This window comes from Triticum aestivum, chromosome 7D (assembly GCF_018294505.1).
Source record: "Triticum aestivum cultivar Chinese Spring chromosome 7D, IWGSC CS RefSeq v2.1, whole genome shotgun sequence".
In the NCBI taxonomy this organism is placed as follows: domain Eukaryota; kingdom Viridiplantae; phylum Streptophyta; class Magnoliopsida; order Poales; family Poaceae; genus Triticum; species Triticum aestivum.
This window is the reverse complement of record NC_057814.1, coordinates 66,203,357-66,275,445: the sequence shown is the minus strand read 5'-3', so window position 1 is coordinate 66,275,445 and position 72,089 is coordinate 66,203,357. Positions and strand designations below refer to the sequence as shown.

The following is a 72,089-nucleotide window of genomic DNA, read 5'->3' as shown; positions in this document are numbered from 1 at the left end:
GGGGAGGGGGTGTGAGTAGAATATTGGCCTATTTCTTTAAAAAGCAAGTTATTCAAAGAGGACCAGAGTAAATAATACTAAGATAGAACTAAATAGAGGAAGTATAAGCTAAATTGACCGAGTCAAAGATATCAACATGCTATATAGAAGAATAATCAAGTAGCAATATAGGTACTCAATCCTAAGAAAATAGATAGATAACCTTGAGAACACCTAGTCAGAATACAAAGGTAAACATAACTTCATGCAGTACAATAGAGTGGTTTTCAACAATTTCAAAACACACACATAGAAGGTAGATGCGGAAGATCTTCGAAACACAAAGGAATTACTGAAAGTAACCGAGTGCGAAGAACTGGAACCTGTTAGCTCGACCAAGACAAAGCGATTTGTTAGACTAGTTCTTCGCACTCGGTTACTTTCAGTAATTCCTTTGGCCAGTGAAAGCGACTAGAGAACTTTGTCAATCAATCTCTTATCTGGAAGATTAACTCCCACTTGATTCAAGCGATTGAAGTACCCAGACATTCTGAGCACATGCTCACTGGCTGAGCTATTCTCCTCCATCTTGTAGGCAAAGATCTTGTCAGATGTCTCAAACCTCTCAACATGGGCATGAGCCTAAAATACCAATTTCAGCTCTTGGAATATCTCATATGTTCCATGGCGTTCAAAACGCTTTTGGAGCCCCGACTCTAAGCCGTAAAGGATGGCGCACTAAACTATCAAGTAGTCATCAGAACGTGTCTGCCAGATGTTCTCAACATCCACAGACGACGCTAGAGGGGTTGGCACACCGAGCGGTGCATCAAGGACAGAAGCCTTCTGTGTAGCAGTGAGGACAATCCTCAGACTACGGCCCTAGTCCGCACAATTGCTCACAATAACTTTCAACTTAGTCTTTCTCTAGGAACGTATTAAAACAGGGAGCTTAAGCATGAGCTATTGATCTGCAACTTAATTTGCAAAGACAATTTAGACTATGTTCATGACAATGAGTTCAATTAATCAAATTATTTAAAGAACTCCCACTTAGATAGACATCCCTCTAGTCATCTAAGTGATACATGATCCGAATCGACTAAGCCATGTCCGATCATCACGTGAGACGGACTAGTCATCAACGGTGAACATCTCCATGTTGATCGGATCTACTATACGACTCATATTCGACCTTTCGATCTCTTGTGTTCCGAGGCCATGTCTGTACATGCTAGGCTCGTCAAGTCAACCTAAGTGTTTCGCATGTGTTCCGAGGCCATGTCTGTACATGCTAGGCTCGTCAAGTCAACCTAAGTGTTTCGCATGTGTTCCGAGGCCATGTCTGTACATGCTAGGCTCGTCAACACCCGTTGTATGCGAACGTTAGAATCTATCACACCCGATCATCACGTGGTGCTTCGAAACAACGAACCTTGGCAACGGTGCATAGTTAGGGGGAACACATTTCTTGAAATTTTAGTGAGGGATCATCTTATTTATGCTACCGTTGTTCTAAGCAAATAAGATGTAAACATGACAGACATCACATGCAAATCATAAAGTGACATGATATGGCCAATATCATCTTACGCCTTTTGATCTCCATCTTCGAGGGACGGCATGATCACCTTCGTCACCGGCATGACACCATGATCTCCATCATCGTGTCTTCATGAAGTTGTCTCGCCAACTATTACTTCTACTACTATGGCTAACGGTTAGCAATAAAGTAAAGTAATTACATGGCGTTTTCATTGACACGCAGGTCACACAATAAATTAAGACAACTCCTATGGCTCCTGCCGGTTGTCATACTCATCGACATGCAAGTCGTGATTCCTATTACAAGAACATGATCAATCTCATACATCACATATATCATTCATCACATCCTTTTGGCCATATCACATCACATAGCATACCCTGCAAAAACAAGTTAGACGTCCTCTAATTGTTGTTGCATGTTTTACGTGGCTGCTATGGGTTTCTAGCAAGAACGTTTCTTACCTACGCAAAAGCCACAACGGTGATATGCCAATTTCTATTTACCCTTCATAAGGACCCTTTTCATCGAATCCGATCCGACTAAAGTGGGAGAGACAGACACCCGCTAGCCACCTTATGCATCAAGTGCATGTCAGTCGGTGGAACCTGTCTCACGTAAGAGTACGTGTAAGGTCGGTCCGGGCCGCTTCATCCCACAATGCCGTCGAATCAAGATAAGACTAGTAACGGTAAGCAAATTGAACAAATCGTCGCCCACAACTACTTTGTGTTCTACTCGTGCATAGAATCTTCGCATTAACCTGGCTCATGATGCCACTGTTGGGGATCGTAGCAGAAATTTAAAATTTTCTACGTATCACCAAGATCAATCTATGGAGTCATCTAGCAACGAGAGAGAGGGGAGTGCATCTACATACCCTTGTAGATCGCGCGCGGAAGCGTTCAAGAGAACGGGGTTGATGGAGTCGTACTCATCGTGATCCAAATCACCGATGATCCTAGCGCCGAACGGACGGCACCTCCGCGTTCAACACACATACGGAGCGGGGACGTCTCCTCCTTCTTGATCCAGCAAGGGGGGAGGAGAAGTTGATGGAGATCTAGCAGCACGACGGCGTGGTGGTGGAAGTAGCGGGATCCCGGCAGGGCTTCGCCAAGCGCAAGCGGGGAGGAAGAGGTGTCACGGGAGGGAGGGAGGCGCCAGGGCTTGGGGTGCTGCTCCCATGCGCCTCCCCACTATATATAGGGGTGGAGGGGGCTGGTTTCTTGCCCTCCAAGTCCATTGGGACGTTGGCAAAGGTGGGGAAAAGAAATCCCATCATTTTCCTTCCCCACCGATTGTTATCCCCCCTTTTTAGGGATCTTGATCTTATCCCTTCGGGATATGATCTTATTCCTTCTAAGGTGGGATCTTGGTGCGCCTTGACCAGGGGTGTGGGGCCTTTCCCCCACTACCCACGTTCATGTGGGTCCCCCCATGCAGGTGGGCCCCACTTCGGAACCTTCTAGAACCTTCCCGGTACAATACCGAAAAATCCCGAACATTTTCCGGTGGCCAAAATAGGACTTCCCATATATAAATCTTTACCCCCGGACCATTCCAGAACTCCTCGTGACGTCCGGGATCTCATCTGGGACTCCGAACAACTTTCGGTTAACCGCATACTAATATCTCTACAACTCTAGCGTCACCGAACCTTAAGTGTGTAGACCCTACGGGTTCGGGAACCATGCAGACATGACCGAGACACCTCTCCGGCCAATAACCAATAGCGGGATCTGGATACCCATATTGGCTCCCACATGTTCCACGATGATCTCATCGGATGAACCACGATGTCGGGGATTCAATCAATCCCGTATACAATTCCCTTTGTCAATCGGTATGTTACTTGCCCGAGATTCGATCGTCGGTATCCCAATACCTCGTTCAATCTCGTTACCGGCAAGTCACTTTACTCGTTTTGTAATGCATGATCCCGTGGCTAACTCCTTAGTCACATTGAGCTCATTATGATGATGCATTACCGAGTGGGCCCAGAGATACCTCTCCGTCATACGGAGTGACAAATCCCAGTCTCGATTCGTGCCAACCCAACAGACACTTTCGGAGATACCTGTAGTGCACCTTTATAGCCACCCAGTTACGTTGTGACGTTTGGTACACCCAAAGCATTCCTACGGTATCCGGGAGTTGCACAATCTCATGGTCTAAGGAAATGATACTTGACATTAGAAAAGCTCTTAGCAAACGAACTACACGATCTTGTGCTATGCTTAGGATTGGGTCTTGTCCATCACATCATTCTCCTAATGATGTGATCCCGTTATCAATGACATCCAATGTCCATGGTCAGGAAACCATAACCATCTATTGATCAACGAGCTAGTCAACTAGAGGCTTACTAGGGACATGTTGTGGTCTATGTATTCACACATGTATTACGGTTTCCAGTTAATACAATTATAGCATGAACAATAGACAATTATCATGAACAAGGAAATATAATAATAACCATTTTATTATTGCCTCTAGGGCATATTTCCAACAATCCCGAGGGCTGAAATGACCATTGGAGGTGGGGCCACCAACGTAGACGTGACACGTGGTAAACGATCAGATTTCGAACATATCCACTGGACTGACTTGCATAACAAGTCATCCAACTCCTCAGCGAGGACTTTTAACTAATGTGTCCCGAAGAACTTCTTTTTGAATCCGAAGCTAAACGAAATGCTTCAAAGGAGATTTCAGAGTCTTCACTCGAAGAATTAGATTGGATTGAGCATACACATGAAGACTTCAATCTTAGCTTTGACTTAGATGCCTCTTAATAGTACGATTTACCCTATAGATGCAATAGAAGAAAATGAAACTAGAAAACCAAATTCCTCCCAAGAGCTTCAAATTCCTCGCAGAGAGCTTCATGTGCCTCAAACTGGCATTCCGAAGATTACATTGTTTCACACAACTTTTAGGGGTCATAACTCTACGGTTAAACCAAAAGTGCTTAGGGACTTTCACTTGTATACTCACAGTCATATTGGTCCCTTAACTATTTTGTTATTAAATCATCCAAAACCCTATAGGGGGCATTATATGTACTTACAAAGACCCCATCTCCCTAATGCTCTTTACCATGTCCCTTGACCCCATGCAGAAAACCCCGAGAAGGACAACTGAGATGGGCATACTTAAACCACTGAGAAACAGAACTACAAGAATTAGATCACATTTTGTGCTAATGATGCAACCCTTTTTGTTAACTCGATAGAGAGGATATGGTGGCGCTGCATGAAATCCTTTCCAACTTCGAAGAAACATCAACAGATGCATCCAACTTAGGGCAACTCTAGCATATTCTGCATATTTGCGATCACCAAAAATGCAAACCGTACTATCGCCAAAATATTTGGATGTTGAGACAGACAAAGGCAAACTCAGAGTCGCTATATCATGGCCTCCAAATTTCATCTACCTCGTGGGACTCAATCTTCAGTGGGACATCCTTCTCCCCCACTCCCCCTTCCATCCTCATCGTGACATGGGGGACCACATGAAGTTTTGTTCGTGCCATGGTTTTTGCCGAATGGAGTGAGCTTCAAAAGTTGGCCCCGAGATGCCAAATGTGGAGGTTGGGAGGCCAGATATGAAGGGTCCTCCATAGTGCATGGCGATATCGACTCGTATGGCGACTCCGCCAGAGCTGTTTTTTGCTGGATGCGTTCAGTTATTATGAAGTTTGGATGTTTTCGACGATTCTGCTAGAGTTGCTCTAACATTTAATTGCATGCAATGATGCCGTGCAGAATTTACGCGCTTAAACATGGACAAATGCACCTGCGGCCCTCCTTCCGTTTCATAGCACCAAATCAAGGTGTGTTCATGCTGTCCTGCTTCATACAGTATACCTATAGCGACGTAACGTACGAGGACCATGCATATATGCCCTAATCCTCCTCTACGTGTTGCCTTATTTTTAAACAAGAGAGGTTGCTGATTTGTTTTGCATGCTTGCTTTGTGACAAACATTACTTGTTTTTTTAATCCTTTACATCGTTTAGCCAAGAAGATTGATACCGTGTTTCAACTTTCTGCATCAGTGTGAAACCTGGGAAACAATATGGGCCTAACACCAGACCTGCGTCTTGACTTTGGTTCTGAAGTCTGGGATGTATTGTACTATTTTACTAAGTTTATATTTCACATGCAGAGTTGACCATCATAAATAAAATAATTAAAATTATATACTCTATTGACCAATTTATTCATGGTGCATGTTCACTTTCACTAAAACTTCATGAATTTTGCCAGCCAGGATGAGGTTCTCTGGTTACTCCTACCTCCAATACAGTGCAATTGAAATTCTTTTAGGGGTGTGTGTTTGCGAACATTCATTCAGGATTCGAGCATGTTTTCAGTGTAAGCACTTCTCGTCCGATAGATTACCATCTGATCAAACCATTCGAAGGTATGCACAAGAATCTAGTAGCCCCAAACGGTAAATTAACTTAAAAAAACAGGTAAACTATATTACCTGTAAATCTGAGCTGCCAAAAACAATTATGATCTTGTATACTGATCATAGGGGTCTACCTTTATCAAAGAACCATGAACTTTGGTTATATAATCAAAGCATGAACTCTGAAAAACAATATGTGGGCTTACCGCCGGACTTGCGCCTTGCCTTCATTCTGTAGTTTAGGATATACCACTAAGTTTTGTATCTTTCCTGGAGACATGACTACTGTATTTAGTCAAACTTATATATACTATTGATCAATTTATTCATGGTGCATGTTCAATTTTACTAAAGATTCATGAATTTTGCTTGTTACCCATCCCCACTATGTGCAATTGAAATTCTTTCAGAATTTGTAGGCAACCAAACGGCCCCTAATCACCCTTGGGTCACATGCGGGCACCTAACGCCGTTCAAAAGCACACAGCCTTTTTTAAGAGCAATCCATTATTGACATTATTTCCGTTGTTTCAATTGCCAGGTAGTGCTAATACAAATAGGTTTGGACCTATCTAGGACACTGTTTTTTTATGTATTATCAATTGATAATTTGGCAATGGATGCTCTATATACCTTACCAATGAATGTGTGCAGCCCCTACCCTGCCTGCGTGGATCAAGGTGGCTTTCCACTTTGAGCCACCTCTCTACATAGACCACACAACCACAGGAGAACTCATGTGCGCTAGCATTTCCGAATCCATCGCATGACTAAATATATTCTCCAGTTGGAATTATAAATCCATACTCTACAATATATATATATATATATATATATATATATATATATATATATATATATATATATCTATATCTCTATATATATATATATATCTATGATTATGTTCAGTCAGAAGAACAAGATGACACATATCCTAATATGTGGTATTTTCAGGCACTCGGTTGTTCTACTTCTGTCTAAACATCTGTCCTTATCACTTGGTATATAAGTGCGCTAATTAATTTTGGAGAAAAACAATCAAGCGGCGAGAATATCTCGAGTCACTAGCTTGCACTCTATGAAGTCGCGAGAATTTGATGTGTTTGCTAGGGGCAGCTCTGGCACCTAATCTCAACAAACAAATCCACCACAAGTTAAGGTATTACTTCATATTTATAACTTGTAATTTCTGTATGGAACACTACATTGCTGCCAATATTGATGGATTAATTATTGGTCAAAACCTTAATGCTCAACGACTCAAAACAGGCCTTATGTTTTGAAACGGATGGAGTTACGCCACATATAAAACTTGTGATTTCTTGGCAGAATTTTTACTGCAGATGACAAAGTGGTGCTACTTGCACATGGGTAGGAATCAAATCGAATCGAATCCGCTCCGATATTTGTGTGGGTCGGGAGCTAACCTGGGAAAACTAATACAAGGCGTGACGTTTACCTGATTCCAAAACCTCGTACGGTGCACACAAGAAACACCCATTTGCAAGAAAAATATTGTTGCCCTTTCACAGGTTCCAGAGATGGCAGCAAGTTGCATGATATATTTAGTTAAGGAAATGAACGAGCTCATTGATCAGCATGCACTTTGCCTCCTTAATTTGCTACTAATTACATGAGTTAATCTGCAAGTTGCATATTTGGATGAGTAGCTAACTATGCTTACCTTACTTCAGTTCATTCATATAAATACAGGGGCAGTACATGCTCACACACAACCATCTATTAATTGGACCACGGGAGGGAAGATCTAGCTAGCTAGGTAGCAGATAATTAGCGAGTTGAGTGAATATATGCTTAACTAAGGAGATCAAAGAGCTATCATGGTGAGGGGCAAGATTGTGATTAGGAGGATTGAGAACATGAGCAGAAGGCCGGTCACATTCTCCAAGCGGCGTCATGGCCTGCTGAAGAAAGCACGTGAGCTGGCCATCCTCTGTGATGTCGAGGTCGGCGTCATTGTCTTCTCCACCGGTCACCTCTACGAGTATGCCAACTCCACCGCCGCCACCAGCATGGGCACGACCATGCCTTCCATCATTCAAAACTACCAATCTGCACAAGAGCAACATCAGCTGCTGAATCCAGTGTCACAAGTCATGGTATGCATGCATTCCTTGTAACCTTTTTTACTCTTCCAAAATACATGATGTTTTTTACATGTAGACATGCAGTTTGCATGATGCAACTTTGACTGCTATTTTTTTTGTAAATAAGTTGGTAAATTACATAATTATAAAAGAAGTTTTCAGGAAAAATATAATGATGTTATGCTCATGTGTGACCAATCTCAGTAAATGTACTCCCTCAGTCCCATAATATAAGACGTTTTTGCAAGCTATGTTAGCTTGCAAAAACGACTTATATTGTAGGACGAAGGGATGTTTGATTCTTACTGTATGCATATACTTTTAGCACTACACCATAAGTCTCAAAAAAGCGTATTTTGAAAATACCCATAATAGTACCACTTCTTATTTTATTTTGGACAAAAGTTGTGACACTCATTTGTAACAGTTCACAGTAAATTAAAGTTTCTGGTAATAGTTTTTTTCTAGTTTTGGCAAGAGGAAGTCAGGAAATTACAGGAGGAAATGCAGATGCTTGAAGAACATCATAGGTACAAGTCCTTAGTTCAGTTCCTTCCATTGATATCTACGTAATTTAAATAAGTTTGAGTAAAGACCCGAAAATGCATTCAAGTTATCCCATTATTGTTTGACTTTCAGGAAGCTAATATGGGGGAGAGATTATCAAACTTAGCAGTCACAAACATATGTTTAATGGAAAATCAGCTGGAGAAGAGCTTACACCGTATTAGAGAAAAGAAGGTAGCTGAGCTCGCTCTGTTTGTTCTTATTTATGCTAATCATTGTACCCTCTTCCATAATCACGACACTAACATTGTTTTTTAGGAAATATAATAACTATGTGTCTCCTGATATCTGTTTTAGGAACAAACACTAGTAGAAAAAGGGCCTATTGTCCCGGTTCGTAAGGCCCTTCTGTCCCGGTTTTTTAACCGGGACTAAAGGGTCGTTACTAATGCCCTAAGGCTTTAGTCCCAGTTCTTACACAAACCGGGACAGATGGGCCTCCACGTGGCCGGTGCAGCGTGCCCAGGCAGGAGGGCCTTTAGTTCCGGTTGGTGGAACCAACCGGGACCAATAGGCATCCACGCGTCAGCAGGTGTCAGGCACAACATTCTGTGCCTTCCACTGCAGCAATTCTAGTACGGTACCGAGCTTTGTGTTGCCATCTTCGTAATTGGGGTACAACCCTTTTTTGTGATCCTCTAACATGCGATCGAACTTCAGCTTCTTTTGACTTTCGCATTGCGTCCTTGCATCGACAATGACCCGGCGGAGATCATCATCATCGGGCACATCGTCTGGTTCCTCTTGATCTTCAGCAGCTTCCCCCGTTGCAGCATCATCGGGCACATCGTCTGGTTCCTCTTGATCTTCAGCTGCTCCCCCCGTTGCAGCATCACCGTATTCAGGTGGCACATAGTTGTCATCGTCCTCTTCTTCTTCGCCGTCTTCCATCATAACCCCTATTTCTCCGTGCCTCGTCCAAACATTATAGTGTGGCATGAAACCCTTGTAAAGCAGGTGGGTGTGAAGGATTTTCCGGTCAGAGTAAGACTTCGTTTCCCACATTTAGGGCATGGACAATACATAAAACCATTCTGCTTGTTTGCCTCAGCCACTTCGAGAAAATTATGCACGCCCTTAATGTACTCGGAGGTGTGTCTGTCACCGTACATCCATTGCCGGTTCATCTGCGTGCATTATATATAATTATGTGTGTCAAAAGTAAGAAAATCAGACAAGTATCTATCTGAAGTAAGAAAATCAGACAAGTATCTATCTAAAGTAAAAAAATCAGAAAGAAGATAAGAACAAGAGGCTCACCACGGTGGTGCCGGCGACGAGATCGGCGCGGGCGATCGACGGCGGTGAAAACGGGGACGGGGTGTGACGGACCACTAAACCTAGACAAATCTCGGAAAAAATGGAGCTCCGAGGTCGAGCTTCGAGAGGAGAAAGCTTAACTAGTGTGGCTCGGGCATTTCATCGAACACCTCATGTGCATAGGAGGTGAGCTAGAGCACCCAATGCCCTCCCCCTCGCCGGCCAGCAAAAAACAGAGCACTGTGGAGTGCTCTGCTGCGGCGATGGGGTATATATAGGCAACTTATTTGTCCCGGTTCATGGCAGGAACCGGAACTAAATCCCCCCTTCTGTACCGGTTCTAGGCACGAACCGGTACCAATGGCTGTGGGCCAGGAGCGCGGCCCATTGGTCCCGGTTCGTGCCTAGAACCGGGACAAATGGATCCAGACGAACCGGGACCAATGCCCACGAGGCCCCGGCCGGCCCCCTGGGCTCACGAACCGGGACTAATGCCCCCCATGGGTCCCGGTTCGTGAAGAACCGGGACTAATGGGCTGGCCAGGCCCGAACCAAAGCCCTGTTTTCTACTAGTGAAAGTTTCGCCAATCATATTCTACAACTCAATGAGAAGGTTCGCCAATATTTCTATCACACGCATGTGCAATTTTACTTAGTTGCCATTATTGTGTAAAGTTTACATCAATACATATAAAAAAGTTACATTTCATACGTGCTAATTCAACAAAGTGACCTTGTAGGGATACATCTTTCATCAAGAGAATATTCGACTCTCCGGGGAACTAAAGCTTATCCATGAACAAAACTTGGAATTAAAGAACAAGGTAACTGAATAACTTGACTATGTATTCAAATTCTTTGTGGGGGTTGAGATTAATGGTGCTGCTTGATATTGGTTTCAGCTTTGTGTATTGGATGGCTCTTCTAAGGGTGCAACATATTACCCTCCAAGTCAGACTGTATATATGAAAAGTATTAAGGAGCACTAATTCTGCCAGTTATATATAACATGGCAGCCTCTTCTGGCAGTTGAGTTCACAGTTTCATAAAGATGCAGAAGCTGGAGTTGAACTTTTTTTTATAGTTGCATCGTCTTGATATGGTGCAAATAATCAATAAAATAAAGCTAATTAATACAGGCTTTTCATTTGCAAGCGCGTGAGATATTGTGTTGGGTATTGATTCGTCATATATATGTGCACTTAAGTTGTTACGCCAGGCTTTCACCTATTGCAGAAAATTCTCCACTACTGTCTCCCGTAGGAGTATAGGCCGTTTCAAGTGTGGCTGATCATCCTCTAGAATATGACTCCTGCATATAGTTGTCTTGATCATCTATAGCTAGCTTGTTCAAAATGTTTTTACCATGTATGTATATTCTTTAATTTTGGATTTATACCCATGAAGAGCCTGAAGTATTTTTCAAGTGCTAATAACTGGTCGGCTAACTTGGAGACTGGACTCTCTGCCGAGCTCTTCTGTTTGCTGAGTCTGCTATTCGGCAAACTGGTTGTTCGTCTTGATCCCGTGAAGTAGAACTCGGCAAAAAAAAAAGAACTGAGTAAAGACCGATTTTCCAGTAGTTTGACATGGGAAAATAAAGATGACCTAATTAATTAATTTAACTGGAGAAGCAAGAAAGTAGCAGGGAGAATCAGTGCCTCCAGCTTTGTCCACTCATCCCAAAACACCTGAAGGTACATACAGCTGAGCTGATGCAAGAGCAAAAAGAAAGAATCAAATCAGATCAGATCAGAGTGGTTGCATCATTAAGGACTACATACTAAAGATCAAGTGGTGCCATCCCGCGAAAAAAGAAGAAGAAGAAAAGATCAAGTGGTGCCATGACTCAGAGCACCAAATCTGGAAGGAAATCATCTTACTCTGATCTAATGCATTACTGACTCTAATCGAGATCGAACGCCGTCACTCGCGTGGACTGCACATTTTTTGCATCGTGCTCTGTGGCCACTTTACTTACTAACCTTAAAACTGTCCTTTTTTGGATGAGCCAAGTGGAAAGCTAGCTAGTACATATGTGTGCTCATCAATCTAGCAACCTTAAACAACATGGTACTACTAGCTAACGTTTTATATCTTGGATGTTACCTTTAGCACCGAAATGCCAATGTTCCTGCCACACCCACCTCAATATGTCTACAATTATTATCTATTAAAAATCACAACCAACAAACTTTTCCGAGGTATCTGAAATACAAACTTCAGAAAATATTGGAATCACCATACGCAAGAAATTGATTGAAAAGAAACTGAAATTCAGATATTTAGTCGCAAATAGAGGTTTCGCTAACATGGCCGAGTTGTAACAAAGACGCAACTAGGTTTATTGGTTGTGGCAGATCTATGACTTCTTAATCTGTAAGATTTGGAATCTTACACGTTAATGCATCAGACGTGTGATATTGGCATCAAAAGTCGTACCTTGATTGTCGAGAAAAAAATCATGCCGTTTGTGGCCTTCCATATCGACCATGTTAATATACAATTGGACAGTCGTACCAAGATATAAGTACATGGTTATGAAGAAAATGTACTACCCACATGTTACATGGTAACATGCCGAGATACAATTTAATGGCCCCATCAAGATATGAGCACACAACTTTTAATAAATTAAGGTACCACTCACAAGTTACATGGCAACTAGTCGAGATTCAATTGGATAGCTCTACCCAGATATAAGCACACAATTTTGAATATAATGTACCACCCATATATACATTGCAAGATATGGACACACCGTTTTCAGCAAGGGGTACACCACATACTACTTAGGTTTTGAAAGAGAGGTATGAGCACACGGTTTTGAAGAAACCAGAAACCACTTGCCTCTCAACACGAATGGAGCAGGTTTTGCCACTCCAACGGTCCAACCTTAGTTAGAAACAAATCTACAACTTTGAATAGGTGCCTAACGCGACTGCTAGACTATTTCAATGGATCGAACAAAAGGACGCTGGCTTGGTAATTGACACCATATTGTACGGCACAGGTTATGGCAACATGTCCGAAGCTAATAGGTTATCCTCGTACCCAAAGTTTAAACTATGAACAGTCGCAACAGTATTGTATATTATGGACGTCCTTGTCGTAGCCACAGAGGAAAATAGTATGTAGTGGGCCATTCATTAACCTAATTTACTGTGGAAATGGTATTTAGCGAGTTGTTTAAGCCTAGGTTAGCGTTGTCATCACATGGGGCCTCTCAATCCCTTTTGGTTTGGAGACCATTACAAGCAAACCCAACAATACAAAAATAGCTAGCTGAATCAGGTAGCAGCTGGGGGAAAGCTTCAACTAGACTTGTCGATTGTCACCCAGATAGTAGAGAAGAAACAATTATCAGCTTCTAGCTTAGCTTAGCTCCATTTCGATTGGTTCTTAATTACTTTTGTCAATCGGCCGGCCAGCCGGCAGGAGAGAGATCTAGAGAGGAAGAAGAAGAAGAAAGAAGAAGAATAAGATGGGGAGGGGGAAGATTGTGATTGAGAGGATCGACAACCCGACGAATCGTCAGGTGACCTTCTCCAAGAGGCGCGGAGGGCTGATGAAGAAGGCCCGGGAGCTCGCCATCCTCTGTGACGCCGATCTCGCGCTCATCGTCTTCTCCAGCACCGGTCGCCTCTACGACTTTGCGAGCTCCAGGTCTGTTAAATAATTAGTTAGTTCGTGCACCCTCCTAATACTCTCTCATTTACTTAGTTATTCCATCCTCACATAATTTGGTATGTTCTTATAATTCTTTTGTCTTCATCAGCGGAATGGAGGCAATACTAGAGCGGTACCAGGAGGCGAAAGAGGAGCACTACGGGGTGCTGAATCCAACATCAGAGGCAAAGGTATGTATGCCCAGTAACTTTTCCATGCCATCCCATATATTTACCAAATAAAAGAAAGTGGTGAAACAAATAGCAATTAAGCTTGGGTGATGATCTAGCAAGATGTTCTCCGATGATCCGCCTTTGAGTTGGATTTTGTCATTTATTTCCTATGTTTCAAACTATGCAATAAAGATGATTACATGTAGCAATCGGTGCAAAACCGGGAGCCAGAGGTATATATTCCTCCTTTTTGGAAAAATAGCAATCAAGCTAGCTAGATGTATGTATAACTCGTTTCCATGCACTAATTAACTGAATTGGCGAACCCTAGCGCCGCCGGGCCTAAGCTTTCCCCCACTTCTCTCCTCCTCGCCGCTGCCAGAGGGCCCCGCCGGGCAATGCCCGGCCGGCGTCGGTGGCGGAGGGGCATTGTCTCCCCTCCCTCGGTGGATGTATAGAGCGGCGGCGTGGTGGCGGACGTTGGCGGCCAGGTCGCAGGCGGGGAGCGCTGCATGGGTCCGGAGTCTGGACCCCATGGCCGTGGTGTCCCCTGGATCGGGCGGATCCATCACCGCGGGTTGCGGGGGTCCTGGTCGCCGCGGGTGGTGCTGCAGCGTCGCGACGTGGTGAGGGTTGCCTGGGGTGCTGCTGCTCGTGGTCTGGTCGGCCCGTGCGGCTCCCCGCTGGGGTCCGGTGAGGCCCAGATCTGAGGCTGGCCGGCGCTCGCCGGCCAGACGCGGGGCCTTGCCAGGAGGGCGACGGCCGTTGTGTTCCTCGCAAGGGGGAGCGGTCGTGGCCGTCTGCTTCCTCCTATGGCAGTGTTGGCTCTCCTCAGACGCCCTCTTGTTGACCGGCGGTGAGTCAGGGTCCTGGGCGCGGCTGCCCCGACCGCCCTTCCTCGGAGTCTTATTTATTGGTGCTGGTCAGTGTTTGGGAATACTAAGGCTGCTCAAGGCCCTTCTTGTCGCCGGTGATTTACTTCGGTGTGTCCTTCTCCTCTTTTAGATGGCGGTCTTCTTGTCATACGAGGTCATCCCGGGACCAGGGGGTTGCCGGGATCAACGTCATGCAGGGCAGGCAGGTTGCCGGTGATCTCAGCCAAGGTGCATTGGTGTGATTGTTGGTTGCCATTGCGGGACTTGGAGTTTGGCTGGTGGGGTGCTGGTAAATGCCGTGCTTGACCTTGACGACGATGATGTCCACGGACGCCATACTCTTCCTTGGAAGCGTCATCTTTTGTGCCCTCCTCCTTCAAGCTGAGGGTATCTTCCTACATCGCCGGTCTTGGCTTTTGGAGTGTGCCGAGGGTGCGGTGGCCTGATTGATGAGTGGCGCCGTGGCGCTTCGGGAAACCTGTGCCCATTGCTAGGTTCAAGCAAGCCCCTTTGGTTTAGTGCTTCATTTAGCTTTGCTTTGTCCAAGTTTCTAGTTTCCTGTTCGCCAGTGTGAGCTTCTATTGTATAGCTGGTATCCCGAGCGGTGTCGGTGTGTTTGTATGGTTCCTTTGTAATGGTTGATGCTTTATGTATAAAGCGAGACGATGGCCTTTTTCGGTATTGACTGAAGTGGCTAATCATTCAGTTGAACAGATAACCACCTACCAGTTAGTAGTTGTCGTACGTTATTGACTTCTAAGGAAGCTAAATCTCCAAAGCTTGCAATGCCAAACGAATTAGAGGATCACCATCCTTATTGATTAATTTAGTAGGTTAGGGTCTTGGTCACGTGAATGGTGCACATTTCACCTGATGTCTTGTGGTCGCATGGATGGTGCCAAAGGGCAAGTGTGTCGCATCTTTGCAGCTTAAATCTATCTAGGCCTTCATGGCCATTATCGAAAATGCTCTGACCCAGTCCTTTGTTCAAAGGAATTCCATATGATTTTTTTCAGGATTTGGGTTAGGAAAAGTTTCTAAGAATTGCTTTGGAGGAAATATTTCATGCACGCAAACCTCTTTGTATAATTCCTCTAGTTTACTCTTTCATCCAAATTCCTATGTTTTTCTAGTCTTATAGGATTCAAGGACAAATGTAATTCCAATCACGTGTTTTTCCTTCTTTTCCCTACATTTTGAAAATCATGTCACCTGAGGACCTCAGGTCCTCTTTGGTCAGGAATTATGAAAATATAGGAACAGAAAAAAACATCAAAATGGATGTCATGTCATAATAGTTCCTACATAATTTGAATGCACATCATTCTATTTCTATGATATAACCAGTTTGGTTGTACTATAGTTAAAATGTGGAGATTTGCCGAAAGGATTGCGAACACGGAATAGGTGTCAAAGAAATACAGAAAAATTCCACGAGATTGCTCAATGGGAGTTTTCCTTTTGAGCTACATGTAGAGGAGACAATTGAAATCTTCCTATGGTTTTCTAATCCTACAAACTAAAAAAAAGTCCAATGGAATTCGTTTAAACCGGCGAGGCCCCTTAAAAATGCTATCATATAGGGGGTGTATTTAGCAAAAGTATGGCTATCACATGACTATCTAGATATCCACTCAAATTTTTCTCATAAATATCCCCTCCTGGCTATCACACGACTCATCCATGGTGAGATAGCTTGTAACTCCATGCATGTTTTCTTGTCTCAAGTGTAACCCAAGCTCCCTAAGATTGGGATATCTCATGCATGCCACAATAAATCATTCCTACAAATATCTATCTACAAATATTGCAGAAAAATACCGACCACTAGGAAACCTCTAAGACATCTTGTTTATACCTAGATTGTCCAATTTTGTCACTAAACTATGCCACATTTTGTTCCATTCTTCATTTCTAGAAAAAATGTATTACTCTTCCCCATGGAGGTGTTTTTGGATAATGTTAGCTTTTGTTAAACACCCTGCATTCTAACCAATCTTATTACATTGCCTCAATACAACAAACTTTGATCTTGTTGCCAAAAGGAGAGGAAGATAAAAAAACATGGCCCAAAAAAGATGAAAATTCCAAACAAGATCACTCTAAACATTCATAAGATCGTCACTAGCACACTGCCCAAAATAGGACATAAACTCCCCGGTAGTTCACTCGGGCTTCTTTGGGCAAGCTCCATCGATTCTCTATGTTGCACCTTCTGCAATAACACATATGGCTGCAATCAATTAGTACACGGGAGGATCAACCACATACAAGAATGAACTTTTTTTTCGAAAGATGACATCATTTTGTAGAATCAGGTAGACCAAAACATCATTGTGGTCTGTATCAATACGAGAGTTCCTAACATGTATGATCTCCTATTGGGATTAAGGTATAAGGACTAGAGGGAGGGGTGGATAGTCCAACTAAACAATGCTTGGGAGTTTTAGGACAAGGCAATGATGACTAGACAACTAAAAGTACTAGAAGAACGCCCGTGCGTTGCAACGGGGCCACATTAACTTTAAGAGTTCAATATTAATATTCTCATACATATCAAGTGACATTGGCGACCGTTTTTACCATCAAATCCTCACACACACACACACTCCCCCTCCCTCTTCCTCACTCCCTCTCCCCCTCTCCCTCTCTCTCTAAGTCACACACACATATCCATCTTATTGGGTACGGGACCATAATCCATCTATTTCACACACACACACGCTAGTGCATAACAATATGGATTATGTATATTATATTTGCCACCACAACTGAGGAAATCAATTTCATGTAAATCGGCCAGCCACAGCTCCAAGAATACGCGGAGGAGGTGGCCCGGGTCGGCGTCAGCGCCATCCGGTGCGGGCCACGGGCCTGCTTCCAAGTGCGTCTGTGCGCCGGCCACCCACACCGGGTCCTTCAAGTGCCGCTTCCACCGCACCAACTCCCAGGGCCAGGGAAGCCGCCCTTCTTCGCCCCCTTCACCGGCCGCGGCCAACGCGGTGCCGCGGCACCCGGCCTCGCCGTCCTCGTCCTCCGGCACCGTCGCGAGCCAGTGATGCAGCCCAAGCATCGGCCTCGAGAATCAAGAACGCTCGACAACGGAGAGGGAAGGGAAGATCATATACATGTCATAAGAAAGGGAGTTTATTTACTGCTCCCTTGATGTATTGTTTCCTTTGTTTGGAAATTTATTACCATCCGTGAGTTAAGGTAAGGTTAATGTGATTGAACAATTTTTCTGAAAATCAATTATTTATTTTCTAGTTAATGTGACTGAGTGATTTAAGGTAAGGTTAATTAATTTAGATTTGATCTTTAGAGATTGTTTGTGATTGATTCTACATTACTAAATAACTTGCGCCAGTATGGAAAGTTCTGATCTGTTCATATTTCTTTCATTGTGTGAGAGGGTGACGCGAAAATAAACCGATGAAGTGGGGGAGGGGACGAAAAAAAATCTATGAGAAAAACCAGCGAAGGTGGGAGGAGGTACCAAAAAAACATGGGAGGTGGGACGAAAAAAACCCTGGAAGCGAGACTACCAACTGCTCCATTAGGAGTAGAGATTAGCCAGCAAGTAAACAAGAATACTGAGAAGTGGAAAATAAACTTGCAAGTTGCAACTAAGTAGGAGGTGGGGTAAAGGGAATGCGAACACTTGTGATGCAGGGATGTTTTTCCCGTGGTTTAGATAGTTGGCGCAGTCCGACGTCCACGTTGACGGAGGATTTGAACCAACGGTTCTAGGATCACAAGGATCTCGATTGCATTTCCCACCAAGCTTCCCACCCAATGCAATCAAGCAATTTCATCATGGCTTACACTCAGAAGCTCCACTAAGGGCAGATCACCAAGTGGGTGATCTCAGAGCCCGTACAAACTTTTGAGTCTTCCACGCATAGAAACTGATAAGCTCTTAAGTGACTCCTAACCATCTAGGAAGAGCTCACCATCCAAGAGTAGCAAGCAAAGAAAAGTCACTTGATGAGAACTCCTTGAAGGATCTTCAATCGAAGCTTCTAGCAAGAATCCACATGCCTCTCTCTCACAAGGATAGGGCTGTGGTTAAAGAGATGAACTTAAGGTGTAGTGCTTCAAGAATGGAATTCATGGCCTTCAAAGAATCAAGAAGTGGACATGGAATCATCGAACACTTCTTCTCTTCTTGCCTTGTACCTCTTCCTCTATGGTGGAGATGGATGGAGTGGAGTGGCTTGCAAAGGCTGGAATGAGTGAGTTGAATGACTAATGATGAAATGGATTAGTTTCAACCACTAATGGATAAGAGAGGATCCAAAATGTGACCGTTACTACAAAAAGTAGCTAGGCTCGGAAGTGCCAGAAGAAAATTGCGGAACTAGACAGAAAACTCAAATAAATTTGAACAACTAGGGAGACATTCAGGAACTAGATGAAATAACCAGGTACTTGGATGTACCGATGAAAAGAACGAGCCGTGGTTTTGACCAAAAAAAGGCACCTCTTTTTTTGCAATTATAGAATGTCTTGGAAGTACCGGGTAAAACCAATTTCTTAGTAGTACTATAGTGGACATATCAGTTTTTGAAATGAGAATTAGTAGAAAAGGCCAAGTCATAGCACGAAAGTACCGGTTGAAAAATAATTGATGTACATAACTTACACTGTGACTCACAAAGAATTAAACTGAGACGGTCCGGAGTGCCGACGAAAAATGATATGCTCAGAAGTGTCGGGGCCAATGGAGAATGCTTTAAAGTGGATTGGCTTGACAGTTCTGAAACAAAATGAATGAATCATAATTGTGGAAACTTTGCTTGTTTTCTGAGTATGAGTAATTCTAAGTGGCTCTATAGTATCAAAAGATAGATCTTCGGATGTATCGGGGCTTGGAAATCATACAAATGAATGGCTAGGGAGTGGATTATGAGGACTTTGGATGAGGATATGTTCTTGGAGTTCAAATAGAAGTATTTTCTTGTGCCTCTCTTCATAGTATGACTGTCCTACACTAAATGTGAATCTTGGATTAACCAAACAACTAGGAATACATGCTCAAATTTTGAGGTAGACAATTGTTGGGAAACGTAGTAGAAAACAAAAATAAAATCACCCTACGATCACCGAGGAACAATTGAAGATGCATATAGGGTTTGGATCAACGATTGTTACCGAATCCGGAGTGCACCCAAAGTAGACGAGTCGGTATAGATCGTACTTGGAGTCCCTCGAACCGTTGATTACGATCCCACGAACCACCCTCGAATGATCCCTTGAACGGAAGACCGAAAGTACGGCCTCTCTACTTGGTTGTAAGCGTACGGTCTTCATGATCCGGCAGCGCTTCGCCATCCAGAGATAATCATCGCCGGAGAATTAGAGGAGGATATTAGAACCATAGTAGGCTTCAATTATGACGATTAGAGGAACTAGGTCTACCTCTAATTATTCAACTAGGACCAACTAGAACTAGAACTAGATGAACTAGAGGAGGATCTAAAAACTTGTGTATCTCAACGGGCAAAATCCTCTAGTATATATAGGTTTGAGGGGATAGGAGGGGCAGCCACCAAGAAGGGAAAGACCCTCCTTGGGGTGCCAGCTAAAGGAGAAGGAGTCCAACTCCTCCCCTAGTTCAATTCGCCCCCCCCTTAGAAAGGGGGGGGGGGCACTTCCACTTGAGCTTTGGTGGCCCAAGTTGCCTTCCACCACTAGGCCTTTTAAGGCCCGTTGATATTCAATTAAATATAAAAGCCTTCTAACAATTACTAGAGCATTTTATATATAATTTAACATCACCGAAAACATTTTCCACCTATATATTATTTATCAGTAATACCCGGTATTGTCCGATAAACTCCGAAACCCTCTGGTGACCCCGAGACGCTTCCGGTTCCTCTCGGAAGTATTCCGAATATTAATTAAATAATTCCACAAATAAATTATCAATAATCTCATCCTACTAATACTCAACAGATCGTGATTAGCTTAATAAGCTTGTGACCCAGTAGATTCGATAAATCATATACATGAACGAAACCCCTTTGTTCAATGACCGATAGCGGAACCATGGACGTCCATATCGATCCCTATGATTATACGGATGAAATTCGAGCGAAGCTTTGGTTATCATGTGGTGTTCCCTTTGCTTCGCGATACTTTACAAAATCCAAGGCGTGCTGGTATCCTCCTGAGTCATCCACATGCTCACAATACCGTTCTTCTCATTACCAGTTTTGTTCTTCTTTATTGTTGAAGTGTTCTGGCATCCCCGTGATGTAGTCACCTGTGTCTGGCCAGAAGATGATGCATGTCGTCACACCATGAGGGCCCTAAGAATATCTATCCATCACCGCAGGAGAAAATCCCACTTTCGAGCTATGCAGTCCCTTGTCAAACTTTCTGATGAACCTGTAAGTTGTCATTATGATCACCGTGTTACACATGACGTTTGAGCAACCCCAAAGTCCACAGTACGGTAGGAGGTGACTGTGATACTCTCATGGTCTGAGGAACTAAAACACATGCTAACACTCCGTGTTATAACAATTGAATTCAAATGGTATTATCTCAAAGTATAAAAAACAAGTTTTTGGGTCGATTCAATATGATCGTTCTTCTAACGTCATACTCTCAATGTTATTTTACAACTATCAATACACTTGACGATATCCTAAGATCCAGAAAACATGATCACTAACAATACTTGAGCCAGTCTTAGAGGCCAGACTAGGAACCTATTCTTTACCATTTGTCACACACGTGCATATGAGTTTTCCATTGAATCACATATTCCAGAATCATACCAGTTATAGCATGAAATATAACCTCTTAATTATGAAAATGAAAATATAATAATACAATATTATTGCCTCTAGGGCATATTTCCAACAACAATAACTAGAAAAGTTTTATGTAGGAGTCACCAATGATCTTCTACTTATAGTCAAGAGACATGTACAAGAAACTTAGTCCTAGTCCCTGAAATAAACTCACTAAAAATCATTAGTACTCTCAAATGGTGTTGTCATAAATCACTAAAAGCATCTAGGGCATCTACGAGATGCACTTTCAACTTCCATAGTCAAGACAAAAAATATGCAAAATACTACATGTCATGGTGATATTAAAGCTAAATACATAGCTCGACATTCAGTAAATGCTAGACAATGATAAAAACCATATGTTGAATGGTTTCTTGTTCGTAATAACAACTACAATGAGTATCCCCCTTCCCTATTCATTTAACAAAATTATCCTTGGTACAAATTTTTAACAAATAATCATGAAAAGCCTTTATCTCTAAAGGTAGTTTAAGACACAACAAAATTTTAGACCTTAAATTGACCCTCTTATCGACTAAGACGAACACATCAAGCGCAAAGGAAAACTCCACAAGTTTGATGATTTCATTGAAGCAAGTCATGTTCAGTGGTTAGACGCAGATCTACAATCTCGGGGTCAATCTCATTCCAGTTTGCTAAATGTTGGTCAATGACAACACTACTAAAATCCACATGTGGACTCTCAACTTCAATGATCGCAAAAGCATTGGCATTCCTATGACGAACATTACTAAATATTCAGGTATTGTAACCAAAAGAGGTCTATCCCTGATGTACCTATCGTCTCAAAACCAAATTGATTGGCCATTCCCATACTAAGCGATCAAAATTGAACAAAAGTATTTTTAACCTTCATGAGATCCTTTCAAAAATTGGGAGTCTATTGGTTTTACTTTAACCATTGAAAATGTTTCTTGCCCCCAAATACTTAGTAACATGAACGAGAAACTACCACACTTCACTCTTGCTTAGCAACCTAAACAACCATTTACTCAAATGACAACTATTTTTGTGTTCTAGATCAGGAATCTGAGGGCTACACCCATCGTTAGGGATACATAAAATATCTCACAATGATAAATGGTACTATCTCTTATGCTGATTTGACCATCGAATGAATTGAAATCGATAATAGCATAGCCTTCCACGGAACCCCCCGGATCTATGAAAAAGAAATTATAAGGATAGGGAGACTACTTGTCACAAAACTAATCTATATAAGGCACCCCCAACAGGAAAGATTCTTGGACTGCCCAATACTAAGACACTCCTCAAAGCGGTCTTCGATGAACTTCTATTATTGCAAAGCTTGCGACAATTTGTCAGAGTGCCAAGATATTTAAAGTAGGAAAGAACCCATCCCGGAAACAAAAGGCTACATATAATCAAGTCCATGCTCCTTGTATTTAAAAAAATAACACACCCGCTCTTGTGAAAGTCAATCTTCAACGCAAAGACCTACTCAAACACGCTAATTATTACCTTCATATTGATGGCTTACCCAAGTCAAGATCCATAAACAGGATCGTGTCATTGACTTTCCCCATGTAAGTGTGTGCAATCCATAACACTCAGTTGTTTCAAGGGTACTACTATAGAATGGCTCTATACTAACCGACACTAAAACACTGTACTAATAGGCTTGATTGTTTGTCAGTAAAGAAATGCCATCAGGGATTGGTGGTCACCATGAAGGAACCCCAAATTATTGGCCATTCCATAAGCCAAGCCAGTAGGTCATTGTTGGCAAAACCTGGTACAAGTGTCTTCCTCGGGCTCCGCTTGCTATCTCTCACGGTCTCCATTATTTCCTGCTGACCTATGGCGAGAAGATACCACAGCTCTTGCCCCACACTGTGCCGAGGAGGACCACCACTGGTGGTGCGAATGGTCACGATGTCGCTCAGGAGGGAAACACGGGTGTGCTCATATGAGAGGCGATGCAAGGAAGGATCATCGCAACGGTAAAACAAGGGTGACATTATACCCGCAAATAAGAGGGCAGAGGCGGGGGAAAGACTCCCAACCCTAGCCACATCCACATTTCATTACACATCGCTACCTCAGCCCCCGATCTCATCGGTGGCAAGAGAAGTGGGGACCCGTCCATCTTGTTCTCCCACACCCCGTAGGTTTTTGTTTCCCTAGATATATCGACGAGGTGGCGGCGATGATGGTGTGTTGGAATGAGGTCACTCCAGTATCTCCCTACCTCAACGACATCCAATCCGGTGCCGATGAAAGCCTATGGGAGTTTGTGTCGCCATATCTGTCGGTTCCCTTCTGATCTTGGCAGTATGTCTTTCAAGGAGAGCTATTGGCTGGATATTGCTGGGGCGACTTTGACATCTTCTGTCGTGTTATTATGTGGCGTGGTTCGGTTTCTCCAACCCTTTGAACTGGTGGTGATGAATTGCAAGCCAGTACTGCGTGGGGCTGATGCTCCAATAATGCGGCTTCAGCAATTCCTAGATCTCATCTTGAGGGGCGAGTGACTATTTTAGTCTTAAAATCCTGGCATGGAGAGGGCATTTGCATGTACCCTTTTCCTTTCTTGTTGGTTCAATGCAATTTTTAATTTCTGACTGGCAGCATACAATCAGAGGAAGAAGAAGGCTAGTATGATTTCCAATGTATTTTTTATATTTTACTAGTCGTTCTGCGTCCAATTGTCTATCCTTTGTATTGGCTATTGTTTTCCTTGATATTAATAAGATCTAAGATGTCTTTGGGTATCTTTTTTTAAAGAGGGTGGATCCGGGAAGAAGGTGAAGAGGGGAGGGATCGGGGAGAAGGTGGGGCATGTGGGAGAAATCAACTGGATCAAGAAGAGAGATGTTCAACTGTTGCATGAGAAAGAGGGAGGGTAGGAGATGCGAATTAGGGTTAGGGTTGGTGTTTTTTTATATGTGCAACATGAAAATAGTCTTCTGATTTTTCCATTCGGTGGATTTTACCACTTATGGTCTGTCACTATAGGCGGTGAGTTGTCTACCATAGATGAGCCCTTGTTTTTGGTCTGTCACTTGTCTCGTCTATCACTTATAGAAATTTATTATTGACGGGTCCATTAGTGGTGATGTTTTCAGCTGAATTTTCTACGTGTCCGCTTATGGGCCACAAGGTGCCCATCAGGGGAGGGGGTTCAACAGTGGGTCATTGTGTGGTAGTAGACCACACAAGGGAGCACTGTTATGGATCTCCTAATTAATTTGGTGTGCTTGTGGTTAGTATCTTATTTCAATTCTCTTTGTTGGACAGTTATGGCAGAGGGAGGTTACAACCTTGAGGCAGCAAGTGCAAAACTTACAACACAATAATAGGTACTATTAATGTTCTTGAGTTAGTACTACCTCTGTTTTTAAATGTAAGACATTTTGGCAGTTTAAGTTGAGCTTCCAAAAAGTCATATATTTAGGAACATAGGGTGTATTACCCATGCATTAAAATAAAATACCAATTACTAGAGCTATCTAGAAGTAGTTGTTATTTGAGTGGTTTCATATGCAAATTAATTGATCGAAAATAGTGTGCCATACTGCCATGCATGTCAAGATCTCGCACTCGAAGACTAGCTGGCCAGTGAAATCCATGTATTTAGTAGCATATTTTGTTGTAGTGACTGGAGAAGGCAGCTAGGTAGCTAGTAGTTAGTTACACTGTTAAACCATGTGTCATATGATGTTAGGCAACTGTTGGGAGAGGAGCTATCTGGCACCACTGCTCGAGATCTGCTGTTTTTGGTGAACCAAGTTGAGACGAGCTTGCATTCCGTAAGAAAGAGGAAGGTACCCTTTTCCTTGCCCTTCCCTTCCCTTATTTTCATTCTTTTTTTTGGGAAAGTAGTGGCTGAACCCCAGCTCGGTGCACCCACGCAAGAAAACATAGCAAAACATTTCAAAAAAAATATGGGAATAATTATGAACAAATCTCATGGATGCTTGCAAAGTTTTGTGGTCAAATAATATCTGAGGAGTTCTGTACAAAAAAAAACCAAAATTACAAATTCTGCTCAAACAGTGCACATAAATTTTGAGTAAATTTTTTTTGTACAAAACTCCTCGGATGTTATTGACCACCAAAATTTGCAAGCATCCATAACATTTGTTCATAGTCATTCCCACAAAGTTTCAGATTTTTTTTTGAAATATTTTGCTATATTTTCTTGCATGAGTGCACCATGGGTGCACCAGCTGGGGTGTAGATTTTTTTCATACATAATTTACTCACAGCTGATTTCTTTAGGAGCAACTTATGGCTGCAGAGATTCATGAACTCAACCAAAAGGTTCACTACATCTTCTTCGCATGTTCTTGCTTCTGTTGCTGTTGGTGTTGAAATAGCTCAGTTAGTGCTGATTCTCATATATGTGTCTGTTATTAACAAGTGAGGTCTGATGAGATGGAATATGCTTTTGCAGGGATTTCACATTCAAAAGGAAAATGTAGAACTTGGCAAAAAGTTGAGCATTGCTCATGAGCACAAAATAGAGCTGCAGAAGAAGGTGAGAAGTGCCATGGATTCTCATGTACTAAATAAATGCTAGGTATGCTAGTAGCTAATATATCCTAGCTTGTCATCTGAAAGTCCATATATAATTTGAAAAAAATCATTGATGAACCACATGCTACAACACATCCATTAGCAAGTCATCGAAAGACATGAACACACATATATATTATCTGAAAAAGGAGAGACAAATTTGAAGGATCAGTATAGAACCTACACATATATTATCTGGTGGATTTTATTCAAGACTTCGCATCCTATATAGTGCATTAGCATGTCTAACGCAGATTCAAGTTAATATATATAAATCTTCCAGAAAAAAAAGATGTGTTGGACAAAATAGAAATGCGGTGCAACCACATAATTTTAGAAAAAGATATGTTGGAACTGGTTGCAAATTATATAATAGTTCTAGCTGATATAACATCCATCATACGTATTAGCTTCTTTTTTTATTGCAAATATGGAAGGGAGCTGATACCTGACAAACTTTTAATGAGTGTTAATTAATTAGCTTTCCGGGGCGATGAGATCGAGTGGGCAGCAAGCCAGTGGAAGCAGCTCAAAAGCTGCTGCCGGGTTATTGTTGTCGACTAGAGTACGTGAACCAAATATTGACCTTGAGTTGCGCCAGCAGGAGCATGAGGATGAATAACATCTACTATGTCGTCCACTGCATGCAGTAAGTACTGTAATTCATGTGTCAGTTAAATTATTAAGATCCATGTGCTCAATCGCATGCCATGTACTGCAATTACATTTCTAAATTCATGCTTATTGTTTTGCACCAGACAGCGTCAACAGTATAATTAGTGCATGCGTGGACGATCAAAGCTCTTTCGTGTGCAATTTGTGCCTGGTATGTAGAAACAATTTTGAAGCAGACACCTGCTTAGAACCATATATAATTTTTGGTGTTGTCACAGACATTGTCAAGTAGCAGCAACAGATGTAGTATGTATGTGAGTCTAATTACTCGATCTTAACAAGGAGGCAAGAGAAGATCAAGTATATTATGAACGAACTTGTAAACTTAATTATGTTTTTGATTACTTGTATATGTTGATCACAATTCACAGCCTAATTAATGAGCTTTTGTGTTTTGCGGGGAACCTAATTAATGAGCTGAATATGACAACTACTAAGTGTTTATTGTGAGTCAGGTTATCGGCCGTTTTACAGAAATTTGCGCAACTTTGGAGGTCATGGTGAATTATATGTTTAGGAATGTATGGGATTATCCCCACTTCCATACGCTTCAAATTATTTGCCTAGAGTTTGACATCAGCAGTCTAGCCAACCCTACCCTATTACGTGAATTCCACAAGCCCTTCTTTTACTCCGGTAGTATCGTGGGTCACAATTGATGCAAAGAAAATGAATACATTTTCATACTATAAAAAGGTGAGTATAATAAATAGAGATCATGTCACATGACTTGTTTAATTCCCACTCTATGAAATCTTACGGAGCCTGTTCATGGATGACATGGTTGGGGTATGATCATGGAAAATATTCTCCTCAAGTGAACAAGACTATCCTTCCTAGGTAGGAACTTACATGTTGACATGGTAAAATGCCCACCCCAACATGAAGCCATTCATGGAAAACGACTCATACATTTCCATCCTACTATGATACTTATATTCAGTAATTATTTTGTAACTAATACAATAAACCATATGTATTTTAGTTTCGATTCTCATATTCAAGTTCCATACTATCAAATCCCATAGAAAATATTACAACGAATATGTACCCACAATAGTGAGCAGGGTATGATCCAGTTTGAGGATTGATTATGCTAATATACAATTGATCGATGCCACGGATGAAATTAGATAACTTCTTAATGCTAAGGGCTTTCTAGTGAAGTCTTTTTCATTGTGCTCTTAAGTGGAAGAGACAAATTGTTTTTTCATACATTTTTTTGGGAAAATCAAAGATACACCATAAAAGCCAGAGTTTTTCATTTGGTCGGTTATGAAAGATACTACTTAACCAAAGGCACGCTTAGAAAAAAAGGATGTGAGTGAGGTTATTATCTTTATCTCTTTTGTGCGCCACGCGAAAGCATATACCACCTTTTTCTTCTTTATCTCTTTTGTGGGCCACGCGAAAGCATATACCACCTTTTTCTTTAGTTACCCAATTGCAAAATACTCTCTCCGTCCCGAATTTCTTGTCACGACAAGAAATTGACAAGAAATTCGGTCTATCCATTTGTGCGACAAGAAATTTGGGACGAAGGGAGTATATGTAGAATGCGGCTTGACGTACATTAATTTTAGCTTCCTTTATGGCTACTTTAATTAGCACGCCTGGTCTTGTTATGTTTGCCAAGAGACTCTAGATTGCCATGTCTTCTGTGTTCTTTTTCAATTTCTTGTATGTGGTTTCTTCAAGAAAAAATCAGGGGTGCATCCTCATATTTAAAAAAAGTCTATTGAGTATGGTGATTATAGTTAATAAACATAGGATATCATAGGATTTATTTCTACATTGTCTTCTACGCCCACAAGGTTCAAGCAATAAACAATCAATTCCACCAATCCCTCTCTATTCTCTTGCATGGTATCAGCCGAACCCCGATCCAAACCCTAGCCGCCGCCACCGCATCCGCACCGCGCCTCCTCGGGGCGGTTGATCTCCATTATCGCCACCGAGCCCCGGACTGCCTGAAACTTTGCTCCGGACATCGCTGCCCTACTCCGAATGGGACTCCTTCATCACCCACCTCCTCCGCCACGTACGTATGGCCGCCTCATTCACGGCGTGTGTTCGCCACTCGTTCCTGGCTGCTCGGGCACTACGGCTGCGTACCACTGCACCCATGAATAACTCGACGCCTCCTTGCACCCGCTGCTCCACGACGACCGTCTCGACACCGGCCACCCCTACTCGACATCGACCGCGACATTCCTCACACGGCTACACCATCCTACGCCATTGGCTACCTCGATAATGGCACAAAGGGCTGCCACCTTAATTGAGCAACCTCGTTGGTTTCCACTCCAACCATGACTTCTGTGATGCATCAACCGTTACGACTGTGGGGGAGGGGGGTGTCCGTCGGCTTATCTTCCGATTCTTCTCCAGTATCACCATCTGTGTCGCTACCATTGTGATCGTGGGGGATATTGAGTAGCGTGATTAGTTTTCTTGTACTCCAAGTTGATTATGTACTCCTATATATATGCCCACGAGACTCAAGCAATAAACAACCAATTCCACCAATCCCTCTCTATTCCTCTTACAATCTCTATTCCATGAATTATATCTTATCTCATATCTCTTCAAGTGTAGCGCTTCGCCATCTGCTCATGGCCCGGTTGTCCCGCCCTTTTTTGTGGGGCTTCCACCATCGTCATGGCTTGGTGCCGCCACTCTGGGTCATCATGGTGGGGCCACCATGCCAGCCAATAGAACCACGGGTTGCCAGTCACCCGAGCATGTAACGAAGGGTTCGAGAGATCTAGCCAGATCTAGGATTAACGATATCACACTTGGCCATGCGATTGCCATAACTTGTCTAAATTAGTTTGATAAATTATAGCCATGTGTTGGCATGCCTAAAAAAAATCTTGCCATACTCACTTCGTTAAAAAAATATAGTGTTCTTCCCTTTATGTTTTTGTGTTTGATCCACATTAAATTCCCTTCACCTGCAAAAAAAATCCCTTTCATGAGCTTTTGATAGGGCCTATCTCAAAAGTCCGAGCCCAACACCTGCGTCCCCAGCTTCATGAGTGCGCTAATTGTATGCGAAATCACTAATTAAGAAGTACTCGTTGCAAAGAACACTCCACTTTCCCAGGTCGCGACAAGTGGCGCACATGCAGCGCGCCACTTGTCGCAACCTGGGAGTTTTCTCTTTTTTCGTAGATCCGTTTATTCAAAACGTTTTATCTCTTAAACCGTGTGTTCAAATCTCGAACCGTTTTCACCATTGGATTCCTCGTGTCGAGATCTCCAAAACTAGATCCCATGTTGATAGGTTTTGACGAACTTTTTTTTTCACGAAAAAAACCGGGCGAAAAAACCGAACCGGGAGCACGTTTTTTTCCCTTTCCGAAAGAGGCATGCCCGTGCCTCTCGCGAAATCACAACCGTGCCTCTTGTGGGAGCAAAACCGTGACTCTCGTGGAAGGGAAAAAACAGAAAACGTGTTTTTTTTCCGTTTCCGAGAGGCACGGCCATGACTCTCGCGAAAGCACAACCGTGCCTCTCGCGAAAGCAAAACCGTGACTCTCGCGAAAGAAAAAAAAAACAAAAAATGCGTATTTTTTTCCCTTTCCGAGAGGCACGGCCGTGACTCTCGCGAAAGCACAATCGTGCCTCTCGCGGAAGCAAAACCGCGACTCTCGTGAAATAAAAAAACAGAAAACGCGTTTTGTTTTTCCCTTTTCGAGAGGCATGGCCGTGACTCTCGCGAAAGCACAACCGTGCCTCTCGCGGAAGCAAAACCGTGACTCTCGCGAAAGAAAAAAAACAGAAAACATGTTTTTTTTCGTTTCCGAAAGGCACGGCCGTGACTCTCGCTAAAGCACAACCGTGCCTCTCGCGAAAGAAAAACCGTGACTTTCGCGAAAGAAAAAAAAATAAAACGCGTTTTTCGCGCAAAAAAGTTTTTTTTCGAAATTTTTTTGATCGAAAAGTTAAGTAAGACCGGGGGAAAAGCAAAACGTCGAAAAAACCCAAAAAAACCATTTAAAAAGCCGAAAACGCGTGCGAAAAAAAACCAAAATCCGAAGGGAGCGTCCAGAGCGCGACACGTGGCGAATGGCTGAGAGCGCGCCAAGTGGCGCTGATCGTTGCGAGGCTCCCGAAGGAGCGCTCGTTAGCTAGCTGCTCTCGTATGTATGCGAGTGCACAAATTCGGGACATCCTCCCCAACGCCTTAAGCACTAGTTAGCTAACCAACACTCGCGCGAAGCTAGCATGGGCCATAGCCCAAATAACGAGAACTCGGTCGCTGGGTTGCACTAGCGAGCTAAAAGGACCATCTAGAAAAACCAATGGTTGCTGGTTCAGAAAATCCGAGTTTTTTATAGATAAAAATGCATATGTTTTAAAAAAAAGTCACACATTTTTTAGAAGTTCATGGATAGAGTTTTTTTCATGAATTTCAATGCTGCTCATGAGTTTGAAAAAATCATGAATTTGAAAAATGTATGCAAATTTGAAATTTTTCATAAATTTAAAAAGGTTCACGAATTTGGACAATTTTAAAAATTTGAAAGTTGTTGCTCGATGCTAAGGCTAGTCATAGTGGAGAGTAATCTTAGTGTCATGCATATGACGCTAGCATATGTTGCTATCATTATAGTGCAAAGTATCATAGGAGTCTTATCATAATGGTTGCATTTATTAAGTTATAGACTCATTTTGCCTTGGACTATGTTATGCTACAGTAACATATTATGTTACCATAAACACCTCTCTCTTCTCATCAACTATTTGTCAGATAAACAATCTTACCTTGGTGTGCGTTATGTTACTAGCTAAGTTTCTCTCACTATGGCCAACTACTATGTTATCCATGCATCAACTTTGAGCGAGCGCGCAAGTTGTCATGTTGTTGGGCTTGGCCCATGTCTTGAGTGCTTCATCGGACTCTCGCGAGGCAACATATAGAAGCGCCTGGGTTTGATGGTAATCACTTAACATATTTTAGGCTCTGGGTTTTCCCTCACTTAGGATCCTCACAATCTCTTCGGAAGGATGGGTTGCTGAGACAATCACTTGTCTCAATTCACTTGTAGCAGCCAACCACAAATGATTGGAGAGGGGTGGCTATTTATAGCTAGGGCCGGAGGGCTGAAATGACGGTTGGAGGTGGGGCCACCAACTTATATGTGGCACGTGGTGAAACGTTCGGATTTCAAATACATCCACTAGACTGACTTGCGTAACAAGTCATCCAACTCCTCAGCGAGGACTTTTAACTAAGGTGTCCCAAAGAACTTCTTTCCAAATCCGAAGCTAAGCGAACTGCTTGAAAGGAGATTTAAAAGTCTTCACTCGAAGAATTAGATTGGATCGAGCGTACACACGAAGACTTCACTCTTAGCTTTCACTTAGATGCCCCTTAATAGTATGGTTTACCCTATCGACGCAATAGAAGAAAATGAAACTAGAAAACCAAATTTCTCATGAGAGCTTCATATTCCTCGCGGAAAGCTTCATGTTCCTTGAACAGGCATTCTGAAGACTTCATTATTTCACACAAATTTTAGGGGTCATAACTCCACGGTTAAACCAAAAGTCCTCAGGGACTTTCACCTGTGTACACTCACACACACATTGGTCCCTTAACTGTTTTGTCATCAATCATCCAAAACCCTATAGGGGCATTATATGCACTTACAAAGACCCAATCTCCCCAATGCTCTTTATCCTGTCCCTTGACCCCATGCAGAAAACCCCAAAAAGGACAACTGAGATGGGTATCCTTACACCGCCGAGAAACAGAACTACAAGAATTAGATCACATTTTCTGCTGCAAAGCAATCCTTTTTGTTAACTCGATAAAGAGGAGATGGTGGTGTTGCATGCCATCCTTTCCAAATTCGAAGAAACATCAACAGATGCATCCAACTTAGGACAACTCTAGCATAGTCCGCATAGTTGCGATCACCAAAAATGCAAACCGTACTATCGTCAAAACATTTGGATGTTGAGACGGACAAAAGCCAATTCAGAATCGCTATATTATGGCCTCCAAATTTCATCTACCTCGTTGGACTCAAGCGTCATTGGGGCATCCTTTTTCCCCACACTCCCTTCCATCCTCACCATGAGGTGGAGGACCACATGAACTTTTGTTCACGCCATGGTTTTTCCTGGATGGAGCTCGCTTCAAAAGTTGACCCCGAGATGCTAAATCTGAAGGCTGGGAGGCCATATATGAAGGGTCCTCCATGGTGCATGGCGACATCGACTCGTATGGTGACTCCGCCAGAGCTGTTTTTTGCTGCATGCACTCAATTATTATGAAGTGTTGATGTTTTTGACGTCTCTGCTAGAGTTGCTCTAACATTTAATTGCATGCAATGATGTCATCCAGAATTTATGTGCTTAAACATGGACAAATACACATGCCGTCCTCCTTCCATTTCATTGCATCCAAATCAAGGTGTATCCTACTTCATACAGTATACGATGTAACATACGAGGACCAGGCCTGACGAGGACCATGCATATATGCCCTAGTCCTCATCTACGTGTTGTCTTATTTTAAGCGAGAGAGATTGCTTATTTGTTTTGCGTGCTTGCTTTGTGACAGTCCTTGCTTGCTTTTGCAATCCTTTACGTCGTTTAGCCAAGAAGATCGACACCGTGTTTCAACTTTCCGCATCAGAGTGAAACCTGGGAAACAATATGTGTGGGCCTACCACCAGACCACTGTCTTGACTTTGGATCTGAAGTTTGGGACGTATTGTATTATTTTACTAAGTTTTTATTTTACATGCAGACTTGACCATCGTAAAATAATTAAAAAGTATATACTCTATTTACCAATTAATTCATGGTGCATGTTCACTTTCACTAAAAAATCATGAATTTTGCTAGCCAGGATCAGGTTGTCTGGTTACTTCCTACCTTCAATACGGTGCAGTAGAAATTCTTTTATGGTTGTGTGGTTAGCAAACATTTGTCCAATTAATTATCATCCGATCAAACCACTTGAAGGAATGCACAAGAATCTATTAGCCCAAAGGTAAATTAAGAAAAGGATAATATCAGGTAAGCTATATCACCTGTAAATCAAAGCTGCCAAAAACAATTATGATCTTGTATACTGATCATAGGGATCTACCTTTATCAAAGAACCATGAAATTTGGTGATATATAAGGTGCGAAACCTGAACAATAACATGTGAGCTTACCACCGGACTTGTGCCTTGACTTGATTGTAGTTTGGGACATATTACTAAGTTTTGTATCTTTCCTGGAGATGTGACCACCATAAATTAATCAAACTTATATACACTATTGACCAATTTATTCATGGTGCATGTTTAATTTTACTAAATATTCATGAAATTTGCTTGTTACCCATCCCCACAACAGCACAATTGAAATTCTTTCAGCATTTTTAGGCAACCAAACGGCCTCTAATCGCCCTTGGGTCACATGTGGGCACCAATGTACCTATCCGCTTAATACCTCCGTTCCAAATCATGTAGCCTTTTTAAAGTGGAATCCGTTCTTGATATTGTTTCCATTGTTTCAATTTCTTGATAGTGCTAATACGAATAGGTTTGGACCTATCTAGGACACTGATCCTTTTATGTATGATCAATTGATAATTTGGCAATGGATATTCTATATACCTTTTAGATGAATGTGTGCGGCCCCTACCCTGCCCGTGTGAATCAAGGTGGCTTCCTCCTTAGTCATGTGCTCATAATGCATGTGTGGAAGGATTTTCGAATCCGTCGTATGACTAAAGGTATTCTCCACTAGGAATTATCAATCCATACTCTACAAATAAAGTTTCTCAGTACTTGTGACCCTACCTATAATATATCTATGATTATATTCAGTCAGAAGAACAAGATGAACATATATCCTAATATGTGCTATTTTCAGGCACTCGGTTCTTCTATTTCTGTCTAAACTTCTGTCCTTATCACTTGGTATATAAGTGCGCTAATTAATTTTGGGGCCAAATAATCAAGTGAAGAAAGTATCTCGAGTCGCTAGCTTGCACTCTATGAAGTCATGAGATTTGATGTGTTTGCTAGGGGCGGCTTTGGCGCCTAATCTCAACAAAAAAATCCCCCGCAAGTTAAGGTACTACTTCATATATATAACTTGTAATTTATTTATGGAACACTACATTGATGCCCATATTGATGGATTAATTATTGGTCAAAACCTTAATGCTTAGCGACTCAAAATAGGCCTTACGTTTTGATACGGATGGAGTTGCCTCACATATATAACTTGTGATTTCTTTGCGGAATTTGTACTGCTGATGACAAAGTGGTGCAACTTGCAAATGGGCAGGAATCAAATCAAATCGAATCAGCTCTGATATTTGTGTGTATCGGGAGCACGTAAGAAACCTCGTACGGTGCACACGAGAAACACCCATTTGCAAGAAAAATATTTTTGCCCTTTCACAGGTTCTAGAGATGGCAGCAAGTTGCATGATATATTTAATTAAGGAAATGACCGAGCTCATCGATCAGCATGCACTTTGCCTCCTTAATTTTCTACTAATTACATTAGTTAATCTGCAAGTTGCATATTTGGATCAGCTTACCTTACTTCAGTTCATTCATATATATAGGAGCCTACAGGGGCAGTACATGCTCACACACAACCATCTATTAATTGGACCACTGGAGCCAAGATCTAGCTAGCTAACTAGCTAGCAGATAATTAAGGGGTTGAGTGAATATTGAAGGAAATATGCCCTAAAGGCAATAATAAAGTTATTATTTATTTCCTTATATCATGATAAATGTTTATTATTCATGCTAGAATTGTATTAACCGGAAACATACTACTTGTGTGAATACATAGACAAACAGAGTGTCATTAGTATGCCTCTACTTGACTAGCTCGTTGATCAAAGATGGTTATGTTTCCTAGCCATAGACATGAGTTGTCATTTGATTAACGGGATCACATCAGTAGGAGAATGATGTGATTGACTTGACCCATTCCGCTAGCTTAGCACTTGATCATTTAGTATTCTGCTATTGCTTTCTTCATGACTTATACATGTTCCTATGACTATGAGATTATGCAACTCCCGTTTACCGGAGGAACACTTTGTGTGCTACCAAACGTCACAACGTAACTGGGTGATTATAAAGGTGCTCTACAGGTTTCTCCGAAGGTACTTATTGGGTTGGCATATTTCAAGATTAGGATTTGTCACTCCGATTGTCGGAGAGGTATCTCTGGGCCCACTCGGTAATGCACATCACTATAAGCCTTGCAAGCATTGTAACTAATGAGTTAGTTGCGGGATGATGTATTACGGAACGAGTAAAGAGACTTGCCGGTAACGAGATTGAACTAGGTATTGAGATACCGACGATCGAATCTCGGGCAAGTAACATACCGATGACAATGGGAACAAACGTATGTTGTTATGCGGTTTGACCGATAAAGATCTTCGTAGAATATGTAGGAGCCAATATGGCATCCAGGTTCCGCTATTGGTTATTGACCAGAGAAGTGTCTCGGTCATGTCTACATAGTTCTCGAACCCGTAGGGTCCGCACGCTTAACGTTCGTTGATGATATAGTATTATATGAGTTATGTATGTTGGTGACCGAATGTTGTTCGGAGTCCCGGATGAGATCACGGACATGACGAGGAGCTCTGGAATGGTCCGGAGGTAAAGATTCATATATTGGATGATATGGTTAGGCCAAGGGGTCAGGCCCGCGGGGCTATAAGTCGGTGCAAAAGGAGTTTTGCGGAGGCCAGGGGGCCAAACGCCGGAGACCCTGGCGTCTAGCCCTGGGCCAGACGCCAAGGATTGTGGCGTTTGGTCCTGGAGTCCGAGTGGGACTCTTGCCTTTCGGGTAAAATGACTTTGAGGAGGCTTTTGCTCCAAGTTTCGACCCAGGGCTCAACATATAAATAGAGGGGCAGGGCTAGCACCAAGGACACATCAAGAAACACCAAGCCGTGTGCCGGCAACCCTGTCCCTTCTAGTTTATCCTCCGCTATAGTCTCTGTAGTGCTTGGCAAAGCCCTGCGGAAATTGTTCTTCACCAACACCGACACCACGCCGTCGTGCTGCCAGAACTCATCTACTACTTCGCCCGTCTTGCTGGATCAAGAAGGCGAGGACGTCATCGAGCTGAACGTGTGCAGAACTCGGAGGTGCCGTGCGTTCGGTACTTGGATCGGTCGGATTGTGAAGACGTACGACTACATCAACCGCGTTGATATAACGCTTCCGCTTACGGTCTATGAGGGTACGTAGACAACACTCTCCCTTCTCGTTGCTATGCATCACCATGATCTTGCGTGTGCGTAGTAAAATTCTTGAAATTACTACGTTCCCCAACAGTGGTATCAGAGCCTGGTTTTATGCATAGATGTTATATGCATGGGTAGAACACAAGTGAGTTGTGGGCGATACAAGTCATACTGCTTACCAGCATGTCATACTTTGGTTCGGCGGTATTGTTGGATGAAGCGGCCCGGACCGACATTACGTGTACGCTTACGCGAGACTGGTTCTACCGACGTGCTTTGCACACAGGTGGCTGGCGGGTGTCAGTTTCTCCAACTTTAGTTGAACCGAGTGTGGCTACGCCCGGTCCTTGAGAAGGTTAAAACATCACTAACTTGACGAACTATCATTGTGGTTTTGATGCGTAGGTAAAAACGGTTCTTGCTCAACCCATAGCAGCCACGTAAAACTTGCAACAACAAAGTAGAGGACGTCTAACTTGTTTTTGCAGGGCATGTTGTGATGTGATATGGTCAAGACGTGATGCTATATTTTATTGTATGAGATGATCATGTTTTGTAACCGAGTTATCGGCAACTGGCAGGAGCCATATGGTTGTCGCTTTATTGTATGCAATGCAATCGCCCTGTAATGCTTTACTTTATCACTAAGCGGTAGCAATAGTCGTAGAAGCATAAGTTGGCGAGACGACAACGATGCTACGATGGAGATCAAGGTGTCTCGCCGATGACGATGGTGATCATGACGGTGCTTCGGAGATGGAGATCACAAGCACAAGATGATGATGGCCATATCATATCACTTATATTGATTGCATGTGATGTTTATATTTTATGCATCTTATCTTGCTTTGTTTGACGGTAGCATTATAAGATGATCTCTCACTAAATTTCAAGGTATAAGTGTTCTCCCTGAGTATGCACCGTTGCCAAAGTTCGTCGTGCCCAGACACCACGTGATGATCGGGTGTGATAAGCTCTACGTCCATCTACAACGGGTGCAAGCCAGTTTTGCACACGCAGAATACTCAGGTTAAACTTGACGAGCCTAGCATATGCAGATATGGCCTCGGAACACTGAGACCGAAAGGTCGAGTGTGAATCATATAGTAGATATGATCAACATAGTGATGTTCACCATTGAAAACTACTCCATTTCACGTGATGATCGGTTATGGTTTAGTTGATTTGGATCACGTGATCACTTAGACGATTAGAGGGATGTCTATCTAAGTGGGAGTTCTTAAGTAATATGATTAATTGAACTTTAATTTATCATGAACTTAGTCCTGGTAGTATTAGCATATCTATGTTGTAGATCAATAGCTCGTGTTTAGCTCCCCTATTTTATTTTTGATATGTTCCTAGAGAAAACTAAGTTGAAAGATGTTAGTAGCAATGATGCGGATTGGATCCGTGATCTGAGGATTATCCTCATTGCTGCACAGAAGAATTATGTCCTTGATGCACCGCTAGGTGACAGACCTATTGCAGGAGCAGATGCAGACGTTATGAACGTTTGAGAAAGCTCGGTATGATAACTACTTGATAGTTTAGTGCACCATGCTTTACGGCTTAGAACCGGGACTTCAAAAATGTTTTGAACGCCACGGAGCATATAAGATGTTCCAAGAGTTGAAATTGGTATTTCATACTCATGCCCATGTGGAGAGGTATGAGACCTCTGACAGTACTTTGCCTACAAGATGGAGGAGAATTGCTCAACTAGTGAGCATGTGCTCAGAATGTCTGAGTACTACAATCACTTGAATCACGTTGGAGTTAATCTTCCAGATAAGATAGTGATTGACAGAATTCTCTAGTCACTATCACCAAGTTACTAGAACTTCGTGATGAACTATAATATGCAAGGGATAATGGAAACGATTCCCAAGCTCTTCGTGATGCTGAAATCGACGAAGGTAGAAATCAAGAAAGAGCATCAAGTGTTGATGGTTAACAAGACCACTAGTTTCAAGAAAAGGGCAAAGGGATAGAAGGGGAACTTCAAGAAGAACGGCAAGCAAGTTGCTGCTCAAGTGAAGAAGCTCAAGTGAAGAAGCCCAAGTCTGGACCTAAGCCTGAGACTAAGTGCTTCTACTACAAAGGAAGTGGTCACTGGAAGCAGAACTGCCCCAAGTATTTGGCGGATAAGAAGGATGGCAAAGTGAACAAGGGTATATTTGATATACAGGTTATTGATGTGTACCTTACTAGTGTTTATAGTAGCCCCTGGGTATTTGATACTTGTCCGGTTGCTAAAAATTAGTAACTCGAAACAGGAGTTACAAAATAAACAGAGACTAGGTGAGGGTGAAGTGACGATGTGTGTTGGAAGTGGTTCCAAGAATGATATGATCATCATCGCACACTCCCTATACTTTCAGGATTAGTGTTGAACCAAAATAAATGTTATTTGGTGTTTGCGTTGAGCATGAATATGCTTTGATCATGTTTATTGCAATACGGTTATTCATTTAAGTTAGAGAATAATTGTTATTCTGTTTACATGAATAAAACCTTCTATGGTTATACACCCAATGAAAATGGTTTGTTGGATCTCGATCGTAGTGATACACATATTCATAATATTGAAGTCAAAAGATGCAAAATTAATAATGATAGTGCAACTTATTTGTGGCACTACCGTTTAGGTCATATTGGTGTAAAGCGCATGAAGAAACTCCATGCTGATGGGCTTTTGGAATCACTTGATTATGAATCACTTGATGCTTGTGAACCATGCCTCTTGGGCAAGATGACTAAAACGCCGTTCTCCGGAACAATGGAGCGAGCAACTAACTTATTGGAAATAATACATATTGATGTATGCAATCCGATGAGTGTTGAGGCTCACAGCGGGTATCGTTATTTTCTGACCTTCACAGATAATTTGAGCAGATATGGGTATATCTACTTGATGAAACATACTGAAACAGTTGAAAAGTTCAAAGAATTTCAGAGTGAAGTGGAGAATCATTGTAACAAGAAAATAAAGTTTTTCTGCGATTTGATCGTGGAGACGAATATTTGAGTTACAAGTTTGGCCTTCAATTAAAACAATGTGGAATAGTTTCACAAACTCATGCCACCTGGAACACCACAACATAATGGTGTGTCCAAACGTCATAACCGTACTTTATTGGATATAATAGTGCAATCTATGATGTCTCTTACCGATTTACCACTATTGTTTTGGGGTTATGCATTAGAGACAGCTGCATTCACGTTAAATAGGGCACCGTCTAATCCATTGAGACAACACCGTATGAACTATGGTTTAGCAAGAAACCTAAGCTGTCGTTTCTTAAAGTTTGGGGTTGCGATGCTTATGTGAAAAGTTTCATCCTGATAAGCTCAAACCCAAATCGGAGAAATGTGTCTTCATAGGATACCCAAAGGAGACAGTTGGGTACACCTTCTATCACAGATCCGAAGGCAAGACATTCATTGCTAAGAATGGATCCTTTCTAGAGAAGGAGTTTCTCTCGAAAGAAGTGAGTGGGAGGAAAGTAGAACTTGATGAGGTAACTGTACCTGCTCCCTAATGATGATGATCATGTAACTTCAGATCAAGTTACTACCAAACCTCGTAGGTCAACCAGAGTGAGATCCACACCAGAGTGGTACGGTAATCCTGTTCTGGAGGTCATGTTACTAGACCATGACGAACCTACGAACTATGAGGAAGCGATGATGAGCCCAGATTCTGCAAAATGGCTTGAGGCCATGAAATCTGAGATAGGATCCATGTATGGAAACAAAGTATGGACTTTGGTTGACTTGCCCGATGATCGGCAAGCCATAGAAAATAAATGGATCTTCAAGAGGAAGACGGACGCTGATAGTAATGTTACTATCTACAAAACTAGACTTGTTGAAAAAGGTTTTTGACAAAGTTCAAGGTGTTGACTACGATGAGATTTTCTCACTCATAGCGATGCTTAAAGTTTGTCCGAATCATGTTAGCGAATTGCCACATTTTATGAAATCTGGCAAATGGATGTCAAAACTACACTCCTTAATGGATTTCTTAAAGAAGAGTTGTATATGATGCAACCAGAAGGTTTTGTTGATCCTAAAGGTGCTAACAAAATATGCAAGCTCCAGCGATCCATCTATGGACTGGTGCAAGCATCTCGAAGTTGGAATATACGCTTTGATGAGTTGATCAAAGCAGATAGTTTTATACAGACTTGCGGTGAAGCCTGTATTTACAAGAAAGTGAGTGGGAGCACTACAACATTTCTGATAAGTATATGTGAATGACATATTGTTGATCGGAAATAATGTATAATTTTCTGGAAAGCATAAAGGAGTATTTGAAAGGAGTTTTTCAAAGAAAGACCTCGGTGAAGCTGCTTACATATTGAGCATCAAGATCTATAGAGATATGTCAAGACGCTTGATAAGTTTTTTCAATGAGTACATACCTTGACAAGATTTTGAAGTAGTTCAAAATGGAACAGTCAAAGAAAGAGTTCTTGCCTATGTTACAAGGAGTGAAATTGAGTAAGACTCAAAGCCCGACCACGGCAGAAGATAGAAAGAGAATGAAAGTCATTCACTATGCCTCAGCCATAGGTTCTATAAAGTATGCCATGCTGTGTACCAGATCTATTGTATACCCTACACTGAGTTTAGCAAGGAAGTACAATAGTGATCTAGGAGTAGATCACTGGACAGCGGTCAAAATTATCCTTAGTGGAATAAGGATATGTTTCTCGATTATGGAGGTGACAAAAGGATCGTCGTAAAGGGTTACGTCGATGCAAGTTTTGACACTGATCCAGATGACTCTAAGTCTCAATATGGATACATATTGAAAGTGGGAGCAATTAGCTAGAGTAGCTCCGTGCAGAGCATTGTTGACATAGAAATTTGCAAAATACATATGGATCTGAATATTGCAGACCCGTTGACTAAACTTCTCTCACAAGCAAAACATGATCACACCTTAGTACTCTTTGGGTGTTAATCACATAGCGATGTGAACTAGATTATTGACTCTAGTAAACCCTTTGGGTGTTGGTCACATGACGATGTGAACTATGGGTGTTAATCACATGGTGATGTGAACTATTCGTGTTAAATCACATGGCGATGTGAACTAGATTGTTGACTCTAGTGCAAGTGGGAGACTGAAGGAAATATGCCCTAGAGGCAATAATAAAGTTATTATTTATTTCCTTATATCATGATAAATATTTATTATTCATGCTAGAATTGTATTAACCGGAAACATACTACTTGTGTGAATACATAGACAAACAGAGTGTCATTAGTATGCCTCTACTTGACTAGCTCATTGATCAAAGATGGTTATGTTTCCTAGCCATAGACATGAGTTGTCATTTGATTAACGAGATCCCATCATTAGGAGAATGATGTGATTGACTTGACCCATTCCGTTAGCTTAGCACTTGATCGTTTAGTATTCTGCTATTGCTTTCTTCATGACTTATACATGTTCCTATGACTATGAGATTATGCAACTCCCGTTTACCGGAGGAACACTTTGTGTGCTACCAAACGTCACAACGTAATTGGGTGATTATAAAGGTGCTCTACAGTGTCTCCGAAGGTACTTATTGGGTTGGCATATTTCGAGATTAGGATTTGTCACTCCGATTGTCGGAGAGGTATCTCTGGGCCCACTCGGTAATGCACATCACTATAAGCCTTGCAAGCATTGTAACTAATGAGTTAGTTGCGGGATGATGTATTACGGAACGAGTAAAGAGACTTGCCGGTAACGAGATTGAACTAGGTATTGAGATACCGACGATCGAATCTCGGGCAAGTAACATACCGATGACAAAGGGAACAAAGTATGTTGTTATGCGGTTTGACCGATAAAGATCTTCGTAGAATATGTAGGAGCCAATATGGGCATCCAGGTTCCGCTATTGGTTATTGACCAGAGAAGTGTCTCGGTCATGTCTACATAGTTCTCGAACCCGTAGGGTCCGCATGCTTAACGTTCGTTGACGATATAGTATTATATGAGTTATGTATGTTGGTGACCGAATGTTGTTCGGAGTCCCGGATGAGATCACGGACATGACGAGGAGCTCTGGAATGGTCTGGAGGTAAAGATTGATATATTGGATGATATGGTTAGGCCAAGGGGTCAGGCCCGCGGGGCTATAAGTCGGTGCAAAAGGAGTTTTGCGGAGGCCAGCGGGCCAAACGCCGGAGACCCTGGCGTCTGGCCCTGGGCCAGACGCCGAGGCCCATGGCGTCTGGGCCAGACGCCAAGGATTGTGGCGTTTGGTCCTGGAGTCCGAGTGGGACTCTTGCCTTTCGGGCAAAACCGACTTTGAGGAGGCTTTTGCTCCAAGTTTCGACCCCAGGGCTCAACATATAAATAAAGGGGCAGGGCTAGCACCAAGGACACATCAAGAAACACCAAGCCGTGTGCCGGCAACCCTGTCCCCTCTAGTGTATGCTCCGTCATAGTTTCTGTAGTGCTTGGCGAAGCCCTGCGGAAATTGTTCTTCACCAACACCGACACCACGCCGTCGTGCTGCCGGAACTCATCTACTACTTCGCCCGTCTTGCTGGATCAAGAAGGCGAGGACGTCATCGAGCTGAACGTGTGCAGAACTCGGAGGTGCCGTGCGTTCGGTACTTGGATCGGTCGGATCGTGAAGACGTACGACTACATCAACCGCGTTGATATAACGCTTCCGCTTACGGTCTACGAGGGTACGTAGACAACACTCTCCCCTCTCGTTGCTATGCATCACCATGATCTTGCGTGTGCGTAGGAATTTTTTTGAAATTACTACGTTCCCCAACAAATATATGCTTAATTAAGGAGATCGAAGAGTTATCATGGTGAGGGGCAAGATTGTGATTAGGAGGATTGAGAACATGAGAAGCAGGCAAGTCACCTTCTCCAAGCGGCGTCGTGGCCTGCTGAAGAAAGCACGTGAGCTGGCCATCCTCTGCGATGTCCAGGTCGGTGTCATCATCTTCTCCTCCACTGGTCGCCTCTACGAGTATGCCAACTCCACCGCCACCACCACCATGGGCACGACCATGCCTTACATCATTCAAAACTACCAATCTGCACAAGAGCAACATCAACTATTGAATCCATTGTCACAAGTCATGGTATGCATCCATTCCTTGTAACCTTTTTTTTACTCTTAACGTTCCAAACTACATGATGTTTTTTACCTGTAGACATGCAGTTTGCATGATGGCGTGATGCAACTTTCACTGCTAATTTTTTTATACAAATAAGTTGGTAAAATTACATAGTTATAAAAGAAGTTTTCAGAAAAAAAAAGTAATGATGTTATGCTCATGTGACCAATCTCAGTAAAAATGTACATATTGATAGTCAAATTAGAGAGGTTTGGTTCTTACGGTATGCATACACTTTTAGCACTACACTGTAAGCCTAAAACAATGCTTATTTGGCAAACACCCATAATAGTACCACTTCTTATTTTATTTTATTTTGCACAAAAGTTGTGACACTCATTTGTAACAATTTACAGTAACTTAAAGTTTCTGATAATAGAATGTTTTTCTAGTATTGGCAAGGGGAAGTCTGGAAATTACAGCAGGAAATGCAGATGCTTCAAGAACATCATAGATACAATTCTTAATTCAGTTCCTTCAAATGCTACCTACCTTATTTAAATAAGTTTGAGTAAAGACTGGAAAATGTATTCACGTCATCCCGTTATATTGTTTGAATGTCAGGAAGCTAATGGGGGAGAGATTCTCAAACTTAGGAGCCAAAGACTTATGTTTAATGGAAAATCAGCTGGAGAAGGGCTTACACCGTATTAGAGAAAAGAAGGTATAGCTGATCTCCCTCAGTTTGTTCTTATTTATGCTAATCATTGTACCCTCTTCCATAATCATGACGCCAATAGTTTTATCGGAATGATAATAACTATGTGTCACCTGATACCTGTTTAGGAACAATGTTTTGCCAACCATATTCTACAACTCAACGAGAAGGTTCGCCAATATTTCTATCACATGCGTGTACAATTTTACTTAGTTGCCATTATCGTGTAAAGTTTACATCATGATAATTCAGTAAAGTGACATTGTAGGGATACATCTTTCATCAAGAGAATATTCGACTCTCTGGGAAATAAAGCTTATCCATGAACAAAACTTGGAATTAAAGAACAAGGTGACTGTCTGACTTGACTATGTATTCAAATCATTGTGGGGGTTGAGATTAATAGTGCTGATATTGGTTGCAGCTTTGTGTATTGAATGGATATTCTAAGGGTGCAACATATTATCCTCCAAGTCAGAATATATAAATGAAAAGTATTAGGGAGCAGTAATTCTGCCAATTATATATAACATGGCAGACTCTTCTGGTATTTGAGTTTACAGCTTCATAAAGATGCAGAAGCTGGGAGTTGAACTTTTTTAATAGTTGTATCGTCTTGATATGGTGCGGATAATCAATAAAATGAAGCTAATACAGACAGGTTTTTCATTTGCAAGCGTGTGAGATATTGTGTTGGCTATTGATTCGTCATATATATGTGCACGTAAGTTGTTACGCCAAGCTTTCACCTATTGCGGAGAATTCTCCAGTACTGTCTCCCGTACGAGTCTAGGCAGTGACTCATTTCATTTGTGGCTGATCATCCTCTAGAATATGACTGTTGCATATAGTTGTCTTGATCATCTATAACTAGGTTGTTCAAAATGTTTTCACCATGTATGTTCAATCTTTAATTTTGGATTTATACCCATGAAGAACCTGAAGTATTATTTTTCAAGTGCTAATAACTGATCAGCCAACTGGAGTCTCTGCTGAGCTCTTCTGTTTGCCGAGTCTGCTACCCTGCAAACTGGTTGTTCGCCGTGATCCCGTGGAGTAGATCTTGGCAAACACAAATGAACTTGGTAAAGACCGATTTTCCAGTAGTTTGACCTGGGAAAATAAAAATACTTTACTTAATTAATTTAGCTAGAGAAGCAATAAAACAGCAGGGAGAATCAGTACCTCCGTCTTTCTCCACTCATCCCCAAACACCTGAACGTACATACAGCTGTGATGCAAGAGCAAAAAGAAAGAATCAAACCAGATCAGATCAGAGTGGTTGCATCATTAAGGACTGCGTACTAAAGATCAAGTGGTGGTGGCATAACTCAGAGCACCAAATCTGGAAGGAAATCATCTTTACTCTAATCTAATCCATTACTAGCTCAAATCAAGATCGGAACGTCGCCACTCGCGTGGACTGCACATTTTTTGCATCGTGCTCTGTGGCCACTTTACTTCTAACCTTAAAACTGTCCTTTTTTGGATGAGCCAAGTGGAAAGCTAGCTAGTACATATGTGTGCTCATAATCTAGCACCCTTAAACAACATGGTACTACTAGCTAACTTTTTATACTTGGATGTTTACCTTTAGCACCCAAATGCCAATGTTCCTGCCACACCCACCTCAATAAATACGGCTATAATTATTATCCGTTAAAAATCACAACAACAAACCTTTGCTAGGTGTCTAAATACAAACTTCAGGCAATATTGTAACCACCATAAGCGAGAAATTGATTGAAAAGAAACTGGAATTCAGGTATTTATGCGCAAACAAAGGTTGCGCCGACGTGGCCGATTCGTACCAAAGACGTAACCGGGTTTATTGGTTGTGGTGGATCTATGACTTCTTAATCCACAAGATATGGAATCTTACACGTTAGAGCATCATACGTTTGATATTAGCATCAAAAGTCGTACCTCGATTGCCGAGAAAAAGTCATGCCGTTTGTCGCCTTCCATATCAACCGTGTTAATATACAATTGGACAGTTGTACCAAGATATAAGTACACTGTTATGAGGAAAGTGTACTACCAACATGTTATATGGTAGCCGAGATACAATTGATGGCTCCAAGACATGAGCACACAAACTTTTTTGCAGGCATGAGAATGTTAGACATAATCTTGACATGCATAAGTTTGTTAGCCGGGCCATGCATGATTGTTGGTTAGTAGCTTGGTCAAGTCGTGTGTGGCTGTTAGAGAGTTTCCAGTAGAAGATAAGGTCAGTGATTAGTGCGTCCAGGTTTTTACGTTAGGTGACTGCATGGTGGTTGTTGCCGTGCATGTAGCTAGCTCAGTGCGTGTGTGTGCGTGGAGTTAGTGGCCGGTGGGGTGGGAGGGTCGTGTGTGTGCGCCCATGTATAATACCCCATGTACTGATCAACCGGAGGCGTCGGTATGAGCTGAGTGTAGCCATGTAGCCACTGTAAGGAAGAAAAGGATTGGAGCATTCGTGTGCCCGTGGCGGCGTTCGTGCGCCGGCCGAAAAATCTTGTGTCCACTGTTCTTCTTCTTTCACCTCCGTTCGAGTGAGAAGAGAGGTAGCTAGAGGGCTGCGGTTCCAACAGAGAACACAACTTTTAATAAATTAAGTGTATCATTCGTAAGTTACATGGTAAAGTGTGGAGACTCAGTTGGATAGCTCTACCCAGATTTAAGCACACAGTTGTGAAGAAAGTGTGTACCACTACCCTCCACATATACGTTGCAAGATGGATTAATTAAGGAGATCTAAGAGATATCATGGCGAGGGGCAAGATTGTGATTAGGAGGATTGAGAACATGAGCAGCAGGAAGGCCACCTTCTCCAAGCGGCGTCATGGCCTGTTGATGAAATCACGTGAGCTAGCCATCCTCTGCGATGTCCAGGTCAGCGTCATGGTCTTCTCCTCCACCAGTCGCCTCTACGAATATGCCAGCTCCATCGCCGCCACCACCATGGGCATGGCCATGCCTTCCATCATTCAAAACTACCAATCTGCACAAGAGCACCATCACCTGTTGAATTCAGTTTCACAAGTCATGGTATGCGCGCATGCATTCCTTGAAACCTTTTTTACTCTCAACGTTCCATACATGATGTTTTTAACACGCAGACATGCAGTTTGCATGATGAAACTTTGAATGCTAGTTTGTTTTATACAAAAAGGTTGGTAAAATTACAGACTTGTAAAAAAGGTGTAATAATGTTAGGGCATCTCCAACGCCAACTCTCAAACCGTCCGCATACGTATGGACTGTGAGGTCCGCACGTGTTTTGCCATCCAACATCGGCATGTATCGGTCTGCCGACCGGTCCGGGCGCATTTCCCCCCGTAAATTGGAAGCAAAGTTGGGGGCGGAGTTGGGGGCGGGGGGGGGGGGGGGGGGGGCTTTGCCGGAGTCCGAACAACGGCCACTAGGACTCTGACACTCCCGCCCCACAAAAATCCCCCTTCTTGGTCCCATTCTTTTTCAATCCGCCCCTTCTCCCCCTTGCTTTGCATCCGTACCCTCCTCCTCCGTCGTTGCCGATGTACCACTCCGGTCGCCGCATAGGCATTGCCGGACGTCCGTAACCAGCACCGACGCGCCCGCTCGCCTTTTACGATGGCACACTCCACCCAGGACCCGTCCGTAGACAGGTACACTCCGCCCCTGTCCAGGACGTCCATGGTGGACACCACGCCCTATAGGTGTTCGGTCAAATGCCGTTGAACTTATTTTCGAAAGCCATGTTGTTCTTTTAGAGTACGAAGGATGGTGGGGTACTCGATGATGGATGATGAGTTGTTGTGATATGCGTGGTTGGTCGTATCCGTGGATTTCATAGGCAGGAGCAGAAGGGGGCTCTTCTGGCAGCGTGTGCATGATTCGTTTCACGCGCGAAAGCACATTTCGGCTCTACAACATGCACATCATCCATCATCGAAATGTGAAGTCATTATCATGTCGATGATACGCCATCAAGACCACCATCACCAAGTTTTGTGGCGCGGTTGATATGCTGGAGGCAAGGTGGCCATTGCACGCGGCTACCAAGGAGACCGTAAGTTTTGTTTCTTCTTGCTCAACTTATCGATTGATTGATTGATTCAATTAATGTTTCTCTACACATTGTGTAGTCTGTATGTGCTGCCATGGTGTATCACAAGCTAGAGGGAAGACCATTTACGCACATACATTGTTGGATGAAACTCCAGGGGCAGCATGTGTGTGGACGACAATGATCCGTTCATTAAAATCTTGTTGAACATCTGGTTAATCTAGTTGATTGAACTATTTCTAGTTGAGTTTGAACTATTGTTGTACTAGACTTATTTGCATGCTATGTATGGATGATTTATGCTATTTTCTATATGAACTTTAATGAATTTCGTCCGGTATGTTGAAACCCGGCTTGAAATGTATGTGAATATCGTTGGATGACCAGCTCCCGCATCCGTGTCTGTAGACTGTTCCCCCGTCCGCGGATGGATGCGGGGGGAAATTTGCGTGTCAGCGTTGGAGATGCCCTTATGCTCATTTGAAAAATCTCAGTAAAAATGTACAAATTGATAGTCAAAATAGAGATGTTTAAGTCTTATATTGTATGCATATACTTTTAGCACTACAACTTAAGCCAACAAAGTTATGCTTGTTTGGCAAATACCCATAATAGTGCCAGTTCTTATATTTTTGACAAAAGTTGTGACACTCACTTGTAACAGTTTACGGTAACTTAAAATTTCTGTTTTTATAACAGAAAAATGTCTTTTTTTTTCTAGCTTTGGGAAGGGGAAGTCCGGAAATTACATCAGGAAATACAGATGCTTCAAGAACATCATGGGTACAAGTTCTTAATTCAGTTCCTTCCAGTACCCGATATCGAGCTCCGGGGTGAAAGCCCAGATCTGAAGTCTGGCAATGGCGATGGTTATACATCATTACCTTGTTGAAAGCATTGCTCGGATATGCTCTGACTGTCAGGGTGAAAACTAAGGTTCTGGCCTTGACTGGCTGGATCCGGTGACAGTGGCGATTGAGCGCCGCTCCCTTCCTGAAGGTGTTGTTGTTGAAGAACCTCGTCACCCATATGGTGTGTCAAGATGGTTGTGCGAGTATGGTCTTTCCTGTAGTTTGCCGACCATGGATCCGAGCACTTTGGATTTTCTTTTGTTTTCTTTATTTATTTTTTTCGTCATGCATAGCTTTGGTCTTATATGACATTGCTACTTGCAGGCGTGTTTTTGTGTGTGTTGGTGTTGGCTGTGTGCATCCTAGTTATGCAGAGGCCGGGTGTGTGCTCATCGTGTTTGTATTCTCTTAATGCTTTATCTTGAGCTAATAATATCCACCATTTTTAAAAAATAATCAATAAAATGAAGCTAATACATGCTTTTCATTTGCAAACGCATTAAATGTTGTCCTGGGTGTTGATTCATTATATATGTCCACTTAAGTTGTTACGCCATGCTTTCATCTATCACAGAAAATTCGCCGCTGCTGCCTCCCGTAGGAGTCTAGGCCGTGTCTCAGTCCAAGTTTGGCTGATCATCCTCTAGAATATGGTTCCTGCATATAGTTGTCTTGAACTCTTGATCATGTTCTGCCTAGCTTGTTCAAAATGTTTTCACGATGTATGTATATTCTTTAATTTGGGCTTGTATGCATCACCCGATCCAGAGTCCAGGGGTTATCCTCCTTTTTGATTTTTTTGAAGAACTTGAAGTATTTTGTCTAGTGCTAATAATTGAGATGGGAAAAGAAAGATGCTTTAATTAATTAATTTAACTGGAGAAGCAAGAAAGTAGCAGGGAGAATCAGTGACTCCAGCTTTGTCCACTCATCCCAAAACACCTGATGGTACACACAACTGAGCTGATGCAAGAGCAAAAAGAAAGAATCAAACCAGATCATATCAGAGTGGCAGCATCATTAAGGACTACATACTAAATATCAAGTGGTGCCATGACTCAGAGCACCAAATCTGGAAGGAAATCATCTTTACTCTAATATAATCCGTTACTGGCTCTAATCGAGATCGGAGTGCCGTCACCCGTGTGGACTGCACATTTTTTGCATCGTGCTCTGTGGCCACTTTACTTACTAACCTTAAAATTGTCCTTTTTTGAATGAGCCAAGTGGAAAGCTAGCTAGTACATATGTGTGCTCATCAATCTAGCAACCTTAAACAACATGGTACTACTAGCTTACCTTTTATAACTTGGATGTTACCTTTAGCACCCAAATGCCAATGTTCCTGCCACACACACCTCAATAAGTACTCCTACAATTATTATCTGTTAAAAATCACAACCAACAAAGTTTTCCCAGATGTCTGAAATACAAACTTCAGGCAATATTGTAACCACTATAAGTGAGAAATTGATTGAAAAGAAACTGAAATTCAGGTATTTATGCGCGAACAAAGGTTTCGCTGATGCAGTTGATTCGTGCCAAAGACGCAACGAGGTTTATTGGTTGTGGTGGATCTATGACTTCTTAATCCGTAAGATTTGGAATCTTACACGTTAGAGCATTGGGCGTGCGATATTGGCATCAAAAGTCGTACCTCGATTGTCGAGAAAAATGCCGTTTGTCACCTTCCATATCAATCGTGTTAATATACAATTGGACAGTTGTACCAAGATATAACTACACGTTACATGGTAACATGACGACATACAATTGGATAGCTCCATTGAGCACATTTTTTTCTTTTGGTATGAGCACACAACTTTTAATAAATTAAGTGTACCATTTGCAAGTTACATGGTAAAGTGTCGAGATTCAATTGGATAGCTCTACCCAGATATAAGCACACAGTTCCCGAAGAAAGTGTACCACCCACATATACATTGCAAGATATGGACACACCGTTTTCATGAAAGTGTACGCCCACATACTAAGAGGTATGAGCACACGGTTTTGAAGAAACCAGAAACCACTTGCCTCTCAAGACGAAATTAGAAACAAATCTACAACTTTGAATAGGCACCTACCGCAAGTGCTAGTCTGTTTCAACGGTTCGAACAAAAAGAGGCTGGCTTGGTAGCTGACGCCATATTGTACGGCACAATTTATGGCTACACGTCAGAAGCCAATAGGCTATCCTCGTATATATATATATATATATATATATATATATATATATATATATATATATATATATATATATATATATATATATATATATATATTATGGATGTCCTTGTCGCAACCACCGAGGAAAATAGTACGTCGTGGGCCATTCATTAACCTAATTTACAATCACAACGAAATTTAGCCAGTTGTTTAAGCCTAGCTTAGTGTTGTCAGCACATGGCCTCTCGATCCCTTTTGGTTTGCAGTCCATTACAAGCAAACCAACAATACAAAAATAGCTAGCTGGATCAGGTAGCAGCTGGGGGGAAAAGCTTCAACTAGCTAGCTTAGACTTGTCGATTGTCACCCAGATAGCAGAGAAGAAACAATTAGCAGCCTCTAGCTTAGCTCCATTTTGATCGGTTCTTAATTACTTTTGTCAATCGGCCGGCCAGCCGGCAGGAGAGAGATCTAGAGAAGAAGAAGAACAAGAACAAGAGGAGGAGGTGGAAGAAGAAGAAGAAGATGGGGAGGGGGAAGATTGCGATTGAGAGGATCGACAACACGACGAACCGTCAGGTGACCTTCTCCAAGCGGCGCGGAGGGCTGATGAAGAAGGCCCGTGAGCTCGCCATACTCTGTGACGCTGATCTTGCTCTCATCGTCTTCTCCAGCACCGGTCGCCTCTACGACTTCACGAGCTCCAGGTCTGTTAGTTAAATAATTAGTTCCTGTACCCTCCAAATACTCTATCAGTTACTTAATTTCATCCTCTCATAACATGGATGTGTTTCTAATTTTTTTGTCTTCATCAGTGGAATGGAGGCAATACTAGAGCGGTACCAGGAGGCAAAAGAGGAGCACTCCGGAGTGTTGAATCCATCATCTGAGGCAAAGGTATGTAACTATGTATGCATAGTAGCTTTTCCATGCCACACATATATTCACCAAAGAAAAGGAAGTGGTGAAACAAATAGAAATCAAGCTTGGATGATGATCTAGCAATATAAGATCTCTGATTATCCGTGTTTGAGTGGAATTTTGTCTTTTATTTTGTAATGTTTCAAACTATGCAATAAAAATGACTGCATGCGCCAATCGGTGCAGAACCCGGAGGTATTCCTCCTTTTCGAAAAAATATCAATCAAGCTGGCAAAATATGTACGTGTATATATAGTCATTTCCATGCACTAATTAACTGAAGTGGCTAATCATTCAGTTGAACAGTTAACACCTGCTCCCTCTGTAAAGAAATATGAAAGCGTTTAGATCACTATTTTAATAATCTAAGCGCTTTTATGTTTCTTTACAGAGGGAGTCGTACCTGTTAGTAGTTGTCGTACGTTGACTCCTAATGAATCTAAATCTCTAATCAAAGTTTGAAACGCAAACAAATTAGGGGATCACCATCTTTATTGATTAATTTAGTAGGTTAGGGTCTTGGTCAGGTGAATGATGCACATTTCTCCTGACGTTTCTTGGTCTCATGAATGATTGAATGATGCCAAATGGAAAGTGTGTCACATCTTTGCAGCTTCAGTCTATCTTGGCCTTCACGGCCATCATTGGAAATGCTCAGGCCCATAAATTTTTAATGGCTAGCGGATGGGCCAAATATGATTTACAACTAATGATACGGGCATATGGTAGAGTAGTTAATGAAAACAAAGAATCACCAAATGCTCTGCTGTTCAAAGGAATTCCATACGTTTTTTCAGGATTTGGATCCTTAGGAAAAATTCCTAAGGTTGCTTTTGGTTCACAAATAAGTTTAGGTTTCTTACCACGTATTACCCGTGGTACCTAAGGTTTGCTTTGGACAAAAGTTTCCATGCACTCAAACCTCTTCGTATAATTCATCTATTTTACCTGCAGCATCAGACACTCTTTGATCCAAATTCCTATGTTTTTTAAGTCTTATAGGATCAGTGGCGGAGCGTGACCAAAACAAAAGGGGGGGCCAAATATATATAAGAAGGCACAATATGCATGAAAAAAGCAAAGTCATAGAACAGAGATAAGAGATAGTTTTGGACCAGTAAATTTGTTCACACAAATACAACTTATGACAAATTAAATTTTGGAAATCTAAATGAATAAATTACCACCACATCTCAATTCCCAGGGTGCACTTGGGGATTCAGGTCCAGGGAGTAGAGGCACGCCGGCGTCGACGTGCGGCTCCAGGGAGCATAGCGCTTGTGATTTGTGAAGGACATTGATGATTTGAGGTTCAGGCAGTCCGCCGCCGCCGGCGTCGACGTGCAGCTCCGGGAGCAGCCCTTGTGATCTGTGAAGGACAATGAGGATTTAAGGTTCAGGTTGTCCGGCGGACATGCCGCCGTCATCACCGTGGGCAGTCGTCGATTGCAGACTTGCAGTGATTAAGGTGTGCGATGGAGACAGTAACGTACATGAGAGAACGGTTGTTTTGATCTCGTGTGTGGTGCAAGCTGCAACTGCGCTACGTTGTGAACGGCTGGGCCAAAGTGGTGTGTATTATACTAGTACTAATTACCATTTTGCAATTTTCAAAGGGGGGGTCGTGACCCCGTTTGATCTCCACGTAGCTCCGCCAGTGTATAGGATTGAAGAAAAAAAAGTAATTGCAATCACGTGTTATTCCTTTTTCCTGCATTTTGAGAATCGTGTGAATCAAATGGGACCTAACGGCCTCTTTGGTTCGGTATTATAAAAATACAAGAACAGAAAAAACATCAAAGTGGATGACATGTCATATTAATTCCTACATAAATTTAGTACACATCATTGTATAATAGAACCTGTTTGGTTGCACTATAGTAAACATGAGAATTTTGTTTGAAAGGATTGCAAACATGCATAGTTGTCAAAGAAATAAAGAAAAACTCCATGAGGTTGCTCAATGGGAATTTCCCATTTGAACTACATGTAGAGGAGACAATATAAAAATGTTCCTACGGTTTTCTAATCCTACAAACTAAAATAGTCTAATGAAATTTGTTTAAACCGATGAGGCCCCTAAAAATGCTATCATATAGGGGTGGGGGTGTATTTAATTAGAAAACTGTTGCTATCACATCACTATCTAATCCACTCAATTTGTCTTCTAAATATCCCCTCATGGCTATTACATGACTCATCCATAGCCCGATGGCTTGTAACTCCATGCATGTTTTCTTGTCTTAAGTGTGACCCAAGTTACCTAAGATTGGGATATCTTATGCATGAAACTCAAATCATTCCTACAAATATCTATCTAGAAATATTGTAGAAATATACCGACCACTAGAAAACCTCCAAAACATACTATTTGTAGCTAGATTGTCCAATTCTGCCACTAGGCTGTGCCACATTTTGTTCCATTCTCCATTTCAGGAAATATATGTAATACTCTTCCCCATGTAGATATTTTTGGATAATCTTAGCTTTTGCTAAACCCCCTGCATCCTAAGATGCATATGGACAACCTTATTACATCGCCTCATTACAAAGGTATCAACTTTATCTTGTTGCCAAAAGGAGGGGAAAATAAAATAACATGGACCAGCAAAGACTAACATGCCAAACAAGATCACTCCCAACATCCATAAGCCCACCATTGGCTCACTGTCCAAAACATGACATAAACTCCCTAGTGCTTCACTCGGGCTTCTTTGGGCAAGATCCATCGACTTTCTATGTTGCACCATCTGCAATAACACATATGACTATGACCAATTGGTACACGAGAGTATCACCTACATACAAGAATGAACTTCCTTGTTGTTAAACATGACATCACTCTGCATAATCAGATAGACCAAAACATCGCTGTGTGGCCTGACCAAAAAGAGAGATCTTAAGATTTATAATCTCTATTGGGATCAAGGTCTAAGGACTAGAGGGAGGGGGTTAAAAAGCCCAATTAAACAACGCTACTCCAATTTTTAGGGTTGAAAGTTTTAGGACAAGGCAATGATGACTAGAGAACTAAAAGTACATAGGGCATTTCCAGCGCCCACCCCCAAAACGACCCTGTATTCATCCGCGGACCGGTCCGGAATAGTCCGCGAACACTAATTTTTTTCTAAGACCGCAACACTCAAAATAATTAGGACATTTCCAGCGCCATCCAACCATGTTCCCCAACTACCCGCCTCCTGTTTTTTTGTAAGACCGCAACACTAAAAATAATTATAGAAAATAGCACAATTCATCCATAAATAACATTAAAATATATCTAGTACAACAATAGTTCAAATGTAAATATTACATCTAAGATATAACTGGATGTTGAACAAGCTTTTCGAATTCATACAGCTCCTTGACCTCCATCCAATGATATATGTGCGTGAATGGCCTGCCCTCGGTCCAGTAGTACATCACAACAGCTGTTCAAGCGATACAACATGTAGAGAAACATTGAGTGAATGAATGAATTAACTAACAAATAGATTAACAGGAAGCAAAACTTAGAATTTCCATGGTGTTGTCGACCCTGATGGCCACATTGTCTCTACTCATGCAACCGCACCGCAACTTCATGAATAGTTGCAGATGGTGTACCACCGATACAATATCAACTTCACATTGCGTTCATGGATGACGTGCATCTCGTAGAGCGTGAAGTCCTTTCGCGCATGAAATGAATCATGCGCGCTGTCAAAAGATCGAGCCCCTTGAGTTCCTGCCTACAAAATCTGCAGATACGGCCAATCACGCATCGCACAACAACTCATCCTCAATCACTAAGTACCCTCCACTGTGCTTAATCTTGAAAACAACAAGAAGTTCAACAAAAAAAGCTCAATGGCATTTGACTAAAGACCTGCTGGGCGTGGTGTCCACCATGGACGTCGTCAGAAGGGGGTGGAGGGTATCTGACCACGAAGGGATCTTGGATGGATGGTGGCGTAGTCCGAGGAGGGAAGGCATGTTTGTGGGGGCTGCGAGTGTCCTATAATGCCTGGGCGGCGGCCGGAGAGGTACGATGATAGCGGCGGACGAGGAGGATGCGGATGCAAAGGAAGGGCAGGGGCGGAGTGGAAGAAAAATGGACTGGGATGGGGCTTTGAATGGGTTGGGGGTGTTAGAGTCCTACGTGGCGGTAGTACGGACTCCTGCAAAGCACCCTAGTTTTATTTTGGTTTTCATGAAAACGGAGGCCTAGACTAGTCCGTGGACCAATGGGGTATCGTATTGGATGGCAAAATGGTTTGTACAACTCGGTCCAGATGGATGCGGGCGTTTTGAGGGTCAGCGTTGGAGATTCCCATAGCAAGAAAGTAAACAAGCATATTGAGAAGCAGAAAATAATAACTTGCAAGTAAGTAGGAGGTAGGGTAAAGGGAATGCAAACACTCTTGACGGTAGGATGTTTTTCCCGTGGTTTGGATGGCTGGCGATATCCTATATCTACGTTGATGGAGGCTTTTGAACCAATGGTTCTAGGATCACAAGGATCTCGATTGCATTTCCCACCAAGCGCCCCACCTAAGGCAGTAAACCTATTTCATCATGGCTTGCACTTAGAAGCCCCTCTAAGGGAAGATCTTCACCAAGTGGGCAGTCTTAAGTAACTCCTAATTTTCTAGGATGCGCCCACTATCCAAGAGTAACAAGCTGAGGAAAGTCAATTGATGAGAACTCCTTGAATGACCTTCAATCAAAGCTTCTGTCAAGAATACAAAGGATCACTCTCCCACAAGGATAGGATTCCAGTTAAAGAGATGAACTTAAGTAGGGATTCAAGAATGGATTTCTTGACCTTCAAATAATCAATAAGTGAACATGCAATCACCCAACACTTCTTCTCTTCTCTTCTTGCCTTGGACCTCTCTTCCTCTACGGTGGAGATAGATGGATGGAGTGGAGTGTAGTGTCTTGCAATGGGTGGAACGAGTGAGTGGAATGACTAAGGATGGAATGGAATAGTTGCGCCCACGAATGGGTATGAGGATATTTATAGAGAGGATCCAAGATCTGACCATTACTTCAAAAATAACTTGGCTCAGAAGTGCCGAAAGAAAATTAGTGGAATTGTAGATACAATTCAAATAATTCAAATGACTAGGACAATGCTAGGAGCTAGATGAAATACATACTCATAACTATTTTATGAAAAGAATGAGTTGTGGTTCCGAACCAAAAAGGCAACCCTTTTTTGCAAACATGGAATGGCTTCAGAGTACCAGGTAAAACCAATTGATGCTCGGTAGTACCGTAGTAGACATAAAAAAAATTCAAAATGAGAATTAGCAGAAAAAGTCTAAGTCACAGCTCGAAAGTACAGGTAGCGGAGGTGCCAAAATTATACTGTGACTCACAAGTATAAATCGAAATGGATGAAGTGCCAATGAAAATGTTATGCTCAGAAGTGTCAGAGCGAATGAAGAATATTTCAAGGTGGATTGGTTTGACAATTCCAAAAAAAGAATGATTCTGAACTATGGAAACTGGGCATATCTCTGAGTATCAAAATATATATCTCCGGATGTACCAGGGCTTTGAAAGGTTCATAAAAGTGGGCTAGGGGTGGATTATCATGACTTCCTCTTACGATCTATTTCTTAGAGTTCAAATAGAGTACTTTGCTTGTGCCTCTCTGCATACTACGATTATCCTACACTCAATGTGAATCTTAGATTAACCAGAAAAACTCTAAATACATGCTAAAAGCTTGAGGTAAACAACAACTTCAAAAATTGTATGTAGGAGTCATAAATGATATTCCACTTATATTCAGGGACTTGTATAAGAAAATTAGTCCTAGTCCCTAAAAAACTCATTAAAAACATTAGTACCCTCAAATGGTTTTGTCATATATCACTAAAACCATGTAGGGTATCTTGGAGATGCACTTTCAACTTCCATAGTCAAGACCCAAAAATATGCAAAACACTACAAGGCTTGGTAATATTAATGTCTAAATACATAAGTCCCCATGTAGTAAATGCTAAATAACAACAGATGTTGAATGGTTTCTTGTTCATAACAACAGCTACAAAGAGTATCCCCTGGACATATTAATTTGACCAAATTATTTGTAGTTAGTATAACTGTTTAAGTGATAATCAAGCGATAACTTTTATCTCCAAAGTAATTTAAGATGCGACAAATTTTTAGACCTAAAATTGGCCCTCTTGTTGCTAAGATGAACACATCAAGTGAACAAGGAAAACTCCACAAGTGCGATGATATCATTTAAGCAAGTCATGGTCCATGGCTAGCCACATATCTGCAATCTCTGGGATAGTCTCTCATTCCAGCCTGCTAAATGCTGGCCAATGACAACCCTACTAAAATCCACATGTGGGTACTCAGTTCCAATAATCGCAGAAACATTGGCATTTCTATGACAAACAATACTAAATATTGAGGGGTTAGAAGCAAAAGAGGCTTATCCTTGATGTACCTATCCTCTCAAAGACGAATTGATTGACCATTTCCACATCAAGCGATCAAAACTGAACGAAAATATTCTTAACCTTCAGGAGGTCCATTCAAAAGTGGGAGCCTACTGGTTTGACATTAAGCACTAAGAGTGTTTTTGCCCCCCAAGTACTTGTACTATGTAAGAGAAACTAGTACAATTCATCCTTGCTTAGCAACTTAAGCAACCATTTACTAAGATAACACATATTTTTTACTTCCAGACCATGAGTCTCAGGGCTACACCCATCGTTAGGGATACATAAAATATCTCAGGCCTACGCCCATCATGTATGTAATTAAACAAGTTTGGAATCCTTCTGCAATTATCTATATTGTTTCACTTGCTCAACCGGTGCTCGCCCATGATTTGGAGAAGGAGGGGAATGACGCGGGAGAGAAGAAGGGGATCTCCAGGACGCGGGTACGTGAATGGCATGTGAGGGTCGAAGGAACGAGGGCCTATATGACAAGATGCTACATGGGTTGTGTCCGGTGAGGCTGGTGGCACCAAACTCCATGACATATGGGGCTGTGGACCCACCTATCTGATATTTTGCTTTTTTCTAGAAATCTAAAACTCATTCGTATGTCTAGGTACTCAGTCATTTTTTCATATATATCTTTTTGTAGTACTATTTACTTTATATATGTTGATGTGTAAAAGTTTCACAAATTTTAGGATAATTTTACTATATATTATATATTAAATGAATTTCTGTGCACTTACTGAAAGTGATCCCATTTCTAACTATAGGTGTATCAAATAAGCTATAAAATTTTAATAAAAATGTATTTAAGGAAATACATGCAATTAGCAGTCATGTGGTGGAAAAGGATGAAATATTCAAACTTTGTGCTATGATAAATGTACCCAAAGCTTTGCATGATTTCAGAGAATTGATAGATATCTTAATGAAGTAAAAAAAACTAAAACTTCTTATGATATCCTGATATAGGCGCATGACCCTGTGATAACAATTTGAGAAGAATACACAAAATAAAAATAGTAGGTTGTTCAGAAAATGGACTATCTCCAATGATGTTTCGTAAGATTCGTCCAAAATCTCCAACTTTTTACCACCCAAACCAATTTCAGTGGCCATTTGAGCTCTTTTTCACTTCAAACTTTTTCTATGACTTGCTTTAACATCTATAATGACAAGTGTGAATTAAAATCAAAACATTTTACAAAATAATATTTTTAGCATTAGGTTTCAAGTCTAAAAATGAAAGAATATCTAAAATGTTGTGCAAAATTACTAAAAATTGGCAAGGAGTCTTTACCAGGTGAACTATCTCCCATAACATCCAATGCAAATATCCAGACAACCCTTCTGAAGTGACCGGTTGCAATCATTTTAAGTTCAAAATTGGTGTACACTCCACTTTAATATTTTTAATAAAAATGTGAATGAAAATCAACATTGATTACGTAACTATTAACATTTGTCATTTTGGACAAAAAAAGAGAAGAAAAATAAAGAATAAAAATAGAAGTTGTCAAAAAATAGTCAAACTTGGCACTGTCCCCTAATATTGGTACATGAGGTTGTCACTAAATCTCACATGATTTATGGATGTTGGAAAAAACACTTCCTTAGAAATGACCGTTTGGCCTACTTATGTCACCATTTTGCAAAACTACCAGAAAAACAAGTTTCTCCAAATAATCTTAAAATATTTTAATAATTCCAAATGCACATACTAGAAAAACCGGCAAAGTATCAACTTAGTTGGCCCTTTAGTTAGTACATCTTAAATAACCAATTTTCATACAGAAAGACATATCATAGAAAAATGAAATCGAAAATATTCCGAGATGGCAAATATTCGGAGATGACTATGAAAACACCTCTCTGGGTCCTCGAATTGAAAGACAAATTGAGAGGGATCAAGAATCCTAATTAAAATGTGAGCGGATTTTTTTAATCTAGGAAAAAATTGACAAAAAAGTTACATATTTAATTTATAAAAATCACAATACAAATACCATCTTACACACTAATACGTCACATTTTTATTACAGGTCATAGACTACAAACATCAGACTACCTAAACATATAAATACATTTTCCAAACTGCAAACCTACCTGACCCAGCTGGTGCACCTCTTCTCTTCTTCTCCTCCGTTTGAAGCAGGCCCTTATTGAAGTTGACAATGCACGTCCATATCTTATATGCTCCGTACATTGGAAGCATACTCCACCTACTTGTCGGACAATGACATGTCTGCCCATTGTTAGTGCTCCTTCTCTCCGAAGCCTTTCTTCGTGTTAGCATAGTACTTGTCCATGATAGCGGCGGTGGCGTCCACCAACAAATCCTTATCCTTGGTGCTGTATGGCTACGGCGCCCCGCACTCCATTTAGATGACGACAAGTTTTGGACCCATGGGCCGCTGCAGTCAAGCATTTCCTTGCCCCCTCGATGCTGAAGCCGAAAACATATATACTTCTCATTGCGCAAGAAGTGGTAGAACCTATCACTTGGACTGATAGCCCTACAGACTTGGTACACCAGACAATGATCACAAACGTATAACTGAATGACGGCGGCCTTCTGCGTGGAATGAGACCATGTGTACTCCACGACAATGCCAACGATCTTCTCCCGATCATTGTCGAGCCACCGCTCGAGCTTGTACATGCAGTTCTCCCGGCCCCAATGACGTTATGCCCTGGGAAGAGCTTGCGCTGGTCGGACGCCATAGCTGAAAGAGATTCCATACTTTCTATGTGGTTTTTTAAGGAACAACCTTGTACTCCATTACAAAGTTAGACTGGCTAAATCGCCAGCTACAGAGTTTACAACAAACTCAGGGAAATGGCCTAGCCATGTTTCATATTCGCCATCTCCTAGTCTTACACCATGTGCTGCTAGGCTGTGAGCTACTACATTACAAGATCTTGGACAAACACTAACATTTACATCATCAAAAGCCACCTTCAAATGAAATTTGATTTCCTAAAACACAACACCTGAAGTCGACAAGTCATACTCCTCGCTTGAGATCGCCTGCTTCAACACCACAAAATCTGTTTTAAATATCACACGGTGATATCCCATTTGCGTAGTTGTGCTGATTGCATATAACATGGCCAGGGCTTCGGTGTGGATAGCATTGGATACATGTTCCAGATTTCCTGCTCCCGCAGCCATAAGCACACCACTATCATTTCTGACAGTAAAACCCCATCCACCAGACAATGAAGATTCATGAAAAGCACCATCTGTATTTATTTTAAGGATCCCACTTGGGGGAGGAGACCAACACGTGGTGGAAGCTTGTTTCTGGGTGCTCCTCTGGTTCTTAAGGTTGCTGCATTCACAAACATGATAGTTAACAGAAGCAATTATATCATCTGGAGATTCCATCAGATATTCGGCATTGGCCTTGTTTATCTCATGCCACCACACCTAGAGCAGAATACACACCTTCGTACGACTTGATCAGGCGAAATATCTCATCAAACATTCTTAGTGGGTCACTGCACTGTAGAAGTTTCTCTCTAGTTTCTTCCATTTGGGCTAGCCACCAAAGCCTCCTCACCTTCTTGCATTTCAAAAAGCATTACGTATCTGTTACAAACTGGACATCTAATATCCACCACGATACCTCTATTCCTCAATTTCATTCTTAAAGGTAAGCTGCATGTTGCCAAACGCCATATGAAGTGCAGAATTTTATTCGGGAGAGGTAAGGCCCATATTTTCTTCCATTCAAAATCAGTTATTTCTCCACTGCTTGCAGGGCTAGATTGCTGGCCATATCTTGATTCCCTTTCTGTGCAGTCTACTCCTACTTTGTATGCCGACTTCGTGAAAAAAAAAAATCCCTTTCTTGTCAAAGTGCCATGCCACACAGTCCTTTGTATGCTCATAAATGGGGATTTGTAGGATTATCTTAGCATCTTCTACATTGAAAGTTTGGCACACTAGGTCCTTATCCCAACCATTAGTTACTGGATCAATATGCTCTGCCACCCTTGAGACTAAATTTCGTCCTTGCAGTGTGGTAAATCTTATGGTGATGCCTCTTGGAAGCCATGGGTCTTTCCAAATATTAACTTCCATCTCCGACTCGCCAAATTATGCCTTTCTCCAGGAGTTGTACACTCTTCGAAATAATGCGCCATGCATAAGATATCCCATCTTTAGCGTATCTTCAATTATGTTGTGGCCAGGATGATATTTCGCTTCAAGTGCTCTCGTGCACAAAAATAGGAAGGGTTTTGGAGTAGCCGCGATCCTTGTCATGCAAGCATGGCCATACTAAAAGGGTGCAGGTCTCTGAATCCTAGACCTCCCACTCTCTTTGGTTTACATAGTTTCTCCCAACTCGTCCAGTGGATTTTATTGACCTTATCCATATGGCTCCACCAAAATTTGCATATAATGGAATTAAGGTCATCACATAAGGACTTGGTTAGGTCGAAACAAGCCATAGCATACACTGGGATTGCCTGCGTTACTGCTTTGATTAAGATCTCTTTTCCCGCTTTCCATAATAATTTCTGTTTCCAACCTTGGATTCTCTTCCACACTTTTTCCTTTATACACTGGAAAGCCCTTGATTTTTCCTTGAGAGAGGGAGAAGAGAGACTATACAAATGAAGTTCGAGGTTGACAAAGGCCATGGGAGTGCAGTTAACTTTCCATCGGATTAGCCACTCATACGAGACAGTGTAACTGGCCTATGAAAACAAACTACCCCCAAGCATTTCCCCACCCTCACTCGGCTCTAAACAGTCGTCATGCAAATAGTGGGACAAATTGTGAGGCAATGGCGCGCACCGGGAGAGTACTCAGCAGCAAGCCGGAGGCAACAAAGTCGGAGGAGCAGCGTGAGGATGTGAGTGGAAGTGGCGAGAAGAGAAGGGGCTCTATGCGCCAAGAAAATATGTGTATGTGCCATGCTGCATGTGGACCCCACATAGGCAGGATTGGTCAAACGGGTCCCCTCTTTGTTGTGCTTGACATGGCGAAGTTGTGGGGCCCACATTGAAAGGACCCATCAAACAAGTCTCCTCCTCCGTATTGGTGGGCCCAAATCAGAGTGAAAAAAAGGAATTATGGTCTCAACAGTGGGCCCCCACATCATTTGAAATTGACAACCAATTCTCCTCCGCAGTATTGGCAGGCCCACATCAAAGTGGAAAAATGAAAGTTATGGCCTCAACGGTTGGCCCCACACCAGGCAAAAATTAATATCAATCTGGTCTCATCGTAGCTGCAGTTGACGTAGCCAAGTGGTGGGTCCCAATGTAAGGGAACAACCGAAACGAGAAGACTCGTAACGACAACTCACCATGATGGCGCGCATGGGTATGTGATGTCTACTACACAACCTTCTTCTTGTAGACGTTGTTGGGCCTCCAAGTGTAGAGGTTTGTAGGACAGTAGCAAGTTTCGCTCAAGTGGATGACCTAAGGTTTATCAACCCGTGGGAAGCGTAGGATCAAGATGGTCTCTCTCTAGCAACCTGTCAACCAAATAACAAAGAGTCTCTTGTGTCCCCAACATACCCAATACAATGGTAAGTTGTATAGGTGCACTAGTTCGGCGAAGAGATGGTGCTACAAGTGCAATATGGATGGTAGATATAGGTATTTGTAATCTGAAAATATAAAAACAGCAAGGTAACTAATGATAAAAGTGAGCACAAACGATATTGCAATGCGTTGAAACAAGGCCTAGGGTTCATACTTTCACTAGTGCAAGTTCTCTCAACAATAATAACATAACTGGATCATATAACTATCCCTCAACATGCAACAAAGAGTCACTCCAAAGTCACTAATAGCGGAGAACAAACGAAGAGATTATGGAAGGGTACGAAACCACCTCAAAGTTACCCTTTCTGATCGATCTATTCAAGAGTCTGTAGTAAAATAACACGAAGCTATTCTTTCCGTTTGATCTATCCTAGAGTTTGTACTAGAATAACACCTTAAGACACATATCAACCAAAACCCTAATGTCACCTAGATACTCCAATGTCACCTCAAGTGTCTGTGGGTATGATTATACGATATGCATCACACAATCTCAGATTTCATCTATTCGAACCAACACAAAGTACTTCAAAGAGTGCCCCAAAGTTTCTACCGGAGAGTCAAGACGAAAACGTGTGCCAACCCCTATGCATAAGTTCACGAGGTCACGGAACCCGCAAGTTGATCACCAAAACATACATCAAGTAGATCACGTGATATCCCATTGTCACCACAGATAAGCACATGCAAGACATACATCAAGTGTTCTCAAATCCTTAAAGACTCAATCCGATAAGATAACTTCAAAGGCAAAACTCAATCCATTACAAGAGAGTAGAGGGGGGAAACATCATAAGATCCAACTATAATAGCAAAGCTCGCGATACATCAAGATCGTGCCGAATCAAGAAGACGAGAGAGAGAGATCAAACACATAGCTACTGGTACATACCCTCAGCCCCGAGGGTGAACTAGTCCCTCCTCGTCATGGAGAGTGCCGGGATGATGAAGATGGCCACCGATGAGGGTTCCCCCCTCCGGCAGGGTGCCGGAACAGGGTCCCGATTGGTTTTTGGTGGCTACATAGGCTTGCGGCGGTAGAACTCCCGATCTATTCTGTTCCTCGATGTTTTTAGGGTATATGGACATATATAGGCGAAAGAAGTCGGTTAGGGGAGCCACGAGGGTGGGGGCACGCCCAGGGGGGTAGGGCGCGCCTCCCTGCCTCGTGGCTTCCTCGAAGCTTCCCTGACGTCTACTCCAAGTCTCCTGGATTGCTTCCGTTCCAAAAATAACTCTCCCGAAGGTTTCATTCCGTTTGGACTCCGTTTGATATTCCTTTTCTTCGACACACTGAAATAGGCAAGAAAACAGCAGTTTGGGCTGGGCCTCCGGTTAATAGGTTAGTCCCAAAAATAATATAAAAGTGTTTAGTAAAGCCCATAAACATCCAAAATAGATAATATAATAGCATGAATACTTCATAAATTATAGATACGTTGGAGACGTATCAGTATGCAAGTAATTTCTTTGCAATCCCTAGTGGCACAAATCAAAATACAGAAGTTTGAGTGGCAGGACTCCAATACGCAATTTAGCAGTGGCACAAACCGATTTTTCTCTATTGTAGACTATCGGTGGCGAGTTCTATGCCACACGTGGGCCCTTATTTTTGGTTCATCACTGGTCTCGGCCGTCGCCTATAGCAATTTATTACTGAGGGGCATCAGGGTGACTTTTCAGCTGCATTTTTTATATGTTCCCTTATGGGCTCATCTGTCACCTATAGAAATTCATCAACGGGCCCATCAGTGGTGACCATTTTAGCTAAAAACATTGTATGTCCACTTATGGGCCACAAGGTGCCCATCAATAGAGGGGATTCAACATAGGGTCAACTAGATGATACCCCCGCGCGTTGCTGCGGGAACGGTTGCAATATATTTCAATGAGATTTGATTGTGTGAAATATGGATATTTAGATTAATAACACGTGAACCAAATTTAGAAATACATATGATTTATTATATTTGATTATGTATAGTTGTAAAATATTTATTGAATATAAGTAGAATAACAAAATGAAATATATTTTCCCATGCATGGTTGCATGTGGTGGTGGGTCTTTTCTCATGCATGCTCGCAGGTTGAGATAAATAAGTTAGTAGGATCACTCGCTTAGGTATATACGATGTCCACTAGTAGACCACACAAGAGGAAGCACGGTTATGCATCTCCTAATTAATTTGGTGTGCTTGTAGTTAGTATATTATTTCATTTCTATTTGTTGGACAGTTATGGCAGAGGGAGGTTACAACCTTGAGGCAGCAAGTGCAGAACTTACAACATAATAATAGGTAATATTAATGTTCTTTAGTTTGTATCACCCATGCATTGAAATAAAATGTCAATTAGTGTAGCTATCCAGAAGTTGTTGTTTGAGTGGTTTCATATGCAAATTAATTGAATGAAATTACTGTGCCATACTGTTATGAATGTCAAGATCTCTCAGTTGAAGACTATGCCGGTGAAAATCCATGTATTTAGTTGCAATGAATGGAGAAGCTAGCTAGGTAGCTACTAGCCAGTTATACTGTTAAACCATGTGCCCTCATATGATGTTAGGCAACTATTGGGAGAGGAGCTATCTGGTACCAACATTCGAGATCTGCAGTTTCTAGTGAACCAAGTTGAGATGAGCTTGCATTCTGTAAGAAAGAGGAAGGTACCCTTTTGTTTGCTCTTCCCTTTCCTTTTTTTTGTTTCAAACATACTTTACTTACAATTGATTTCTTTAGGAGCAAGTTATGGCTGCGGAGATCCACGGACTCAACCAAAAGGTTCACTACATCCTCTTAATGTTCTTGCTTCTGCTACTGTTAGTGTTGAAGTAGCTCTGTTAGCATCGATTATCGTATATGCGTCTGTTATTAACAGATGAGGTGTGATGAGATGGTATTTGCTTTCACAGGGATTTCTTATTCAGAAGGAAAATATAGAGCTTGGCAAGAAGTTGAGCATTGCTCATGAGCACAACATAGAGCTGCAGAAGAAGGTAAGAAATGCTAGTAGCTAATATATCCTAGCTTGTCATGTGAAGGTCCAGATATACTTTGAACATATAATCACTGATGAACCACATGCTATAACATATGGATTAGCAAGTCATTGAAAGACATGATGGATTTTATTCAATACTTCACATCCTATATAGCATATTACCGTGTCTAACAGATTCAGGTAAAAATATAAATCTTTCAGAAAACGTTCGTAATATGTTGGACAAACTAGAAACGCGATGCAATCGCATAGTCTTTTTTTTAGAAAATTATTGGAACTGGTCGCAAATTATATATGAGCCCTGGCTAATATAACATTGATCATATTAGCTTCTCCCTCGCAAAAAAAAAAAGAGAGAGAAGAAGATCATATTAGCTTCAGTTTTTTTATCGCAAGCATCGAATGAAGCTGATACTGGACAAACTATTAATGTGTGTTAATTAGCTTTCCGGGTCCATGGTATCGAGTGAGCAGCAAGCCAGCGGAAGCAGCTCAAAAGCTGCTGCTGGGTTATTGTTCTCGACTAGAGTACGTGAACCAAATATCGACCTTGAGTTGCGCCAGCAGGAGCATGAGGATGAATAACACTACCTCGTCCACTGCATGCAGTAAGTACTGTAATTCATGTGTCAGCTAAATTATTAAGAAGTTCCATGTGGTCAATCGCATACCAAACAAGTCGCAGTTAATTACATTTCTAAATTCAAGTTTGTTGTTTTGCACCAGACAGCGTCAACAGTATTTTCAGTCCATGTGTAGACGATTGAAGCTCTTTCGTGTGCAATTTGAAGCATAGACCTGCTTAGAACCATTTTTTTTGGTGTTGTCACAAACATGTTATATAGCAGCAGCAGATGCAGTCTGTATGTGAATCTAATTACTCGATATTAACAAGGATGCAAGAGCAAGAGAAGATCAAGTATAGTATGAACGAACATGTAAACTTAATTATGTTTTTGGTTACTTGTATATGTTGATCACAATTCAGAACCTAATTAATGAGCTTTTTTTTGCGTGGAACCTAATTAATGAGTTGAATATGGCAGCTACTAAGTTTGTGTTCCGAGTCAGATTATCGTCCGTTTACAGAAATTTGCACAACTTTGCATGTCACAGTGTATTATGTGTTTAGGAATGGATGAGATTATCCCCATTTCCATGTGCTTCAGATTATTAACCACCAGCAGTATAGCCAACCCTACCCTATCACCTTCCCATAAGCCCTTCTTTTACTCCGATGGTATTGCGGATCACAATTGATGCAAAGAAAATGAATACATTTTCATATTATAATAAAAAGGCAAGTGTAATAAATAGAAAATTCGATCATGTCACAAGACTTATTATTTCAATTTCTACTCTATGAGATCTTACGGAGTCTGTTCATGGATGACATGGTTGAGGTATGATCATACAAAATATTCTCCTCAACTGAACATGGTTGACATGGTAAAAGACCCACCCCAACGTGCGGGCATGCATAGAAAATGACTCATACATTTCCATTATATTATGATACTTACATTCAATAATTATTCTATAACTATACAATAAATCATGTGTACTATATTTTAGTTTTAGTTCCCATATTCATGTTCCACACAATCAAATTTCAAAAATATATGGCAACCCAATACGTACCCATAACAATGCGCAGGGTATGATCTAGTTTGAGGAGTGATTGCGCCAATATACAATTGATCGATGCCCTAGATGGAATTAGTTGGCTTCTTAGTGCTAAAAGATTTTCAGTGAAGGCTTTTTTTAGCGTGCTCTTAACTGGAATAGACTAATTGGTTTGACATATTTTATTTTTTGTAAAATCAAGATACCTTCTAAATGCCAGAGTTTTTATTTGATTGGTTCTGAAAGATAGTATTTTAACCAAGGGTGTGGTTAGAAAAAGAGAATGTGAGGTGATGATATTTGTCTCTTTTGTGGGCCATGTGGAAGCATATACCACCATTTTCTTTAATTGCCCGATAGAATATATCTAGAATGTGGCTTGACGTGTTGGTGGCCACTTTTAGCACGCCCCCCGCCCTGGTTGTATTGTTTGCCACGAGAGGCTAGGTCGATTTCCTTTTCTTCTGCATTCTTTTTTAATTTCCTAAACGAACTTCCCCGTGTGGTTTCTTCAATAGAAATCAGGGTACATCCCCTTGTTAAGAAACATCACTACTCCATCAATCATATCTTAATTATCTCATATATCTTCCAATGTAGTGCTTCAGCATCTACCCCCAGCCCTGCCTTTTTTTTGCTCGGCCTTCCACCATCACCATGGCTAGGTGCCACGTGACAATCTTTCCACCCTTGGTCATCATGGCGGGCCACCATGCCAGCCATCGCAGCCATGAGCTGCTAGTCACCCGGGGATGTAACGAAGGGCTTGAGAGATCTAGCCAAATGTAGGATTTACGATGTCACACTTAGCCATACGATCTCCCATAACTTGTCTAAAGTAGTTTGATAAATTATATCCATGTGTTAGCATGCTTAAGAAAATCTTGCCACTCTCACTTCGCTAAAAAAAACCGTGTTCTTTCCTTTATGTCTTTGTGTTAGAGCCACATTAGATTCTCTTGCACGAGCTTTTGATAGGGCCCATCTCGAAAGTCCTATTCTAGTAGTTGCGTCCCCGCTTGATGTGTGCGTTGACTTTATGTGAGTGCGCAAACTTGGGACCTCCTCTCCAGCGCCTTAAGTGCTAGTTAGCTAACCGACGCTCATGGGTGGCTAGCGTGGGCTGTAGCCCAAATAAGGAGGTCGCTGGGTTGCACTAGTGAGCTCAAAAGACCATCCAGAAAAACCAGTAGTTGTTGATTCCGAAAAATCCGACTTCTGGTTTTTTATCGATAACGAAATGCATATATTAAAAAGGTATTCACAAATATTTTTAAAGTTCATGAATTAGATTCTTTTTTCATGAATTTCAATACTGCTTCTGATTTAAAAAAATCATGAATTAGAAAAATGTTCATGAATTTGAAAATAGTATGCGAATTTGAAACTATTGATAAATTTGAAAAGGATCACGAGTTTGAAAATATATCATGAATTTGAAAAAGTTGAACAATTTGAAAGTCATTCATGAATTTCAAAAACTGTTCATTAATTGTAAAATAAAAAAGAAAAATAGAAAACAAACAAAATGAAAAAAATGAAAAGGCGAACAAAACCGGTAGAAAACCCATAAAGGTGCAGAAAGAAATAAAGGAAAAAACAAACCCAAGGCATCTAGAATCTTTTCAAAACCGAAACTAGCAGAAGGGTTAGAATGGTTGGCTCAATGGGGGAACGCGCGTGAGCGATGGGTACAAAGATTGGAGTAATCAATGGATTGATGCTAAGGATGGTCATAGTGGAGAGTAACTTAATATAGTATCATGCATATGATACTAGTCTATATTACTACCTTTATAGTGCAAAAATATCATAGATGGTTGCATTCATCAGGTTGTAGACCATTTTGCTTTAGACTATGTTATGTTACCATAAATATCTCTTTCCTCATTAACTATTTGCCACATAAGCAAACATGCCTTGATGTGCATCATGTTACTTGCTCAGTTACTCCCACTAACCTAAGCGTCGAATAGAAAATGCCAGCTACCACGTTATCCATGCCTCAACTTTGGGCAAGCGCGCGAGCTGTCATGTCGTTGGGCCTGGCCCATGTGTTGAGTGCTTCATCGGGCTCTCGTGAGGCGGCATATAGAAGCGCCCAAAATAAACTTGGGAGCCCCTATGTGACGCTCTCTGCGTCAAACTGGTTATGTTCCGCACATGCGCCCTCCAACTAGGTCGGCACATCTAGCATATAGTGACCCGGTTCTTGTAGCGAGCTGGCTACTGTAGCGGCTCTGGTTATGGTTGTGGCATTTATTTTTGTTTTCATTTGGTATTTGAAGAAAACAAATTTTTTTGAAAAGTTTGATTTGTTGAAAACACAAACATTTTTTTAAACAATGAACATTATCAAAAACACAAACTATTTTTTAAATGAACTTTTTTTGGAAACACGAATACTTTTTTGAATTTGTGAAGAGACTTTTAAAGCATGGATATTTTTTTTAAATGCGAAATGTTTTCAAGTTTGCAATTTTAAAAAACCATAGACTTAAAAAGTGAATGTTTTCAATATTTTAACCAATTGTTTGCATACAAACTTGTTTTCGAATTTACGTTTTTATAAACAGGTACATTTTATTAAAAAGTGAACATTTTCAGAATTTGCGACTATTTTTTCGAAATTCCATTTTTTTGATTTTAAAAAAAAATCTAAATGAAAAGAAAAACCTGAAATAAACCTGTAAAGAAGAAAAAGAAAAACATATAAACGGCCCGGCCAGCCGTTCGGGAGGAGCG

General features: G+C 41.7%; 4 protein-coding genes across 5 annotated transcripts; all 4 read left to right on the top strand.

Annotated features, from left to right (window-relative positions):
- The first annotated feature begins 7,792 nt into the window (after positions 1–7,792).
- On the top strand, positions 7,793–8,884 carry LOC123170819 (MADS-box transcription factor 25-like). The gene is made up of 2 exons (XM_044588565.1): positions 7,793–8,071; positions 8,699–8,884. Exons 1-2 carry the CDS (start codon positions 7,793–7,795, stop codon positions 8,882–8,884), a joined length of 465 nt encoding a protein of 154 aa, XP_044444500.1.
- Positions 8,885–13,370: 4,486 nt separating this feature from the next.
- On the top strand, positions 13,371–26,594 carry LOC123170252 (MADS-box transcription factor 25-like). Of its 2 annotated transcripts, none has more exons than XM_044588081.1 (7): positions 13,371–13,552; positions 13,665–13,746; positions 24,692–24,753; positions 25,119–25,218; positions 25,676–25,717; positions 25,851–25,934; positions 26,454–26,594. In XM_044588081.1, exons 1-7 carry the CDS (start codon positions 13,371–13,373, stop codon positions 26,592–26,594), a joined length of 693 nt encoding a protein of 230 aa, XP_044444016.1. The 2 variants fall into 2 exon arrangements, with proteins under 2 accessions (XP_044444016.1, XP_044444015.1); XM_044588080.1 differs by having other exon boundaries at positions 25,851–25,958.
- Positions 26,595–43,736: 17,142 nt separating this feature from the next.
- LOC123163785 (MADS-box transcription factor ANR1-like) lies at positions 43,737–44,708 on the top strand. The gene is made up of 2 exons (XM_044581164.1): positions 43,737–44,018; positions 44,619–44,708. Exons 1-2 carry the CDS (start codon positions 43,737–43,739, stop codon positions 44,706–44,708), a joined length of 372 nt encoding a protein of 123 aa, XP_044437099.1.
- A 7,408-nt stretch (positions 44,709–52,116) lies between these two features.
- On the top strand, positions 52,117–68,654 carry LOC123168300 (MADS-box transcription factor 25-like). Its single transcript, XM_044586171.1, has 8 exons — positions 52,117–52,475; positions 52,584–52,665; positions 66,954–67,015; positions 67,284–67,383; positions 67,457–67,498; positions 67,630–67,713; positions 68,163–68,326; positions 68,445–68,654. The coding sequence occupies exons 1-7, from the start codon at positions 52,294–52,296 to the stop codon at positions 68,301–68,303; spliced, it is 693 nt and encodes a 230-aa protein (XP_044442106.1). The 5' UTR covers positions 52,117–52,293; the 3' UTR covers positions 68,304–68,326; positions 68,445–68,654.
- The last annotated feature ends 3,435 nt before the right edge of the window (positions 68,655–72,089 follow it).

What these genes read in the sequence shown, in the direction of transcription:
- LOC123168300 (XM_044586171.1), top strand. Translation starts at nt 52,294, where the DNA reads ATGGGGAGGGGGAAGATTGCGATTGAGAGGATCGACAACACGACGAAC. An exon ending in TCCACGGACTCAACCAAAAG is followed by an intron (nt 67,499 to 67,629) that starts GTTCACTACATC and finishes TTGCTTTCACAG; the next exon opens with GGATTTCTTATTCAGAAGGA. An exon ending in ACATAGAGCTGCAGAAGAAG is followed by an intron (nt 67,714 to 68,162) that starts GTAAGAAATGCT and finishes TGTGTTAATTAG; the next exon opens with CTTTCCGGGTCCATGGTATC.
- LOC123163785 (XM_044581164.1), top strand. Translation starts at nt 43,737, where the DNA reads ATGGTGAGGGGCAAGATTGTGATTAGGAGGATTGAGAACATGAGAAGC. An exon ending in ATCCATTGTCACAAGTCATG is followed by an intron (nt 44,019 to 44,618) that starts GTATGCATCCAT and finishes TTTGAATGTCAG; the next exon opens with GAAGCTAATGGGGGAGAGAT.
- LOC123170819 (XM_044588565.1), top strand. Translation starts at nt 7,793, where the DNA reads ATGGTGAGGGGCAAGATTGTGATTAGGAGGATTGAGAACATGAGCAGA. An exon ending in ATCCAGTGTCACAAGTCATG is followed by an intron (nt 8,072 to 8,698) that starts GTATGCATGCAT and finishes TTTGACTTTCAG; the next exon opens with GAAGCTAATATGGGGGAGAG.
- LOC123170252 (XM_044588080.1), top strand. Translation starts at nt 13,371, where the DNA reads ATGGGGAGGGGGAAGATTGTGATTGAGAGGATCGACAACCCGACGAAT. An exon ending in ATCCAACATCAGAGGCAAAG is followed by an intron (nt 13,747 to 24,691) that starts GTATGTATGCCC and finishes TTTGTTGGACAG; the next exon opens with TTATGGCAGAGGGAGGTTAC. An exon ending in AACTTACAACACAATAATAG is followed by an intron (nt 24,754 to 25,118) that starts GTACTATTAATG and finishes ATATGATGTTAG; the next exon opens with GCAACTGTTGGGAGAGGAGC.